This window comes from Elgaria multicarinata, chromosome 3, assembly GCF_023053635.1.
Source record: "Elgaria multicarinata webbii isolate HBS135686 ecotype San Diego chromosome 3, rElgMul1.1.pri, whole genome shotgun sequence".
NCBI classification, from domain to species: domain Eukaryota; kingdom Metazoa; phylum Chordata; class Lepidosauria; order Squamata; family Anguidae; genus Elgaria; species Elgaria multicarinata.
Genome location: NC_086173.1, coordinates 64,731,096 through 64,802,534, shown reverse-complemented (window position 1 = coordinate 64,802,534; position 71,439 = coordinate 64,731,096). Strand labels below are relative to the sequence as shown.

Below are 71,439 nucleotides of genomic sequence, written 5' to 3'. Positions count from 1 at the left end.
AGCCACCCTTCTGGATGTGACATTGGAAACACAGAAAGAATCCATGCAAGTCATATCTAAAACTATGTTTAAACCCCACCCCCTTCATTTTCAATAACACCACACCTCGATGTCTTCAGAGTCCAAGAGGAGAGTAAGAGGACAGTCTTAACTGTTGTGATGAAGAGGAAATTTCACCAGGTTCTCCATATATACAAATGACATGTGCTGAAATTCCCTTTTCAATAAAACTGTTAAAGATACAGGAGCCCTGTCCTCCTTTTCATATGGTCACCCTATCTCAATGTAAATTGGAAGGAATGAAGACAGAAGATGGGATGGTCAGTCCACGCAGAAAATATGGCAGTAATAGAAAAGAAGTCGCCACACATACACCTCATCATCCCTTCTTTTTTCCCAGAAATCCAACACACTCCCACTTAGTATGAACCAGTAGAGCAGGGCATGCCGTAAGGAGCTAAGAGCCCTGCTGGGTCAGGAAGTATCTCTTAGAGACAGTGCTGCTCCACTGGGGGTTCCATAAGCCCTTCAAGGCAATGGCTTGGGTGAGAGACACAAGGTAAGGTGGCTGACTTGTGCAGATCTGGAACAGAGCAGGTTCAGTACCCTGGACAGCTCTGCAGGGACTGACAGAGATTGTTGACTTGAATTCAAAACCATGGCTAGCAAACCTGCAACATAGAGCTTTATCACATCAGCGTTATACTGTGCAGTCACTGCGAATTGCATGCAAAGGACTCTGAAGTTTTCCAGCTTATAATCTGCTTTGACTGTGAAGTACTCCCATGCATCCTGCTTTAATTGTGCTATAAAGGGAAAAGAATTGAGGTATTTAGCTACTAGTTTTCAAGCAAATCATTTGTTGTTTTCCAAGCGGCCACTGGGGGCGCAGGATCAAGTTTAAAGAAAAATTAAACAAATGCTTGCATCTGTGTAAGTTTTAAAGATAAAGATATCAAAATTGGCACATTAATAGATATTAAGGAGAGCTTTAAGCATACCAAATTTGAATCGGATTGGGTCATCCGTTGATTTTTTATGATTTTTTACATTTCCCTCTTAAACCCATTTCCTGGTATGTAAAGGATCTTAGGAGCGCTGCCGCCCGGGGAGTGATTTAGCTAACAACAACAACAACAACTGCGACATTTTAGGGCTGTAGGGGATAATTCAAGGGAAACAGGTACATGGGATGAAGCTATAACTTAAGATACAAGTTTCCCTAGCAATGGCCTGGCAAGAGAGTCCTTTTAGGAGCTCCTTCTTCTTAAATTGTTTTTTAAGGGCTAAACTGTATTTTACGGTGGCTGGCTTCTTCTGGTGGCGGAGAGCTTGAAGACGGAGAATCTGTTTTGAGGAATGCTCACCAGGGCCTTTCCATTCTCAGGAGAAGTCTGAAATCCACTCCTTCAAGTCAGAGAACAGTGGTACATCCCCATTTTTAGTATACAGACTGTTGTTTTCAAGGTCGAGTGCCTTGCTTGAAAGGGACAGGGGACCAATTCTGAGCCCTCCTCAGAGATGTTGCTCAAGAACTCAGTCTTGGAGGGTTCTCGAATCTGAGCCATGACAGAGACAGACTGCTGGGCTAGATGGGCAACTGGTCTAACATAGCAAACACAGACATGTTAAAATATGCTATGCCAGTGCTGCTTCACATGTTACAAAATCAAACAGCCATTTCTATCCATAATCATAACATACGAGGGTTACGTGTTGTTTCCTGCACCAATCTGTCTTCCATGTAGGAATGCTGTAACAAACAGCAGGGCCTCAGAGGTACTTCCATACAGATGGTTTCTAGCATTACCAATCAAAAGACATACAGTTATTCCATCTTGCCCTTAATAGTTTTTTTGTGGTAAGAAAAAAGCTGGAAGAAGTAGTGAGAAACACAGGAAGGTTACCAATGGAAGATGATATTGTCTAGACCTTTTTATTCTCCCAGTATTTTAACAGTCTATAAATTAATTTTAACCTTGCTGTTTTAAATTTGTATTTTAAATTTGTATTTTTGCATTGCTGCTGTTTTTATCTTGGATGTGCTTTTATATTGTGTTTTATATTATGGTTTTATACTGTTGTTTTGTATTGAATTGTCTTAATTTTGTAAACCGCCCAGAGAGCTTCGGCTGTTGGGCGGTATAGAATTGAAATAAATAAATAAATAAATAAACAAACAAATAAATAGACCCCCATGTAAAATTCCATAAATGAGGAAGGAGATTGCACATTAAAAGCCTTGGGTTGGATCCAAGATCTGCCTTCCACAGACAGAAGGACTCTGTTTACAGAAGTTGCCTCAACCTGATTTTTAGGGATCTCCCCTCACCACACACACACATCACAGCTCACCCCATTCAGCAGGGTCCCCTAAGCCTCTGTATAGGGCTGGTGTGGGGAGGTGGGGCAGGAAAGTTGGATTCCACCAGCTCAGTTGCACATACCTGAATTTGGATCCAAACCCTTGTCTAGAAGCAGTCCAGGTCTGTGTGCAAGGAGAAGAGAGACTCTAATTTAAAAAAATGTAGATTTTTCAAGCAAGAATGCCATCCCAGGTGCTATAGAAAGAAATAAAAATATGTGTGAATTAGTAGCAGAACTAGAAGGATAGTGTGCAGTGAGCCCCTTATACCCCAATCCAGCAAAGGAACTCCACATTCAGATTCCTTTGGTGGATCAGAAACCACATGCATAGAGTGGTACAGATGTACACCACATTGCAATATGTAATGCATCCCAAATTTGCATCATATGTCTGGATGAAGTGCAACACAGACAAAAATGTGCATCTCCAACCACTGTCTCACACAGCATGTGTATTATTATGTGCAATGGTATCTCCATGAGCTCCTAACTGTATAAGCAAAACCCATCTCTCAAGTCCTTAAAAGAAAATTAGCCCTCCAGCACATATTCAAACCATCCAGTAGCCCACTCTCCAGCTGTTGCCATTGGTGAGGCTTTAGAGGCAAATAAAATTCCCAAAATATTGAGTGGAGAAGGGCTGGAAAAGCTTCCTGACCCTAATGGATCATTACTGAGGGATGAGAATAAAACTCATTATATTTTATCCTTCATAAATGTAGCCAGCTTGGTTTTAAAATTAATTAAATTAGATTGCCTCTGGTGATTTTACCTCAGCTAATATTACACTAATTCAGGAGAAGATATATTAGGCAGAAAATATGAAGCAGTCATCCTAGGATTATTTTGATTTACATAAATTCCTATCAAATACAAGTTTGCAGCCTGCTAAATATCAATGTGTAAATTAAATACTCTGTGGGTAGAAGTCGTCTCTGGAACTAAATGTCTGCTCTTCGTTGCACTCCTGTAATAAGGTTCTCTCCTTCTGCCTTCCTGGTTTATCTTTTTCTTCTTCTTAATTATGTGAATTCCTGTTCAGCTCCTGGGCAGAGAACTTGTAAGGACACCTTCAGCCTCAAAACTTTACTTGAATAAGTTAGAAATTCCTCAAGTAATGGTTTCTAATGGAAGTGCTGACAGAGGCCAAATCCCCGTATAACGGCATGGATTGTTCTGCAAGGGTAAAGTAAAGGGCCTTGAGAAAGTCCAGCTCTGCATGACTGATCAGTCTCTTTAGGGACTACCTGCCCACGTATCTGACAATGCTCATCCAGAAAAGCGCTAGGCTCACCTCGGCACCGTGCATGTCAATGAACTCAGGAGTAAACAAATTGGTGCCTCAAAGTAGCATCCTATTATGCATTGGCACATCATTTTGCCTTGGAACTGGCTCTGCATTTTATAATAGGTATCAATATTGCCTTTGGGCTCCTACTGAAAGGAAACGTTGGTATACTACTAAACAAATAATAATGAGAATTTGAGCAGAAAGACCTCCTTTATTATGTTACACTACCAAGAAACTTCTGCTGCTAAAGCCAAAGTATTATGACAGAAATCAATTTGTGGGCAGGGGAAAGTGAATGAAATATTTAGTCTCTATTCGCAATTGCCATAAAGTACATCACTTCGTTATCTAATTTTGCAACGTATTTCTTATACCAATTCATTATGTTCAAAAGCTCTTTTTATCAATGGCAATATGCCTTTGACATCACTGCAGTATCACAGAATAGCATGATCTGAGGATAAGAAGAAAGCTTTAGGTAGGGTGACCATATTTGGGAAACCAAAAAAGAGGACACCTAGTGTGTGTGTGGAGAAGCAGCTTTCTGAGTCCTGCAGAAAGTATGTTATTCCCCCACCACCTTAAAGAACCCAATTGGAGTGGAGGAGGGGAAAGGATTTCATTCTGCACCACCACCATCCACTCCAATTGGGGCCTTTTCTATAATGTCCACGAATGACCCACTTTCCCCTTTAAGACCTCAATTGGAGCTCGGGGTGGGGGAATGATGTGCCTCAAGAAAGCATGTCATTCCCTCCTGCCATGCTAATGGCAGCCTTAAAGAGGAAGGTGTGTCATTCCAGGACATTATTGAAAATTATAGAAAATCCCCCCTGACACCATGGAAAGAACAAAAACCAGGACAAATCCGGGGAAATCCTGACAGCTGGTCACCCTACTTTAGGCCTCGTCCACATAGGCAGCAGGACCAGTTGGCAGAGTGCACCACTTCAGACTGTGGGGATGATCACGTTTTTATTGCTCCCCTATACTAAAAACCAGCTTGCAAATACAAAACCAGCATGGTAGGCAATGGGCTAGGTGAGGAGCCTTTTCTTGACATTTCTATTGTCACATAAGCTCTTGGGAGCATTTAAAAGTGGAAGGCCCCACCCATAATCTGAAATAATACAGACTGTTCTACCACCTCATTCTGCTGCATGTATAGACCCAGTCACTGAATAACTGATTGCTTTGCAGTGTTGATAAGCAAAGCATTTTAACAAGAGACCATCCATACTCAAGATCCCCTCAGTTCTAGATCTTTCACAGTACCAGGTGCAACATTACACCTATACTAGGCCCACCGCATAAACCCTTCTCAGGCCAAGCACCATCACCTGAAAACCTGAGGGAGGGTTAAACAAAACCAGTCCATACTCCAGGAAATAAAGCCAGACTGCTCACTTGAGGGAATGGTATTAAAGGCAAAACTGAAGTACTTTGGCCACATAATGAGAAGACAGGATACCCTGGAGAAGAGGCTGATGCTAGGGAAAGTGGAAGGCAAAAGGAAGAGGGGCCAACCAAGGGCAAGATGGATGGATGATATTCTGGAGGTGACAGACTTGACCTTGGGGGAGCTAGGGGTGGCGACAGCCGACAGAAAGCTCTGGCGTGGGCTGGTCCATGAAGTCACGAAGAGTCGGAAACGACTGAACGAATAAACAACAACAAATGAGGGAAACAGGTTTAATATAGGATCTGTTTTTAAATGTACTGTGGGTATATTCTGGTGTGGGTGTTTGATAACTGTGAGGCAAGCCGACACATGGTAATTGGTAGCTAACAAAATAATAATACGTTTATTGTCATGTTAAGAGCTTTAAATGAAAATATAATGCTTCCAATCCTGCCCAATCCAAACTCCACACACACCCCAACCACCACTTTCTCTCTCTCTCTCCTCACACCAGTCCTAAATCCCTAGCAATTAATCTCCTCTCATTCTACAAACAATTCCAATCTCTACTCCCAACAACATAACCAACCTAACAACTCTAAAATACTAACTTACTGCTCCTTCAGTCACTCTTTATATACTCCTTCCCCCATCCTACCTATTACATCACAAACCACACCCACTCAGTTCTAACATTCCATACTCACCAAACATACTATTTCAGATGCATACAGGATTCTCTATTGTGGGGTAACGCCACACCAGGCCCATGTTATACTGGCTGTATTTGTACCAGAGCAACTCCTGTTTCCTGTGCTCACAGATTGGCTCTTTTAGGGTTCTTTGACAACCCTCTACCCACACATACACAAACACACCAGCTACCTCCAAATGCTCCATGATGTAACTTAGTGGATGTGTTTTATTGGCTGTATCTTGTTGCACTGCTGAGGTACAAAGCTCAAATTCAATGCTGGTCTGAATGTTCCCTGAGAGATTTTGCCAGCACCATACTGATTGAACAGGCAACCGGCAACCAGAAAGCAAGGGCAATAGGACAGTTTCAAAACATATGGAAGGCATTGGTTACTGCCGATTTAAAAAAGCAAACATCTTGTAACGAGATTAATTGAGTCATGTATTTTGCAGCCAAAGGGGACAAATTTCATTATCTGACCTACTGCAAAACAGAGGCCAAAGAATTTAATCCTATACAAAGCAAAATGTTCCTTTCCCCCAGGAGAATTAATTTCCATTCCATTGCCAATTTACACGGGTCTGAACTGTACACAACCACAGGCTCCCTTCTCCCCAAATCCCACTCACTATGCTATAGCATGCAGATATTTGCAAAAGGAACTTGGGAGGGGGGGTGTCAAGGAAGGATGAACTCCGAATTTCTTCCAGCCCTTAATTAAAATGATATAGGAAACACAGCAAGAAAAATTGGGGTCACGGGGGGGGGGGGCAGCAAGGATTTAAGGTGCAAGCAGAAATGCTAACGGAGATGTGAACACAGCGTTGGAGGAAGGTGGCCGAGGCTACAAAATGGCTGGCAAACAATCTATTTGAAAATAAACACAGCCGAATCCCAAGTGTTTGACTGCTTGATGAAAAATGCTATAGTTCATTATGCTGACAGTACTAAGAATTTTAACACTGAATAATTATATTATATTATTTATTTAAGAGGGAGGGAAATGTCAACCAATTAATTCTGTTTTAATTTAATTTATTGTTGAGTTGCATTTTAATTGATATTTCTATTGACTTCATCTTTCTGTCTCTTTCTAGCAAAATATATGGATTACTTCTTTTTTTACAGTAGCTATAGCACTGTTGGCATTTTGGGGCTATGGTTAACCCCCTCTAAATTATAGCAATCAAATATAACAGCAATTACTAACAACTAATGAAATGTCTAAGGGGGGATGGAAATGAACCTCACCATGCAACATCCCATCCTGGTAGTTACCATCACCTGCTAAGGGAAGAGCAGGACCTGTTCCCTAGGGCTGGGGGGGGGTGTTTTCCCATGTGGGGGCAAAGTGGGGATGGGTTTCCATCAAAGGGTCATGTCATTCAAACCTAGGCGGCATGACTTGCTTGAGGGGGAAACAGTCTTCAGGAAACCAATGGGTTGTTGTAGGGTTACGTGAGGCTTGTTTCCCCCTCAGACAAGTCATGCCATCCAGGTTTGGATGATACCTGTCTGAGTTTATCTTCCCAGAGTCACAAAGAAGAGCATCCACCTAGACCACAGGCAGTGTGACCTCCAACCAAAGAATACCCTGAGAAGCCATCTGTATGTAATACAGAAACTGGCATTACTTTAACCAGTTGATGGCAACCTGCTGCCAAGAGAACAGAGGGTGTGAAAGAAGAGGACGTGAGCAACTAATCTCCTGATAGCTGGGAAAAGACTATAAGAACCTGAGAAGACGACAGCATCTTTGGGCAAGGTGATTAGTCTATAAAGCAAATATAGGCAACCAGTTACACTGGTGTTCAGCAGGGAGTTAGTGAATCATAGAATCAAGAATTGGAGGGGGCCTTGTAGACCAACAATTCCAGCCCCCTGTTCAATTCAGGAAATCCAGCGCTAGAGCATCCCCAACAGATGGGCGTCAAGCCTCTGCTTGATGACTTTCAGTAAGGGAAAACCCACTACTCTCTTAGGTAATCGCTTCCATTGCTTAGCCATGTCTTCTAATGTTCAACTGAAATCTACCCTCCTATAACTTAAACCAAATAGATCTAGTGCTGCCCTCAGGAGCAACAGAGAACAAATCATTGTTCTCTTCTAGGTGGTATTTCAAGAGTGCTATCATATCCCCATCAGTCTTTTCTTCTGCCCAGTACCTTCAACCTTTCCTCATAGGCCTTGCTTACTATATCATGGACCATTTTTTAACCCATTCCAATTTGTCTACTACTCTCCATCCTTTTTAAAGTGTGACACCCAGAACTCGACACACTACATCAAATGTGGTCTGAATAGTACAGATTAAAATGTAACTATGACTTCTTGTGACTTGGTAACAATGCCTCTATTAATGCAGTCTAAAATTACATTCACTTTTTCCACAGCTGAGTCACACTGCTGACTCATGTTAAACTTGTGATTGACTAAAAAACCCAAATCCTTTTCACGTGTACCACTGCCAAGCTAGATATCCCACCCTCTGTGTGTGTGTGTGTAATAGATAGATAGATAGATAGATAGATAGATAGATAGATAGATAGATAGATAATGTTGAAGCTGTTTCTACCATCTTTTCTTATTCCATTAACCTTGCAGCCCTGGCCACACACATTCAGAACAAGAGAAAATTAGCTTCTGGATAATCCTATGGCATCACCGTAGTTGTTTGCTTATTTACTTCCAGAATTCACTTCTCTGTAATGCTGACTCTCCTGAAACTAGAACTAGATCACTAAGAAGTTGAATGAGGCTGTACACTCCACTATTATTATTATTTGCATTTATATACCGCCCCATAGCCGAAGCTCTCTGGGCAGTTTACAAAATATTTTTCATGTTTAGTGTCTGACACTTCTTTACTTCCTCACCTTTACAGCTGGCAGCTGAGAGACCAGCAGGCTATTGATCGTGTCTTTGGGATTGCAGGAGATACCACTCTGTCGATGAACTGCTACTCTGCTTTCCTGCACCTCCTCCTGAAATTCAGGGCTGTATACAGCTGAGCCACATGCCCCTGTAATTCTAGCACTCCATTTGTTTCCCTAATTGGCCTCTGTGACCAAGTTGGCTTTGGTAAGGTCTACACAGTCCCTGCAAAGTGGTATCGAGTAGGGAGAGACAGCGGCTGGATAACCTTAGGACACCATCATGTTTGTTTACCTCCAGTAGCCACATCCCCATAATGCTGATTCTCCTGGATCATTGAATCACAACTGGGAAAATGGAAATGCTGTGGTGATGTCAGGGGTTGATTTAATAGTGGGGTTAGGGGTGCGCTGCACCATCCCCGCAACCTGACCCTGTGCCTGCCTCTATTAAACAACAACAACACTGCCCCAGCACCAGCTTCCTAATGTGGTTGATTGTTGCTGCTGCCTCACTTGGACCAGGAACTCTGGCATGGCAGTACCATTTGCAAGACTGTACTTGCACATGTGCTGTACAGGAATAGGCTTTTCAAGGATATCCGGCAGCAGGGTGCGCTGCCCTGCCACAAGGCCTTTTTTAAAAAAAAAAATGGTAGAAAATTGGTTCAGTTCAGGCTTTTAGTTTATGTTTGAGTATTGAGAAATCACAAACTGGCTTATAGTTCATGTGTGAGAAATCACAGGCTGGCTTATAATGCTTTTGCCAGATTGGAGAAAACATGGCCTGGCTTTGTGAGCCTGAAAAATCATAAACAGGCTTACAAGGCATTTGCACAATGTTATGTCTTTTTAAAAATACTGCACCGGATGGATGGCCAACTTTTATATCTTGTAAAGCTCCTCTGAATAATGTCGCCCTGGCCTCAAGCGATCTCTTGGCTCTGCCTCTGCTGATGTGTTGTGCCCCACCAGTCAGGTGGGCCATGAGCTACCACTGCGTGATGTGGATATGTGCTAGTGACCTTCTGGATGGTATCCATGATGACATTGCTGCACAATAGGTTACAAGTCCCTCTCTGCCCACGTGTGCCATTTTGGATGCCCTGCTTTTATAAACATCTCACCTTTCACTGACAGACATAGAGGTTATCTGTTCACTCTCTCCAATATTACCTCCTACAAAAAAGAGAGAAAATGCCATACACCCTCCTTCCCTGCAGCAAGGTCAGTCCCCCTCCCTCTGCAGCAAGGCTTGTCAGTTTCACCCTCACAGGAATGAGAGGTTTTTTCCATAGAGACCCTCAGCCTCATTCCCCTCCAGATATAATTCCCTACCTCACAGGTCTGTTAAGAGAAGGATGCTGTGTGTATAGCCTGTGGCTCTATTAAAGTTCTGTAGAAGTGCTACAGTATAACAATAGTTGTTGGACTTTGTTAGGAAGTGTCACATTCATACAGAAGAATATTAGCCATAAGCAGTTTTAAGGTCAGGAGATCTTGTGTAATATGTTTAGATCAGACTTGTGTGCCATTTGTCTACCTAACTGAATCAGCTGTTTGCCTTCTGCACAATAATAATAATAATAATAATAATAATAATTCCTTGTGAGTCTAGCTCCAATAGTTTCCCAGGATGCAATGGAAGGTTTTAGTGTTGGCTTTTGTTATACAAAAAGAAAAGGTGCTTTCTAACAGCATTACCCTGGTAACCATGAATGTTAGCTTTTAAATTAATTTCCATGTGTAAATTCTGTGTTTTGTGTACATTTTCACTTTGGGTTTGTATGTTACTGAATGCTGGTCATAATATTCCAGCTATGTTACTTTGGAATATTAAAGGCAGTAGTTTCATATTCAAGAAATAGATAGATATAATTCATCTTCAGTTTCCCTGAGATGCCCATATGATGCATAGTAACACCCTGCCCTAAGATTGCAATCCTGCACAATCAGGTAGGCCAAATACTCATGCTAGCAGAACTGCATCCTTGTGACTTCTTCCCATATAAGTTTGATTAATACAGGTGGAAGCAGCACATGGGCAGGGCAATGACATGGTTCCATCCCATGCAAATGCCATTCTCATTGCCATAGTGGACATACTTACTGATTTTATCTCAATATTGTCTCGGGTCAAACAGGTTTGAAGCTCTACAAAAGCCTGGAGAATTTGTTAATGCGAGACATTTGCATGAAGGAACTATGGCATTTGTCACTACATGGTTCCTCCTACACATCACCACTCCAGTAATATATGAATTGGCACTTCAACTTCTTAAACCTGATTAAAACTGTAGGAACAATACCCACCCACCACTTCTAGTTCCTCTGATCATGGAGAGTGTGGCAAGCAGAACTGTAGACAATAGGGTACATACACAAATCCATTGGCTCTCAGAGGAGGAGGAGGAGGAGGAAGAGGAGGAAGAAGAAGTTGTTGTTGTTATTGGCATATGTAGCTGAATATTCCTAGCTATAGCATGGTATGCCTTGCACTCCTGGTATCTAAACTATAATTTAATAATATTCCATATCTTGTGCTTCTCCCATCTGTAGAAGGTCTAGCCCCATGGATCACCATGGGGGTGGAGGATAAAATAAGGGGACGTGTCCCCCCATGGATGACTCATAATCCCTAGAATCCCAGTTTCCATTTAAAAACTAAAATAAAAACAACTATCATGCCTTTATAGAATCCTAAATATGAGGTGAAATGGGGAGGCACTATTCTGCCCATTTGTTTTGTAAGAAACTAGCCTGTTCTCACCTTTCAGTGTTCAGTCAAAACAATGACTGATATAACCATTGTCTAGAGAAGGAACTTCCTGGTTCATGTTTAAGCCAGTGGGCCTGTTCAGAATACGTTAAGCCATGGTTAGGCTGCTAATCCTTTTGCAGTAAATGGTTAGTGTGTTTAGGCCATGGTTATGTAGCAACCATGGTCAAGAATTTGCTGTGATTAGGCAGAATTGTGTCTACCCAAAAACATATGTTGTAAACATTTTACAAGTTACCCTGCCAATCAATGCTGATAAAATCCATCCCTGATCAGGCAGAATATCTGAATACAGGTAATGTTGTAAGTGCAACCAGCCAAATATCTACACAGCCCCCCAAATGCAGAAATATCTCTAAAGCAGCCAAGCAAGTCGGAACATTGGAGGTGGGTCTTGCATGCGCAGCCATAGCCCTTCTATGATTTAAGCCTAGTCATGTTGCAGCTGCATGCCTGTGTATGACACAGGTCTACCTATTGACAGACAGCAGTTCTACTCTTTGAGAAACAATGGAAAGGTAGACCTGGTACAGTTTTCTCTACCCAGATCTACCCAGTTTGGTGCCTAGGCCTTGCAGCTGCTCAGGATTAGTCTTTCACAGAAAGAAGCACAATTTAAAAGTGGCAATTAGTTCTGCTATGTTTTCTTCTTACTCATTTGTTGTTTGCATTCAGTTGTTGAACTACAGACTGCATAAGCTATTGATCAAAGATATAACAACGTAAGATACCGCTATGCAAATAATGCCCCGGAGGAATACTGACAACGAACATGGTGGTTTAACTTTCAACTGAACAAACAGGTGGGAAAAGGGGGAAGATGAGGGAAAGGGGAAAGTCCATTCCTCCAGCAGTTTCCGTTCTGTGGACAGAATGACATCATTGGATCCAAGCCTAAGGATGCAATCCTATGCAGATAGACTGCAGCCTCTGAATCTGGAGGCTGCCAAGCATCCAATGGAAAGTACGAAGAGAGCAGCAGTTCTGTGCTCCAGCCACCCTGCATGTCAGCTAGATTTTGCCCATCTAGCAGCAGCACCTCAAAGAGGGAAGGAAGGATGCTGGAGTGGTCAATGACATAATGCAGCCACCCCAGTCTCCTCTTCTCCCCACCCCTGGGAACGCCCCCTTTTCCCAGTCTCCATGCTCTGTTTTCTGAGTATGATTCCCTCCACACCAGCTACAAGGGAGAGGGATGGGGTGGGGTGGGGAATGTGGTTTCCTGGCTTAGAGCCCTATGCTCCACCCACCCCACCCCAGACACTGTCTGGTAGACATAGGATTCTCTATAAATCTGGTTTTAATTCTACCAATGTACACTCATTTAGGAAAACCTAAAAAAAAAAAACTGTGAAAGATCTTGGAGGCTAAACTGACTTTTGGATTCTTTTCCATTGCTCTTGTAATGATGGTTTGGGAACAGCATTAATTAAAGGATTGTTCTATTAGTTTTAGCAGAATTTAACTAACTGGATCAGAGCCAAAGGTTAAAATGCATTAGTCAAAGCAGTAAGATAAAACAGAACAAACATCTGCTAAAAACAAAACTGTACAAATAGCTGGACCATAACTGTATAGCTAAAGCAAATGAAAAAAAGCCCAGTAGTTATGCAGCTATAGTCAAAAGTTTGCAAATTACTGTATGATGAAATTTATTTGAATAGGCAAAAGGACTTCTCCAAAAGATCTGTGTTGTTTATGCTTCCACCTACCAAATGCAACAATCTGGCTGTTATTTATTATTTATAAAATGTCTATACAAAGTCATCAAATTGCTCGCAAGTTAAACTTACCAAATGAGCCACTTTGTCTGGAAACCTCTGAAGAACCTACACGGGAAGTATTTTAGGGAAATATTTTTTTATATCAATATGCTCCACAGCTTTTCAGGCTCAAGTCTTCTAGAATTCACTGATGCAATTTCTACCGTATTTCTTCGATTCTAAGACGCTCTTTTTTCCCTAAATAAACAGCTCTAAAACTGGAGTGCGTCTTAGAATCGATGGCGTCTTAGAATCGAAGCAATATGGTAGATGCAAAAAGACTCTACCCTATTAAAAAAGGGTCTGAAACATCCATTCTCTCTAGCTTTATTGCTTTTAGAAAGCTGAGCAAGCAGGGCTTTTTAAGATTGCTTTGCAGGCTGATTGGGGCCTACAGCGCACCCCGTGCAGCTCCGGCCCTCGTCAGCCGTGCCAGGAAGACACGCGGCTCCAAGAGTCAGGAGGCTCACCCCCCCCAGCACCAGGTCCCCCCCCCAGCCGCTGCGCTGGGAAGCGCGCGTCCCGCCTGGAACTCCTCACGCCCATGGAAAAACCTGTGCCCAGAGGCTAAAGAAGTGCTGCTCCACCGAAGCTGCTCTCACGTGGCAGCTCCAGTCATCTCTCTCCTCCTCGTGCAGGCAGGCCTCCAAAAGAGGAAGTTCCTGCAGCAGCCGCGAGCCATGCGAGCAAAGAGGAGCTGGGAGGGTAAGCGCCTGGTTTTTTGCTTACCCCTAAGCCCCTCCCAGCCCAGTGGCACCAAAACCCAGATCTTTCTAAGATGTTTCTAAGAAATTTCTAAGAAATTCTACTCATAAAAGATATTCTAAGAATTTTTTTTTTCTTAGAATCAAAGCTTTTTTTTCTGTTGGTGGTACTGAAATTAGTGTACCCCTTAGAATCGATGGCGTCTTACAATTGAAGAAATACAGTATATCAGTTTTGCAATCTTCTTCTAATGCTCAAATGGTTCTATTTACAAGTGACTTCCCTGCTAAAGATTTGAGCCAAGTCAGTTACCATGTTATAGAAAGCCACCAAGAGATCCATCTTTCCATTGCAAATTATAAATAGCAAAATAATACATTGGCTTGAATTCAGACTTGCCCCATCATGAGCAAAAGGGGCTCCTTCCATTCGTGGAAGGAACCATCCTCCAGCATAGGCTACCTGCTGGAAGATATGGGGGGTGAGATGGCAATTTTCTCCAATTCCTTCTTCCCTTGCACTATCTTCTATGCTGCTCCAGAGGGTGCCCCAAATCATCTGGAACATTGTGTGAGGTGACACTTGGGGCTGCAGGGAGAAAGAGGAATCAGAGAAAATCGCCATGGCACATACTCTTTGCCAATGGAGACTGGGGCTTTGACTATAGTGGGGTTGTAAAGCCATTCTGAGTTTTAGTCAAAACCAGCCAGAATTCTAAAGGATCCATCCAAGGCACTAAGCCTTTTTTGAGGATAGGGTTCAGTACCTTGGATAGCTCCTGTAGCATTCTGGCTGAAACTTAGAATGGATTCAGAGACCCACCAAAATTGGAGCCACTAGCCTCCACTGCTCCTTGCTCCAGTGCCAGCACAACTCCACCAAGTGCAAGTCTGGATCCAGCCCATTGGTATTTCAATTATTGATTTATTGCACAGTTCACCTTTATGTAGAACAGAAACTACTGTTGTTCTTCATGGATACTACCATATCCATGAATACCATATGCATAAAGGGATCAAGACAGATAACAATAATTTCAAATCAAACAGCTTCACTTCAAAATATAAGGGAAATGTTATTGAGATCAAGTTGTGGCAGGATTAGGCTCTAAGCTCAAGGAGAAAAAGTCAAATGGTTTATTTCCTTAGGAAAATTCAATGGTGTTGCATTGAGGAAAAATCAAGCAAAGGCCTTAATTCATTACCCGTCGCTTCAACTTTTTAGAGTGCTTCCAAGACAAATAAATGGATCAGCTGGACCTTGAGAAATTCAAAAAGGTAAATAGACCGTTTTAGAATGCTTTCAGATAAATCGCCAATTAAATTGAATCAGCTGGAACTTCGTGCATCTGACAAGATTAAAAACATGTTGGCAAAGGAAGGAAGGAACTCATTCATTCATGTGAAGGGCATAATCTGCAATACAATTCAGAGGCATATACAAAGCAGCATGTGGTTTTCTTGTAGATGAAATTATTCTTTGCAGAGACCCTGCTTCACTGACTGAGAATATTGATATGACTAACACGTTTGGTATTAGGAAAGGTGTACACGGAGATGGGCCAGTGAAAATGGGGGAGTTACAGCTTATTTGCTTTGTCCTGAATGGGAATTCAGCTTACTAGAAATAGAAAACCAGAAGAGTACTAGCTTGATGGAAAGGATATTATATATCTACACCTTTGGAGCACAGAATAAGGATTACATTAACTGAATAAGCATATATCTAAAGCTTTAAATATTTGGCAATATTTCTATAGCAATGGATTTCTGCAAAACCTTAAATGTGAAATAGGTGGATCACTTTGGAACAACCAATTACAAATTGCTTGTGATCAGACAATACTATCGTCTGGTCAGAAGTGCCATATTTCTGAGCAAAGTGCTCGAAAGGGTGGTGGTGATCCAGCTGCAGGCATTCTTGGATGAATCTGATTACCTTGATCCATTCCAGTCTGGGTTCAGGATGGAATCAACCTTGGTCACCCTAATAGATAACATTCTTTGGGAGAGGAACTAGGGGATTGCAACCCTGTTATGCCTTCTTGACTTCTCAGCAGCTTTTGATACCATTGACCACAGTATGCTTCTGGAATGTCTCTGTGAGTTGGGGGCACTATTTTAAAGTGGTTCAATTCTTACTTATGGGGTCAGTTGGATATTGTCTGTTTTTATGCTTTTTATAGTTTTAAATTTTGTATATTAGTTTTTAATGTTCACAGTTTTTAATCTTTGCAAACCACCCAGAGCGCTTCGGCTATGGGGGAGTATATAAATGTAATAAATGCTATACTAGAGCGACCACATTTAAAAGAGGTCAGGGCTCCTGCAGCTTTAACTGTGGTGATAAAGAGGGAATTTCACCAGGTGCTGCATGCATACAAATGACACCTGCTGAAATGCCCTTTTCTATTCAACTGTTAAAGATACAGGAGCCCTGTCCTCCTTTCCATATGGCTAGGGTGACCATATTCAAAGGAGAACAAGGCTCCTGTATCTTTAACAGTTGCATAGAAAAGGGCATTTCAGCAGGTGTCATTTGTATGCATGCAGCACCTGGTGAAATTCCATCTTCATCCCAACAGTGAAAGCTGCAGGAGCTATACTAGAGTGACCACATGTACCTTGTGGGTACAATTGTAGAGTGAGCACCATGTACATTGATGGTGCTATATAAATAAATAATAATAATAAAATAATAATAATAAAAGAGGACAGGGCTCCTGCAGCTTTCACTGTTGGAATGAAGAAGGAATTTCACCAAGTTCCCCATATATACAAATGACACCTGCTGAAAAGCCCCCACCCCAACCCCCACCAGCGCGGCCCGGCACGCCCCAGCCTGCCGCCGCCGCCGCCGTAGTAACTGCAGCGGTGGCAGCGGGGCCAGGGAATCACCCCCCCACCCCACCCAACATCACTTACCTTCCTCTCCGCTGGCCATCCCAGGATTAAATTGAGCCCCTGGCTTCAACCGGAAGCTAGGCCAAGGCCTAACTTCCGCTTAAGCCAGGGGCTCAATTTAATCCTGGGATGGCCGGCGGAGGAGGAAGTAAGTCTCCGCTCCACCCCCCCGGCCTGGGCCCACCGCTGCCGCAGCACAAACTGCGACAGCAGCAGTGGCCCCAGGCAAACCCAACCCCCCCTCACTTACCTGGTCCATCGGCGGCAGGCCCGGGTTTCAATTGAGCGCCCTGGCTCTACCAGAAAGCAAGGCCGCAATTGCGGCCTTGCTTCTGGATGGAGCCGGGGGCTCAATTGAAACCCAGGCCTGCCGCCGACGGACCAGGTAAGTCGCGTGCGCCCCCCCGGTCCCCCCGCCATGCTTGGGCCCGCCACTGCATGACTGCAACGGCGGCTCCAGGCAAGCCCCTCCCCAACTTACCTCATCCCTTCAAGGATGAGCACAGACCATGCTCTCCCTTCTCTCCCCTTCCCTCTGGGGAATCTGAAGCTGATGCGCATGAGTTAGCTTATCAGATTCCCCATAGGGAAACATGGGGATTTTAAAAAAAGGTTTAAAAATCGATGGAATGGTCTTTTGAAAAAAGAAAGGCCATTCCATCAATGGGCTGGATAGGGCAATGCAATCCTACTAATGGATTGCATGGGGAGGCTTCCAATTTAGCACTATAAGTGCACAAAAAAATGGTCGCCAACCCGGAAGTATGTCTGATCACTTTGAAACAGACATGCTTCACCCCCTTTTTCTGCTTTAAACTCCCATCCAGCCCTCAGTAGTTCACCAATCTTCCTGAAACGCGCAGGGTATGTAAAGCCAGCATTTCTTTCTGGCAATACTGCGTTTCAGAAAGATTACTGAAATATTTTTTTATTTTAGGCTGCTAGGTTGACCCACCCCCCAGTAACTCCATTTAACATGGCGGAATGCTCGTTTTACTGACTGTCGTGTTCCCTGTAACTATAAATAATAAACCGTATAGGTGGGATTGCCCAGTGAAGGAACAGAAACCCTATAGATGTTGGCAGTACAGGGGAGAAGAAATCCCCCATAACGCTTTTGCATACTGTCATATGTGAAGCCCACAGGCCTATTTTGCCACATGTTCATGTGCTGGCTGAGAATTCACTGCCCATGTGGCTACCCAGTGCATACATGTAGACATAGTAAAATGGATAGTTTTTCCTCTATACTTGTGTGAAGTAGCTCTTCATATTACTGGATGCAAGGAAGTCACCACAGTCTACATTAGTTTTATCCCTCTGTAGTCAAGAATCCCCATAGTAGATTATGTGATCCATTAACAACTTATTTAATAGAGTCATAGATACAAGCACCTCAGTTTCTCAGATTCCTCTATTATTCCCTTTTTTTCTTAAATGCTAATCAAAGAAACTAGACAGACAGCCCTGAATACAAAAATGTTCTAATTATCTACTGACTGCAGTGGGGGGAGGGGCACACCCTACTGCTTCACTTCCATTTTCCTTCAGGAAAGAATCCTTCAACATGTCTGCCTTTCTCTGTGTCTGTCTGGTGCTGCTGTAGCATCAGTGCCCAAACAGTTGAATTTGCATGTTTTGTTTTGTTTCCTTGAGGTCAGTATCTAATCTCCACAGCCTCTGCTGCAAGCACTCAAGCCACCACATGATAATGAATTCCTGTTAATCCATCTCATGAGAGCCGAGCTGAGCTGGCGCCAGTACCCAAGAGGCAAGTGGTGTTGCATTTTATTACGGAGGTAAAAAGTCCCCTGTGTCTCTAGATTATTGTTCTTAGATATTTGGTTCCCCACCCACCCCACGCCTGAAACTACTGCATTATCACTTGCTTCCTTTTTGTTAATGAAGCCCCAGCCACGGTGGCTGGGGGGGGGGGGGAATCCCTGCTTGTTTCTATTTTGGGGAGGAAAGAAGGAAAACCCTTTACTGTTTTATCATTGAATATCAGCATTACTAAAAGAGAGGCAGGTGATGAATTTTAATTATCACAGAATCCCATGCCTGGTTTCACAAATCATTTTACCTTCAGTAGGAAACATTCCCCACTTGTAGTGTATTCTAAGCCCCTAATAAGAATGCTTCTGTCCAGAGTTCCAGCCATTCTGGAACCTTGTTGTGCTCTTCAGAGTTTGGGGAGAGAGAGGGCATGTCTACACCTGCCTTTTTTCCAGGGATCGTCCCGGGTCATCCCTGTGCATGCAAATGATACACAGGGGATCCTGGGAACAGACAGGGACGATCCCTCCATTTTCCTGGGATAATCCTTAGGTGTAGAAAGGACCAGAGATTTCAGGATGGGGAAAGGAAAAGGGACATTTAATTTTCTTTCCCTGTTGAAGCTAAAGAGACCAGGTTTGTTATGAACCCTCGACCACAGCCCTTCATTGCTAGGTAGCACAGCAGGCATCAGTGTAGTGGACCTTGGGGTAGGGTGACTGTTCCCAGCAACAATGTATTGTTCCCTGTTGTAATGCAGGGGTGGCTTGGTCTTGAATAGGCAATTAGCACCCATCGGTTTTACAAAAGGTCTTCTGGATGAAATGAAAACTGCTAGAACTGGTTTGTTGATCTGGATGAAGGGGTTGCCTATATGTTTGGAATCTCCTCTTGGGCGTGGCTATGGGGACTGTCCTGAGGCATGCCAACACTTCAAAACTTACCACTACACCACTGACAATTGGGGATGTAGGTTCATAATTGCTAGTTTCATAGAGTCTGCCCAATCTCCACTTCCCCACAGGGGCCTTGTCACCCACAGAGATGTGCCATGGACCCCATGAGGTGACCTGAACCTGCTGTCATGTCTAACCCTACCGCCCCTGTTTTGGGAGAAGGTGTTTCAAGTAATCAATCAGTTTCGGAACTAGAGGAGGAAGCACCAGACACCAGCCAGCCTGTGCCAGTGGGGGAGAAAGCTCCCATGAGTGATTCACCAGCTAGGAGTCAGCCCTCTCTAGAGCTTATCTCCTCAAGGCCAAATCCTACACACTCAGTGGGAAGTGAGCTTTCTTCCGGAGGAGAGCACCCTGACAAGCTAGCGTATGATAGAGTCCACCGGAAGCTAAACGCACGGAGCGAAAGGAAGGCGTGAGAAAGTCGGTCCGGCTAGCATTGCACCAGAACCTGCCTCTACACCAGGCTCTCTGAAGTTACTGGCGTTTGAGAAAAGGCTTCCTGTTCTCCTTAATCGGACAATTGTCTCGCTTAGTTTGCATAGTTTTGCCTAGGGGAAGTTTCCAAGAGATTAGACTCTCTTCAGGTGGAAGAGATGTTTGTTGCTTAATAAAAGCTTTGTGGATTACCTAGCAGGCCTCATCATTTGCCTCCCATTGAAAGCAAGAGTTTTCTGAGAAACACAACACCTGCCCACCAGCCACTACAACTCCTACCCTGCTTTTCTTAGCACCACCTCTGACCTGCAATAGGAACAGTAGAGTACATTCAGAGCTGTTGTAAGCAATAGGGCTGTGCACAGACCCCTGATCCGCAATTTCCGGATCAGGTCCACTCCACTCCGCGCCGATTTGCCAGTGGTCCGCTTCGCTTCGCTGTGGAGCTCCCGATCCAAATCGGAGCTCTGTTTTCCCCCCCATAGACTTGCATTGAAATCCAAATGCCTATAACTTTTTTCTGTTAACGTTAGAAACCTCAAAATCGCCACCATGAGAGCTTATCCATGTATCTACCTTCATGCCCAGTTGGAAGGAAATCTGAGCCTCCCCTGATTTGGGGAGAATTTTTGAAAATCCCCCACACCATTTTCAGAAATGGGATTTACTCCGACATTTTTACAGATACGAATTTGGAAGTGGGCACCCTCACAGATGCCATCTAGAACAACTCTCTCCCAGCAACATGTGGATAAGAGACTATATTAGTATTGGCAAGAAAACTTTTAAAATGTTTTTTAAAACATTTTTTAAAAACCACTTGAAATAAGAGCTGTTAGAAAACATTGCCACCTGAAGGTGGGAGGCAAGAGGCATGGTATAAATATCTCAGTCAGGCACAATTGTGGTGAAAACGTCATCTTGCATTATATCACATCTACAGAATCTCAACATTAAGGAAAAAATCCTCCTCCTTACCAGGTCTGTTTTTTTCATGTTCACAACTGGCTCTTTCAGACAGCGACCAGCAGCAACCACGTGATTTTGAATTGAAAAGGGAATACTGTTGCAGTATATTCTGTTAAATGAAACAGCACTGTCTAGTGGCAGAATAAATCTCATCATAAATTATATACTGATTATCGCTGTGTTTTTTTAACAACAGGGTTACTGGGGGAAACTGCAGGAGACATCCTGGCTGTTGATGATGTCATGAAATCAACCCACAAACTTCTGTGAGTGGTGAGTCATGAGCATTCTATAAATCACTCATTTAGAGATGCCCCTAGTCTCAGCAAAGCTTGCTGCTTCCAGTCTAGCTTGTCTATAATAGCACTTTGGGGGCTTATCCAATATAGGTCCTTAGAATGTCCATTGATTACCCAACTGGGGGGGAACCCTACTGTCTCAAATTTAAAATTAATAAGGTTACAGTACTTCTGAGGTCACTCTCAAAATGGGGCTGTCGCTGCTAAAAATAAATAAATGAGCACATATCATGGATACCACACTTGAGCTCCTAGAAAGCAGGTCAGTACAACTTAAAAGATGCAAGTCTTTTATTGCCCATTTAAGTGTAAACATATAACATTTCTGCAGCTGAATGGAAGCACCTATACAGTAGGACTGAATGCTGGGAAATAGTCATAGCATTAAGAATAGAAGTAGGGTTCTCACCCATTCATGATTTGTATAGATTGCATTTTAGGAGCTCTGCTCATAATAAGTAGAAAACCTATTGTGGAAATATTTGGTCCATGTAATTGCCAGAAGCTATTTCTTCTAAGAAAGTCCCTATGAATCACAGATTATGTATTTGCCACTTTGATTAAGTCAGTGTCTTTGGTTGAGAGCAGTGTATTAGTGACCTGTTTTCCAACTCCATACAATAATTAAAAGATTGCAACTAAATTCCCATAGTCACAATAATCCCCTTGACATCTTTTTCTTTTGCGCTGAATCGGACTGTCCAGGTGGAAAAGATAAAGATCCTCATTTCCAGTTTGGTCAAAAACTCACAGGCTAAGAGCAATGATTTCTGATGAAACTTGAACCTTCTGTTCTCTTGACCTAACAATCTCAGGATATTGTTGTTGTTTTTGTGAGGCCATGAAAGGGGGTGCACGTCTTTAGAAACAGACATTTAGGGAATGTTTACTGACTGTATCCAGCCGCATATAAATATTCAGAAATCCTATTTCTAAAACTAATATTTCTAAAGGGATTCACTCACTAATGCCATTCGGCTCAGTACCAAAATCTTCAACTACAATTTTGCTCTGAGAAGCATGGCTGTATACGTCGATTGATTTTTTTTTTCCACGGCACACCAGCTTCATCCATTTCCCCCTTAATTCACTGTGGGGTTGTTGTTTTTTGCTTCACGTACTGCAATCCTCTGCAAGAACCTTATTTTTAAAATAGTGTGTAGTGTGGGGTTTGTATCAAGGCTATACAGTTTATGATTTTGAAGCACTGGCCTATGTGATCTATTCCGAAAGCCGTGATGTCATGCTTTCTGCCCATCACTCATTACTTGTTTTAATTCACATTCATTGAAATGGTGCTTCCCAATAGGCCGCCGTTTGCTGTTACAATCCTGCCCTCTAGAGGATAAAAAGGTTACTGCCTTTGCTGGATGAATTCTAGAATGAAAATGGCAAAAATAAAATAGCCAGATTTATCAGGTTTAATATAGGAATGGAGTCTTGTACCTTTACTACTGCAGAGAGAACAAAATGTTGATAATGTTCCCAAGAAAGTCAAAATAACCCTGCCAAGTCCACCAGATTAAAGAAAGAGCGCAGCAGGTTAGAAAAGTTTTGTCTGTAGTTAAAACAGCAGTATTTGATAGATTTCCCCCAAAGGCTTGCAATACTATTTAGCTAAGCAAATGATTCCCCACTTTCAGTTAAAAATAGTCAGTCTGATAATATTAAGACAGACGTTGGCCCTGTTCAGAAGACACCTTAAACCACGGCTTTAACCATGATGAATACGGCAAAAAGCCTTATTCGCCATGTTTAAAGCCGTAGTTTAAGGTGACTTCTGAACAGGGACATTGTTGCACAGTTAATTAAAACTTCATGGCTGTTCCTTAAACTCACTAGAGTAATTTAGAGGGACTTACATCTGAGTAAATAAGCTTAGGATTGAACTGTAAGATAGCCAGTTTATTAATCAAAGTAATTTTGGAGGCATTTGCTGCCCTCCAAAGCCACCAACAAGCTGATCACCAGGGATAAAAAGAGCATGTGGGTTTGCGAGCGATGGAAGAAGACTGAGGATTTAAGCCATGGTTAAGGAGTAGTTCAGTTTCATATTCATTTAAACTATTAGAACCCAGCCACAAGCCTATGATTGCTGTTTGTGGCATACATGCAGAGCGATCCATTGTAAGAATAATGATCAGGAAGCAAACTCGTTATATGCTGCTTTCTCTCAAGATTAGATAGGCATGGAATGATTTCATTGGCCCCGTTCAGAAGACACCTTAAACCATGGCTTTAACCACAGTGATTAAGCCAGAAAGTCAGGCTGTGTTCAGAAGACATCTTAAACCATAGCTTTAACCATGGTGAATAAAGCAAAAAGCCTTATTCACCATGGTTAAAGCCATGGTTTAAGGTGTCTTCTGAACGGGGCCATAGAAATCAAGCCCTGTTTGGAAAATCAAATTGACATCATAAAGAGACCAGTTCCTCAGGCCACACAAAAATAAATGGGCCTTAAGCCTGAATTTGGAGGGATTTCAGCGATTACCCATCTCCTGGTTCAAAAATTAAATTTCTTTGGGCAGTATACAAGTCTGCCTGCATGCTAGCAGGATCCACCACCAGTGAAATGGGGAACTCACAGTTTAAAACAAGCAGAAACTCTTGTTTCTGGAACACGACAGGTCAGCGGAGCTTGCAAAAGACAGCTGTCCTGACATGTCCTGATCCAGAAACAAGCATTTTCACTTGTTTCCCAAGTTGTGTTTTGAACCACTAGCTTTCTGTTGCATGAGAACTGAATCCCACTTGTACAACAGATTGAGTGGATGCCTCCTGTTAATAATGATGCCTCATGTTAGAAAAGCAATTAGCAAAGAAAAACAAAAAGGAAAATAGAATGAGTGTTTACCGGTCCCACAGGTGCATAGGGCTATCTTAGAATAAAAGGAACACCACACCCTTCTTCAGTGAAGAAAAGCCAAAAAAGGTTTTACTCACAACAGTTCTTGCATATAAAATGCAGGTATAGTGTGGTGTTTCAGAAAAGAGTTTGTTCAGTACATTTTGTTTCATTACATCGGCAGGAGCAAGAGAACAAACACACATGCTCCCAGCAATGCCAGTGGTCAGAAAGAGGAGGGGAGGAGCAAAATCATGGGAAACCACATTGTACGCAATAGAGATCCTAAGACTAGCTGTGGTCTAAATTTCCATGCATTAACTAACTACAACACTGCCCCCTTCCAGTAACTTATTTATTGTGAACCGCCCAGAGAGCTTCGGCTATTGGGCGGTATAAAAATGTAATAAATAAATAAATAAACAAGGTTGCAATATTCCTAAAAACCACAGGGGACTTAAATTTATTACCTGTGAGAGATGTGTAGTGAAGAAAAGTACTACGTTACTTAAATGCAAAAATCAAAAATGATTTGAGTTATGCAGCACAAAATTGGGCCAAATACAGTCTCACTTATATTTAAAAGCAACTTTCCTCATCACCATTAAAAATGTATGACGACCAAGATATTCCTTGGTTCACTTGTCTGACACTGTCGATGCTTTTTTAATTTCCTGCTGAAATACAGTACGGACAAATGATCATGTCTCCAAGTCACATTCACCAAAATAGCATCTGCAGCACAAAGAGCTCAGGAAACAAATTGGGACAGAGATTGGAACTTTTCAATCAAGTGATCAAGAAACAACTTCAGAGGGCCACGAATGCATTTTTGAGAAAATAATAGTATTCACTGCTGGGCAATGACCCAAAAGATGCTGTCATTGCACAACAACTACACAAAAAGAAGGCATTTGGTATTCATATGACCGAAAGTAAAATCCCCATCTATAACAACTTACGAAAACTTCATTGCTTAAAACATATTTCAGTCCTCAAGGACATTTTTTGTCCTTAGCTTGCCACTTCTCCGGTGTCTTATCCAAATGGGCTTGCGGTATTGGATTGAAAAATACCATAAACACACTCTGTACTTGTCTTCAATAACATTTTTTCTCTTTTGAGCTTAAAATAAGGGTACAACTGCAATAAGCATTTTCATTTGAAATACGCCACTTCATTTAATTTTATATCCTGTTCTCCAGATGAACTTGCATAACCAGGGCCCCATGCAAGTACAGGCAGGTCTTGGCAATTAGTGGGCAGCCTTTGTGCTTTTCCCCACTGTCCATAATCGTGCTTTTCCTTCTGTTTTTAGTCTACAAAATTGGTGTATAGCAGCCTCTGCAGGTGTGCATTGAACAAAAGACTAAAAAAAAATGAATTGAAAAGCGAAGGGAAAGGCCAAGGCCTTAAAAGATACCAGAAAAATGCATAGCTGAAAAGTTGGTAAGTGATTTTATTTTGGTTGAGGGGGAAGGACCTAAAGATTACAAATAATGGGATACTTATCCAAAACAATGTTGGATAAAGAACAGGTTTTTGTGAAGTCCAATCAGTTGGCTTGGCTAGATTATATATATAAAGATATGACTGACTCACTTAGGTTTTGAGCATTGGTAAAGGAAAGTTTATTCCAGCAGGCTTTTGTCTGCAAGATATCTACTTTTTTATGTAAATGTTATGTTTTATCTGTAGTTTCTGCTTTCATCGTATTTTAATGTTTTTTCATTGTCGTATTTTTTTGACATTGTGAATTTCCATGGTTGTAAGCCGCCCTGAATAGTGCATACACACTGCAAGATCAGAATAGATTTATATAAATAAAAATAAAAATCTCTGAGGTTGCATTCCTAAATACTGTTTTTAACTTTTGTAAACCGCCCAGAGAGCTTCGGTTATCGGGCGGTATATAAATGCAATAAGATAAATAAATACACTTATGAGGAAGTAAGCCAACTTACCTCTAAGTTAACATGTTCAGGATTTTATTGTTAGGGATTCTTCACCCTTTTCCATTTTAAATCATTCCCTTCACTTCCTACCTGGATTAATTTTCCTATCTAGACTTTGCTGAGCTAGGATAAAGCTTGAAATGCGAGGTGAAACCTGTTAAACTGGTTTGGTGGGAGATCATAGTCAGAGCAGAACCTGCTATGCAGAAGAGTGCCTTAGTAGGTAACTATGTGCCCTACTTTACTGAGGACAATCCTCTATTTGAAAGCATCCTGTATCTGAAGGGCTGTCCAGTGCAAGTCTGGTTTACAGGTCAAAAACCATAAGAAAAGAGAACAGAACAGGGGCCTTGAAGTTGCCCATCAACACTTGGTACCCAAGTCACCTGGGACCAATCTTCCCCACTATGGTGTGATATACTGGATTCAAGCCCCACCCCCTGGAGGAATCCCCTTGCTGCTATCTCCCATACACACCAGCAGCAGAACTCCTGCTGTTACATCTGATCAGAGCAGAGGTGGCAGCAGGGATGAAGGGTAGCCTGGATGTTGAGACTCACCAATGCTAGGGAGACTGCCCACACTCCCCCCATGTGGGCAATTCCAACATCCCTTATTCCTACTGCTATCTCCAACCTCAGACCAAAGATAGCAATGTGTGTGTGCAGCAGCCTGGGTCCCATTCTGTGTTGGGAGGAAGCACAGTGCCTTCTTCCAGAAAGAAAAAAGGAGGGTGATGTGGGCCACATCACCTGACCTCAACCAGCCCACAATAGGTCTGGTAGGCAGCAGTTCAGCCCCACCACCACCACCAAACAGTTCTGAAGCCCTGGGTAGACACTTCAATGCCTGACAGAAGCCCACTACTTCTGTCCTTTATATGTTCTCGGATATTTATCCATGGCCTCTAAAAACAGCCTTCATGGCAGTGAAAAACTGCAGAAATGGAAACAGAGTGATTGAGGCCGCCTAAACGTCTGTTTGAAGGAGGAGGCAGCTCAATGATTGCCCAGAAGGCCAGCCAATCAGCACTGTGCACAGCCCTGCTCCGAGAATAGGAGGGGAACTGGCTTCGTAATTAACATCAAGGGCTAGCTGCAAACCGGAAAAGCAGAGCTCAGTCTTGGAAGAAGACGGGACATACATTTATGCAGTTCCACCACTGGAACTGCATCTATGCAAACCAAAAGTATTAAACCAGACACATGAGTGTGATGTATAAGACTCAGAAAGCAACTATTTTACAGTGCGTACACTCTACATGGTCATATAGGACTAAGTGTTAGAGATTCTTAGACTACAGATGAGCATATATATTTACACATGGTACACACCAGAGGTTTCCAGTTAGGTTTTGTGACTTGCTATTCCTTGGATTGCACCAGAAGCCACTGTCAGAGATCTCCAGATTTTCATGAGTGTGGCTTGCCAGCTGGCAGAGGAGAAGGTGAACATAGCCCCACTACCAAGCTTTCTAGATCTTAATATTCATCAATTGTACACTTGCTGGACCTAGGCGGATGAATGTTGATGTCTCTTCCAAATCATTCCCATTGCCCTCTGTCCATTCAATAGCTTCTTTACCAAAAGATTGTCCTGCATCATTTGCTACCATGAGGGAAACCAATGTAATATCACCTCAGCCTTTACAAGAGCCAGATGGAAGCACAGCTGACCCAACAGGGTGTGAAAAGATAATCTACTTTCCTAAATACATTTTTCCCTGCCTGCCACCCCACCCGGTTTTCCACCAGTTCTTTAAAATTGACAACTTAAAAGCCTTATTACAGAAGCAAGCATACCTACAGGACAGCTGCTGTCATAGGCAAATCATCCCTTAAAATGTAATTGCTTTACAAACCAGTATAATAAAATATTTCCAGGAGCTGGTACGTCAAGGGTCTGAATACTGTTCATCCATCCTTAAGTTTTCTTGATTATATGCTTAATGGCAAATTAACTTAATGGCCCCAAAAGCTAAGTTAATGACATGTTAAATTTTTAGCACTTTCTTTGTCATCACACATCCTTATATTTAAAGGGGTTATCATTACTACCTTGATTTCTGGATATAATTTCCAAGGGTTTTTCAGCTAGTGAACACAGCATATGGGATATTTTAATTGAAATTACTTTTAACTAATCAGCATATATATTGCTCTTTGAGAACATAATGTAAAATCCAGATACTATTCAATGAATTCATCGCAGGGAGTAATTAGTTAGAAATTATAGTGACCTTGAAATAGTGTAGTGACACTTCATGCAGAACACAGGCAAATTCTTGCTACAAAAGCCAGCTGTATGTGGCTTTTGTGCAGGTCAATACAATAAGGGATTGCAAAAGATTTTTCAGAATACATCTGAGCTGCATCAATGATTAAAGTGTATAGTCCTCACATTTGGGGAAAGAAATATCCCAAATATGATGGTAACATATGAAATAAAGCAGGACAATGGACTGTAAACACAACAACCTCTGTAGACTTTATAACTTAGCTGTATTGGGAAATAAAATATGTCATGAAGTACACTTATTTAAATAAATGTACTTCATGACATATATAATTTAGCAATATTAGAGGGGGACTAAGGCCTATAGAAGATTCTGCATTTACAGTTCATTATCCTGCATTCTCATATTTATTTAACACATTTGTATTTCACCCTTCACCCAACAGATTCCAGAATGATGAACAGCAGCCATAACATTAATGATAAAGTGAGGCAGCATCTAAAAGCATAAAAGCAGTCTAGGGCATTTCTCAATTTAAAATGACCAAGAAAATAAAAATGTCTTTCTTTGGTGCCAAAATTGTAATGTAGGTGCAAGGCACATCACTTTATAATCCAGCAAACATCATGAAAAATGCATGCGATTGAAGTTTGAAATAATTGCAGAAGAATTTATTTTTGAGACAACAATCAGACTTGCTTAAGAAATAACATACTAAAAATGGCAGTGCCCAGCTTGATGCAAAATGGATTGGTTTTTTCATCCCAGGATTTCAGGCTAGCTTTATCAGAGTGGGTAGAGAAAACCACTACAGAGACCTTATGGGGTCTTTAAAGACCTAGAGTGGTTGCTCAACCTCTTTGAAGGGTCTGTCCTGGGTTGAAGACAGAATCCTTATAGCCAGGCACCAGCAACCCTGTCCTCTGAGCTTCCAACCAATGTTGGTTCTACACAACATATCCAGGTGGACAAAGCAGAGACCGAGAATAATTCCTCTCAGCTCATTCACTCAGGTAATGCATGCCAGGTTGGCCCCTTCATCAACTATTAAATCACGTATCGTAGGACACTCGCAGACTGACCTGTAGAGGGTGCAGTTCTCAAATATCCAACCACCCTTCCTGTCACATTGCCTGATCTAACCCTCAGCACCATACTTCCCTTTTGCCATTAATACTGTAATGGCCCTACCCTTCCAGTAGGCTCATTCCCTAGGCGCATATGATAAATCTAAAAATAAGCAGAGTAGCCAATATAGCAAATTCATAAAATAAAAACTGTTTAAAATTGCCAGTCCATCCAAATCAACAGGCAAGATGTCAAATGAGTTAGTGAAGTGCAGGCAGCATAAGTAGGAAATATAGGACAGTGTCTTATGGCAGTCCTATGTAGACAAGGCCTATTCACTTCAATGGGTCTACTTTGTGTAGGAGAACCATTGGATACTACCCACTGTATTATTAATCTTACTACCATTTTTTATATAAAAAAATCCTTTTATTGTGAATTTAACAAAACAAAATGAATTGTGAAAAAGAAAAAGAAACATTACCTACATAAGAATGTCTTTTTTTAATTCATAAAAAAGGGAGAGAGAATTATGCATAGGTTTCAAGAAAAGCAGATCAAATATCCATGTATTTATCCACTCACAAGTGCCGTCTCTATAACACCCATTCAAATGTTGACAGCATTGTTAAATCCTCAGTCTATTGCATTATGGGAGGTGAGCACTTATACTTCTAATGTAATAATATAAGTCTTTTAGCTGTCATAAGGCCTCTAAAAATCTTACTACTAGCATAAACGTAGGGTTCAGAGGTCTAAGAGTGTGTGTTTGCCAGCCGATGTACACAGAATATATAACCTAACAAGTGTCCATACACTTTAATGCTAAAAGGCTCCTATGCAGTTTTAGGGGGGGAACGAATCATGCATAAAATTGCATCCTAGGGCTGCAATCCAATACGCTTACTTAGGAATAAGTCCCACTGAACTCTAGGGCTTACTTCTGAGTAGACATATGGAGGGTTACACTAAGTACCTTGGGAGTAATAATGCGAAAAAAACCTGTATAAACTAACACTATTGGACGAGCTTCGGCTATTGGGCAGTATAGAAACACAATAAATAAATAAATGCAGCTAAATTACTTACCACTTATTAAAAGAATCAAAAAAAATCAAGGACTGATCCAAGTTATCACTTTCTTTATTGGGTAGAACTGCAGTGATAAAATGGTCCACTTGCCAAAGCTCATGTCTTTATTTCAAGTGCTTCACATTCTACTCCCTTCATAAACCTGCACTGCTTATAAGTCAATGAACACTCCGGATTCATGTTTGTGTTATAAACTATACAACAATAATTACAACTCCACTCCATTCTCGAACATGGAAAGGAAGCCTATAGAACTAGAAATCATGGTTTAAACTATTCCACAGAGCTAACTGCTTTGGATAAAAAGGTTCAAGTATTCTCAATAGAGGACAAATCTACTTTAAGGAAAGCAGCTTTTTAAAGAAGGAATGAGTGGGTTCTCACTCCAACTTGCACATTACCACCAGCTGGCTGCACAGCATGTTTATTACCTAGCTCACGTTAAGTACATTCAATTATGGTGCACATTCCTGAGTAATGGAAGTGATAGGAGTGTGTGACCGTAGCCATTTGGGAAGCAATAAGCTTTACAGAAGGTTTTCATATTTTTGTATGCACCCACTAGGTATATAGAATTTGTGAGCATGATCCAGCCCATTAATACTACATACATGACCCTCTGTACCAGGCACAATGCTTTTCCCCTCCAATGTTATACAAAAGGTCAATTTCATTCAGGTCAATTGCCACAATACTTTTCATGAAGTGACACTATATTCCTCTGTCACATATATCATTTATGCCAAATGTAGCCAAGCACTACATGTTACAATTCTGGATCAACCGATAAGCAGGCGATGCAATGTGCATGATACAACATGCCAAAACAGAACAAATGACATCGGTAGCACATCCAGTTTATAAATTTAAAATTTATAGGTTTCTCTATATATAGATGGAGCTATAAACTTAAAATGTATACATGTATAAATTTGACATGCTACTGAGGATCATTTGTAATGTTTTGGAGTGCTATAATTCTGTAACTTCTGACACCCACACATACACCTTTTATCATCCCATCCAAAGGAACTATCCCTATGGCTCAGAGATGGGCAACATGTGGCACTCCAGATATTTTGGCCTATAAGTTGCCAGTTCCTGTTATAGCTTTAAGCCTGTAATACTAGGACCATATAATACTCAAGCCCCGTAATACTAGAAGCTGGGGTCATCGCATGAAGTTTACCGGTGGGGGATTCAGGACAGATAAAAGGAAGTATGGCACATAGTAAAACTATGGAATTCACTACCATAAGATGTGGTGATAGCCACACATTTGGATGGCTTTAAGAGGGGGTTGGACAAATTCTTGGTGAAGGCTATCAATGGCTACTAGTCCTGCTACCTCCAGTATAGAGGCAGTAAGCCTATATGCAACAGTTGCTGGGGAACATGGGTATTGCACCATGTCCTGCTTGTGGGTCCCTAATCAACAGCTGGTTGGCCACTGTGGGAACAGAGTGCTGGACTAGATGGACCCTTGGTCTGATCTAACTAGGCCCTTACGTTCTTGCTGTGGAAAACTATATTACAAGATCATCAGCCACTTTCCATAACTCCATTTATATAGTGCAAGCTAGAGTTAGCAATAATGCCACTGGATAGCATGGTTTTCCATGCTTCTTGGCTCTAGCATGTGGATTCTCCCACAACAGCCACAAGGTGTTGTTTTCTTTAAGGTATTTTTATCCCACTCCGCAGACAAAAAGCCTGCTGGAGCAGCTTATAGGTAATCAATCGAAAGAGAGTCCCTGCTGTTTAGACTTAGAATCTTAAAAAGGCAACACACAAGGAAAAAGGAAGAGAGAGGGAAGAGGGGGGAAATTAAGTATTTTAACTGAACGGCCCTACTTCCCCCTCTCATCTCCCGCAACTGGAATGGTTGCTGGGGTGACCATTCTATATAGTTCGGAATGCTCAAGGTGAAAATCTTCATGAACAGCTGCTTTAAGGTGTACATAGATGGGCTGTTTACAGGGGGTAGGAATTCTTTTACCTTGTTAACTATAACCGTGATGCCTGGGTCAAAGCTGGTAATGTGTATTCAACTGAAATATGCATCAAACCCGATTAGGGACTTTCACTCTTGGTCTGCTCCATAATACTTAGTTTTATGGGCATCAGAATGCTTCCATTTTGTTACTGTGATGTTGCTCTGAAGGAAGCAATATCAGGTTTCTACCCAATTCAGCACAGCCATGGCAAATGACAGCTGCCCATCAACCCAGTTAAGATGAACTTTACACAATGATGCTTCAGTGTGCATCCAGCCCTATTTGGAGAGTGATGTGGTAAATCAAGATGGCTACATGATAGTACCATGTAACCATCCGAGAAGCCACTGAGGCAGATTGCAACTTGCTGCGAACCAAAAAAACTGTCTCCAATCACCATTGCTGGCAAGCCCTGCCTCAGTGTGGAAAAGGGAGAACAAGTCTCCGGATGTAGGAGAATAAAGAATAAAACCTTATTTTCCTACAGCTTGGGACTTGTTCTTTTGTTCTTCACTTTTGTCTGGACCTGGCTCAGACTCAGGGCCTTGCTAGACCTACCTGTTAATCCGGTGGGGAGTAGGGGTGAGCCCACGCTGAAGCTAGCGCGGGCCATCACCCCAGTCTACACGTGACACACGACGGGGTAAGGGAAAGCCCCGCCGCGTCGGCCATTTTAAAAAAAACTTAAAGGGGCCATGTGCGCAGGAGCGCACCAACGATAAAGTAGGTCTTTTTTTAAAAAAAAGGGTTCCCTGCTCCCCCCTGCCCAGATTCCCCCCCCCCCCAGCCTGCTATGTCCGATTCCCCTGCCCTTTTCCTAGGAGATACTGGCTATGCAATCCTATCCAGGAGGAAGTTTGATATTGCAGAGGACTTCTAAACCAAGGTTTTAAATTTATCCAGAATTCCTGGTGCTCTTCTTTACCAGGGGAAAAAGTATCTAAACATGGACCCGGAGGGACTCTTAAGGATGCTTACTCCAAAATAGGCATGTATTAGCTTGTAGCCTTGGTCAACCAGTGGTAGAGAAGCTATGTTGTGGCTACATAAACCTGGGGATCTGGGTATAACAAATGAGTTCTCATAAGAAGTGTGCAATGGCAAACCTCCAGTTTAATTAGCAATTTAAGAATGGAAATGCTCTGAAGCTTAGACCTTTGCTACACCCAGACTGAAAATTAGTTGGCAATGAGACTGAACTTGCCATTCTGATCAGCAGTATGGCAGTCTTCTACAATACATTCTCCCCAGATCTCTAGTCTCTGTTCAACAGTTCAAAGTGGAGTACAATGACACAATCTTTATTATAGAACGGATACAACTTGTTTAGAATTCAGTTTTTAAAAATAACAGCGGTTAACATATTACAAAAGAGGGGGAAGATCAATTATAATTTCATCTAAAGTAGCCAGGAAGTCTTTAGTTGATTGCAGAGTATCTGGAAGAGCAATCAAACAAAACAGAACAAAAAATCAGTTCTCTCAAGTCAGTTACAATCTTTGGATTGATTGAGCCCCAGTATCAATTTTCTTTCAACATCCAATGTATTTGTGCCCATAGTCAATCAAGTTTTAGGCTGCTATTACTAGGCAACCACCAAGTTAATTTTGAGTTCTCCCAATACTTGCTTCATTCAATCTCACTCTAGGCCTTTTTAGGGGAACATTACAACCACCCACTTTGCTTCAATGCTGATCAAGACTTTACTTACCGTAGCCCCATGAAACTGAAGGCTGTTTTACAGGAACAGAAATTGTGCTTGCAAATCTGTCAGATCCACTTTCAAATGTCATAAGAGGGACACCAGTCAGCGACAAATGGCTCAACCTGTGCTTCTCAGGTACCTCAAAACTCTCAAATTCTGTTCAGAGAAAATATCATTTAGCGACACTTTTTATTCCATCTTAGATGCATGGGGGCTGTGATAAATTTAAATCTAGCACTACTTAAGTCTAATCTACAAGTGTTACTTCAACTTTTTACCTGATAACTTCATTAATGTTGATATAGCAGAGATGTTCAGTTTACTACACACAGTTTAACATTCCAGCAATATCATATGTTATTGTCTAAATGTTTTATAACTGTGTATTGATTATGCCACCTAGAATAAACTAGCTAGCATCTCTATTTTGCCAAGAAAACTGAAAATATCATTGTTAAGTATTACCCAGAGGATTATAGTGAAACAGATTCTCCTTTTCTGGACAGTCTTCTGTAACCATGCTGCAGCCTTCAACTCTGTTTGTATTCTCAGTAGCCTGAGGTAAAAATAATTAAAAAAACATTACACAACAAAGTCTGGAATTGTTCTGGCCTTGTCTGCTATTCCCTCCTGGCGTGCTGACTAGGCCAAAGTTGCCAGTAGATCAACTCCATTTGGCTCCTCCTCAATTAGCCATTCCTGCAGACCATTCTAAGGACTATATAGGTTTAAAAATTGATGCACAAGTTGCTTGTATCCTCTCCCTCCTTTTCCTTATATTGTGTACTTTAGATTGTAAGCTTGTGGTCAGGGACAGTCTTGTTTATTAAATACACTCCTCTGGGAGGCTTTTTGGCATGTTCCTGGTAATCCACATGGACCTATGGCCCAAATGGAGTCCACCATGAGAAGAGCCTTCAGTGTGGTGGCCCCCTTTCTATGGAACTCCCTGCCTTTGGACATCAGGCAGGCGCCAACATTGTGCTGCTTCCAGCACCTCCTGAAAACATCTTTATTTCAGGAAGCCTTCCTTGACTGGCTGGTCACATATTTATCAAAATTCAGTTTCTTTTAAAAATAAAAATAGTAATAATTTTAACTTCTTGTTTTATTTTTATCCCATTTTGTATGTTTTATTGTTCACCACTCCAGAACCTGTCTGGTTATGGAGCCGCATATAAATGTTATAAAGAAAGAAAGAAAGAAAGAAAGAAAGAAAGCAGAGTAAAAACAAACCGAGTTCCCAATGTAAGCACACTGTGCTTCTGCGTAACTGGTAAAACATGCTAGTTTCTGGCCAGCTCTACCAGAAAAACAGCAGCCTGTCCTCCAAGAAACTATAGTCAGGTCACAGAGGGAAGATGTTGCCCTAGCACTACAGTCACTTATGATCCTGGTGGGTATATTCCCTGAACACAGAAAAGCAACTGAATGTCTATGATACACATTCCAAGCAGGTACATTGTGCATTAGGCTACTCAAAAGTAAAAGGTGCAATTGCATGTTTAGATCAAGTATGGGCTACTTGTAGCCCTCCAGATGTTCTGTCCTATTTATTTATTAATAGCATTTTTATCTTTAGCCAATTAGGCTCCAAAGGGAAGGAACAAAGGTATGTCTTAAAGTAGTCCTTGCGCACAGGAGTCAGGATTACAATCTAAAACACACACAATACAAAAGGAAAGGGAATTGTTGAGGGAGGAGGAAAAAAGCAAATTCAGGCACTAAATCATTACTTGCAAAGTCAAAGGCAACAGTGAAAAGCGTCCTCTGCCTCTGATGGTGTCCTACAAATCCAGGCACAATGGAGGGATTCCTTATTGCTGCTTCCTCAGCAGAGATGGTTGGTAGCAACAGAGAGGATGATCTCAGCTGGAACCAGGCATGATAGAGGTGTGCCTGACTGCTGTTTCTCATTAACTACACTGATTACAGGTGATGGGAGTTATAGGCCAAAACATCTGGAGAGCTGTCCACCACTGATTGAGAGCCACCACCTAATATCATATCCCCACCATCATTAATAAAAACTTCCACTTCCCCTGTGACTATGCACAGAAGCAGACAATAATTGCCCTGTTTGCAAGAATACCACAATAAGGCATAGGCTCAAGATCACTTAAAAAGGATCATGCAACATCTCCCCAGAAAAGGGCAAGGTAGTATCTCCTTTCCTCAATTATAACTGAATTAAGGAGAGGGAAGTGAAACAAACACTCATGTCTGCAGCTGAACAAATTTGAGTTTAAAGACCAATCCTAGAAAATTTTGAAGGGGGAAAAAACAAGTAAGTTGCCTATTTATTCATTCTACTAACCTTTTCAGCAGAGATTAACTTTTTTCCTTCAGGGAATTGACCCTTTGTGGTTGCTAGGGGCCGATTCAAGCTGCCCAGAGCCTTCCTGACCAATTCGGATGCTGCTGGATTTACGTTAGCTGTCCTTTCACCAAGTGCTGTCTTAGAGTGAGACAGTTCAACAAAAGATTTTGCTGTGGAAAGAAATCAAGTCACCCAGCATGCTTGAAACCCAGTGTACCAAAACATTATTATTTAAGTAAATGGTTTTTCATAGGACATTATAGTAGGTCTCCAGACCTTGATACACTAACCTACAAGTTATAACCTTGCAAACAATTCAAGCAATATGGCAATTGCTACAAGCCCAGATTCATGATGCTACTCTACAGCAAGGCTATGCAGGAATAAGTACATCCATCACAGCCTTAATCAGATAGCAATCTCATGGGGAAGAAACATACACAAAAGTCCATGGCCTGCAACTCAATATCTTTTCATGAGCTACAAGGTGAGCAAGATTGTTTTCTGTGTAAGTAGAACTACCATGGGACAAAAAGTGTAGCCAGTTCTAGTTTTTCCTCCTGTTTTTCTTCCCAGCCTTCCAGTATACCCACAAGTATCTCAGCACTGGCCTCTGCTCTCAATGCTGCCATTTACACAGAGCCTCTTATTTACCCTGCTCTTTATTTTCCACCATTTCATGCTATTTGTACCTCCCTTCCTAAGACTTTTATTACATGCATTAATATCTCAGCAACCATGGAACACAAGGTGGTATTGACAGGATTCCCAAGCAGTCTCCCATCCAAGCATTGATCAGACTCAGACCTGCTTTGGTTCAGTAAAGTTGCTGGTGGTCTCAGGCCATATCTTGAGGTGCCACTAACTCTGGACTTCGAAGGTGGGAAGTGTTCTCCCATACATGGTTGACTATACCACAGGAGTTGGGTCATGAAGCTACTCAGCACTCAGAATGGTCAGTAATCCAAGTTCGTGAGTACTTTTAAAGTAATCCTTCTTATAAATACATTTCATTTGTACCAATTTTTAAGTTTGTATTAATGCAGACTCACAAGGTGCCGATAGCAGGCGCAGCCGATCCTTGGAAGTAGCAGTTGTGCCAGTTTCACTATTCTCTTTGTCTATGAAGATATGCGTTGCCATTTCTTTGGCATCAAATGACCACTAAAATAGATATCTGCAGTATTACTTTCTAGTTTCTTGCTTAGCCTTCTTTCATCAATACAGGACTGCAAGTACCACATTTCTACCTGAATTTCTCACTGGTAATACAAGTTACTTCTCTGGAAGCTTTCACAGCCATTAAGGTGGAGGAACTGCACAGCTTCTTTCAACTCTATGATCTGGGCTAACCAGCTGCTTTCACCTCAAATCCAAGGAAAAGCTACTCACTGAAGCTATTTAGAAAAATGCAACCTGGTGATGAAAGAGCAGCTTTATTAGAAAACCTTATGTTGATTGCAAACGCATCTGTTTCCTTTGACTTTCTTTGTACCAGCCTCATAATACTAGCATGGGGTGCACCTTTTTTGTTTGGTTGCTTTTACTCTTTTGTAAACTATGTCTGGATTTGTTTCAAATGAGAAGCAGCATACAAATGTTAATAATAGTTTGTTGACAATAAACTACTTTCAATGGTATCAACACAGCCATTTAAATATGCTCTGTGTCTTTAAACAAGCCAGTTTGCAGAAGTCTGAAGTAAATAAAGCAAAGCTGGTAGCTTTGACATGCACAGAGTTTCAAATTCTGAAACCATTGCTTTCATGCTGCTACATGCCATTAGCATGTCTCCTAAAGACAAGTGAACATCCTTCACTAGGAAACAGCAATATAGTAGAATGAACCCAAAAGCAGCTAGTTCAGTGTTTCTCTTCCACCTACATGTTTCATGATCATTTCACTATAGGGTGGCCAGATGAGAGAGTGGACGGAGCGCCTACATTTTTTAATAAGCACACCTACATTTTTCCGTAAGCACACCTACGGAAGCAGCAGCCAGGCACCTCTCCATCATTCCTGGATCCAACTCCAGCTGAGAGCACCCTCCCTCTTCTCCATCATGCCTTGCTATGTATGAGGATATGTAGGAGGCTATTAGAGGGAGAGGGAGCAGCTCCGAATTTTGCAAATAAGAATCTAGTGCCTGAAATAACTTTTTTCCTCTTCCCTCCCGTGTCATTTTTTTAAGACTGTAAGGTTGTGGACAGGGATTGTCTTAAGAAATATTTTTGTAAGCTACACTGGAAGCTTTTTTTGGCTAAAGGGCAAAATAATAAACAAATAAATAAATGTTGGAATTCCCTCTTCTACACAAACTATAAAAGGTTCAAGAGCCCAGCTTTTTACATTTGCCACTGTACTGCAACATAACCTCACAGACCTGACCCATTTATATGGATACCCTGATCACCTTTACTCAGAAGTAAGCACCAAAAAACCTCAATGACCCTTGCTCCCGGGGAAGTATGAACAGAACTGGAGCCTTAAGTTACCTTCAGCTATTAGAACTCATTGGTTTAACGATTCTAGCTATAGCAGTTCTACCTTGCTTCACACAGCTTCATTCTTACAATATTACTTACCTAGATTACAGATCTAGAAGAGTACCAAGTGAAACAAATCAAACAGGAAAACCTGACAGTATGGTTTATACCGCGAGAGAAACTATTCCATTCTGCGAAGAAAGCTACAGGTCTAGGAAGTCACTTCAAACAACCAAGAATCTTTCTTCCCAACCTAGAACAGATATAAAGGGGAGAGAAAAAGCACAAAAACTTAAATACTTATCAGTAACCTACATTATTCCTTTTACTATACTTTTTCAAAAGTCTAAAGCCAGCACACCTTAATCGTAAAATATTACACAGCGCTAGGAAGCAGCCACGAAAAAAAAAATACAAAAACCAAAGATAACCCGTTAAAAACACAAACCGAATACCTTTAAATAATCAACAGCATACTCACCGCGATTCAAAAAGCACGGTATCACGCTCAGCTTGCTCCACGGGTCTACTTTTAAATCATTAGCCTCGTTCCTCATTGGCTGTTACTCCCCCGCGTGATACACTAACGCTACCGATTGGCTGCTTGCTAAACCAATGGCGGGGAGAAGAAGGGTGGGTCCGTTTACATAGGCAGATGTTAGATCTCCAGGGGCTTCAACTCCCAGAAGCCCCTGCCATTATTGGCCGAGGGTCAGGAATGCTGGGAGTTGAAGTCAAACACGTCTGGAGAGCTGCTTTTTCTCACCCTTACCCTTAAGACACCCTCCACTCCATGCCAAGCACGCGTAGGATCAGCCTGCCAAACGCCCAAAGAGATTAAACTGTTTCCTATTAACTTTAAGCCGCCTACCCGAGTAAGAGATGATACGCCGGAGTAGTAGTGGAGCTGCTTTGATAGGTGGTGTAGATCCCAAATCTCTCGCTGTTTAAAAGCTTTCAGAGGGGTAGCTCTTGTAAGTGCGTTACAGTTGAAACAAAAGGCTTGCGGCACCTTTAAGGCAAGCACTGGAATCCTATGCACGAACGTATAATAAGAAAAAAAATGTTCCATTGAGTTCAGTAGGACTTATTACCCGGGAAATAAGGAATTCCAGGCCAATTTAAGACATATGCTTTAGTAAACTGGAATTCACTTCATGAGATGCATGAACGGGAATTTAGTCCACGGAAGCTTATACCAAAATAAATGCACTAGGCTGCAATCCTGTACCTACTTACCTAGGAGTAAGCTCCGCTGAAGATAATGAGACTGACTTCTGTGTAGTTATGTATAAGATTGCACTGTAGTAGGATGACCATATGAAAAGGAGGACAGGGTTCCAGTATCTTTAACAGTTGTATTGAAAAGGAAATTTCAGCAGGTGTTATTTGTATATATGGGGAATCTGGGAAAATTTCCTCTTCATTACAGCAGTTAAAGCTGCAGGAGCCCTGCCCTCTTTTAAATTTGGTCACTCTAGAATAGCTCCTGCAGCTTTAACTGTGGTGATGAAGGGGGAATTTCACCAGGTTCTCCATATATATAAATGACACCTGGTAAAATTCCCTTTTCTATGCAACAGTTAGATACAGGAGCCCTGTCCTCCTTTCATATGGTCAGCCTACACTGTAGGTCTTTTAGGTGCTATAGGACTCTTGGAAGTTTGCTTTTTCTATCTACTATGGGGAAATAAAGAGACTCAAACTACAGCGCAATCCTATGCATATCTACTCAAAAGTAAGTCCCATTGAAGTCAATGCGGCTTACTCACAGATAAGTGCATATTGGACTGCAGCCTTAGATGTGTGCGTAGGATTGCAACCAGGTAAATGCATAGGGCTGCTGCACAAAGCCGCAGGAAAGCAAAAGCATTTCCTCCCCCTTGTGAGTGAGGCTCCGAATACGGTGCGGATTTATTTGGGAATAAAATCCCATGAAGGCGGCGGGGATAATTCTGAGTTTGGGAACAGAGCGATGGCCCTTTAAGAAGAAATGTCGGCTAGAGCCGCGCTTTGCATTATGGGAAGCGGAAATGAGGCCTGCTTAGCGCAACACAGCTGGTGGCGTAGAAGTGGCGGCTGGTCTCTTGGTGAGTACGGGGAGGGTCCTGCTTTGGCTTTTGAGAGGTTTCCGAGTGGATCTATCAGTATGTTTACCTGGAGTAGTAAATGGCCCCTTTAACTTTCTGCACGTTTTGTCTGTTTACACTGTGTTCTTAATCCGGATTATGGCACCGTAGACATGTCTGAGTTCTGGGTCCGCCTCGTTCTTCGCTTATTTTGGATTTTGACGCGTAGTAAGTCCTGATTTTGTAACCTTTCCTTTTCTAAGCTAGCTGGCAGCCCTGAGAAAAACAGTCCAAGTTGGAATCCGTTCTCAGAGGTCTCTCCCCCGCTAGCTAGGGTAGTGTCACGGAAGGTGAGAATGCTCACTGGGATCTCAGGAGTGTATATCAGGGATGGGCAGCTTGTGGGATCCTCCAGATGTTGTGGCCTACAGCTCCCATCATCCTTTATCTATGCTGGCTAGGACTGATGGGAGTTACAGTTGAACATCTGGAAAACCACAAGTTGCCCGCTCCTGGACTGTGTACGAAGGGAAAGGGTTTGTTGTGAATACTTTATATATTATTTCAGAGATTGTTCTTTTCTTTTAATGTGTAACCCCAGTGATCACAGGCTGTGTTAGTTTTGTCCAGGAAGTCATATATACTGGTAAGCAAATACTAATCACATGTAATGTGTTTACCTTGTGCTGTTCCTGGAGACCTGACCATATTTTGAAAACACTACTTGTCGTTTTAACTTCTGCTGAGTTTGTTTGTTTTAAAAAATCTGCTTTTGGCTACAAGAGACCCCAAACCAGTTTGCAACATAGTTAAAACAGAGACATACAGTAAAGCCAAGCATAGAAATATGGAAGAACTGAGAGCTAAAAAACAGAACAGGATGTAATTATTGTAGTGTCATGGAGAGCATTTCTGCGATCATGTAAACAAGCAGAACAGTTATTGCTGGTGACACAGCTCAGGTTGTCTTAATTTCTATAACTGCTTAATTTCTATAACTGCTTAAACATAAGCAAAATTCCCAGGTTCATATTAGTCTAATACCTTTATTGGACTAACCAAATTATAACAAAAAATATAGACTGCACACCCCTGCTTTTTGTAACAAATTGCCTGATAAAGAGATCCAGATATCTTGAAAGCTTGCACAATTTCTTTTGGTTGTTCTATTAAAGGTATTACACTAATGTGGATTTTATACCTGCAGAGTTGCTGTTGTCACATGTGCAAACAAACATTACAAGTGCCCATGTGGTATTCAAGAAGCTTTGACTGGTGGTATTCTATTGGCATTAATAGCACTGGCTTTGCGTACGTGCCCTACTATAATCCAAGTGGATTGCAAATATATTTAGAATGCACCTAAATGGTGATTTGAAAAGGAACTGGAATATATCTAGACTACATCTGTTTTCTGTATTCCTTCATCCTGTGCCGTTTCCTGTGTCTGTTTATTCACACCTACAATGTAGGGGCCAGTAAACACAAAGGCCCTGAAATGAAAGTGCACCAGTTTGCTGTCGGAATCGCTTGAGTTTACATAGCATTTGGTATGGGTTTTTTGCTGTTTTCGCTTCCCCTGCACCCCCTTCGTCAACTTAGAACTTCAGGGCTGTTATTGACTCTGTTGTTATAAGGACATGTATTAAAACAGTGTAGTCTATTTCTATGGTTGATATATCTCTGTGTGTATGTTAATAGGAAAAAGAAGATGGAAGCTGGGAGCATGGAAACAATAGCTACTAATCCTCCTGGAGGGTCAAATGGCTTAGAAGAACCTAAGAAAATGACAAGGGAAGACTGGAGAAAGAAGAAGGAATTGGAAGAACAGCGAAAACTGGGCAATGCACCAGCTGAAGTGGATGAAGAGGGAAAGTAAGTTTTGTGTGCAGCTCACTTTGTTATATAGGAACATAGGAAACTGCCTTATATTGAGTCAGACCATTGGTCTATCTAGCCCGGTATTGTCAACACTGACTGGCAGCAGTTCTCCAGGATTTCAGGCAGGAGTTTTTCTTACCCTATTTGGAGGTGCCATGAATTGAACCTAGAACCTCCTGCAAACAAAGCAGATGCCCTATCACTGAGCTACGGCCCCTGCCCCATTTAGAAAGAATAATATTTTCTTATAAAAGTTATCCATAACCTTTTACAACTGCATGCTGTTCAATTTTTTGAAGTATAGGAGGAGCTGAATCTGAAATAACTTGTTTGCATCTGTTTGTTTATAACATTTGGGATTGCTATAGGTAACAAATGGAGTGTGTCCCTGTAGGGATTATGCACAGTGTGCGAAGCCAGAGACTCAGCTGGCACTGGGTGGAATGGCTATTCCTACCAGTGCTGACCAAGTCCCTTTTTCATGATCAGCATGGAGAAAGGCAAAACGGGCACAATGATGTCATCTGCCTTGCAGACAGTCTGTTGGAGGCACTAAATTACAACAAAATCACCAACCCTGCGATAAGGGGGTTCTAAGCAGTCAGGAGTTAATGGAGAGGATTAACACCCACTTCTGTAGTGGAGTAGTGTTTTCTTTCTTGCTTGCTTTTTTTTTTTTTTTGCAAAGTCTGGATTTTGAGCATTTAGTGCTCCTCTGTGTGTATAAAGTGCCCTTTTTTCCATCACGGGAAGTCCTCCTCCTTGTGAGCTGTGTGTGTGTGAGACATAAGGCCAGAAATATATAGCCTTATGTTGTGCAGCCTGTGGTTTGAGTTATAGTCTGCCACTGTGGCAGTGGTGTGCATACTGGTAGTGGTGTGCTGTGGTTGAGTGCTGATTTAGACAAAGCTCAGTCTTTCCAGTATGGGCGTGGCAGGAGGTGGGTGGACAGCTTTTCTTTCTATTTTTAATCCCAATTGGAGAGAAATTATTTATACCAGCCTTTGACCTGGTCTAATTTTACATCTTCAAAGTGAGTGTGTCCTTGGAATGGAAATAGGGCAGGAATGTGTTCTGTGTCTGTACTATGCCTCCTCTTGGCCCCTCTGCCAGCTGAAGGGGATCTCTAGGTGGACTGGTATAACCTGGTAGAGTGCACTTTCTGGCCCTCTACCTCATCCTAACCCTCTCCAGCCCATGGATCTTTCCGTTAGGATTGCACTGTAAATTCCAGTGCTGCTATTTGATGCACTGAAAATATGCTCTTTTCCTATACTAAGTTACTAATGTTTTAGTCAGGACTTCTCCAAAGCGTGGGAACCCGTAGTAATTTGAAGTCATCTTGTCTGGTCTGGTTCTCAGCATTTCTTTCTAAGCAGCTTCTCTAGCCATTTTAGATGTCTACAGCAGTTATGTATATTAACAGCACTGCTCCCTTTCCATGTTTACTCTGAAATAAGTCATACTGTATTCAGTAGGGATTCTTCTCTAGTAAGTGTGTGTATCTAGGATTGTAGCTCAAACACCTTTTTATATTTATTACAGAGACATCAACCCTCATATTCCTCAGTACATTTCCTCAGTGCCATGGTATATAGATCCTTCAAAAAGGCCTACATTAAAACATCAGAGACCTCAGCCGGAGAAGCAACAAGAATTTACATTTCTAGGGGAATGGTATAAGCGAGGAGTCAAAGAGGTATGTAGCCATGTGTAAGTTGTGAATAGTGACACACTAGAATATGAATAAGCCCTATCCACTTTGTTAGGGTTTTTGTCATTACTTGCATTCAAAAGATCTAATTCAATGAAAGTTTGTTATGCTTGCTCAGTACCAAATGTTGTAGAGAGTTTTATACCAGATGACTTGTTGGGGTTAAACTTCAAGCTAAAATTCCTGGAATTAGCATTTCAGAACAATTTAATTTATAGCTGAGCTGTTTCTGGTTGATTCAAAAGGGCTGGTAGTATTCTAGCTGATGGAAGGGGAAATCTAGGTCTGCTGTTGATATGATTGTTTTTCTGTTTAGGATTCTGTTTCAACTAAATACCGCAAGGGAGCCTGTGAAAATTGTGGAGCACTGACACACAAGAAGAAAGATTGTCTGGAGGTAAATACTGGTTCATTTTTAGATTGCATTTCATTGCATTTCTGAATCTTGGAAACATAGCAGGAAGAACAGCTTAAAATTAATTCTCCAATGAAAGTGACATGACCTGGTCTGTCAAATACAGGTTTTGAATTTTATCTGGCCTATAAACCAGCCTTCCCAATGTGGTGCTCTCCAGATGTGTTGCAGTACAACTCCCATCATCCCCAGCCAGAATGTCCCCCTGTCTATGCTGGCTGGGATTGATGGCTATTGCAGTCCTACATATCTGGAGAGTACCAGCTTGGGGAAGGTTGCTGTACTGGTTAGTTCAGAAAAGACAAGACTGCCATTTGTGGGCTTCAGAAGCAGGGCACCCATTCACATGGGAGCATGGGTGCTGAATAAAACGCCCTCTGCCAAGCTCCTGTTTGTATGTTTTTTTGCAGCCATGAAGCTAACATGCCAAAATCCTGGACCTATATGCACGCCTTTGACATAATCTCCTTAATAGTATTGTTTACATATACAGCATAGCCTCAACTATCTAGCTCTGATGGTTGTGAAGATTGCAAACATGAGACTGTTATACAAAAGGCCTTCCTAAGCAAAAATATGAGAGACGATTTCCTGTTCCCCTTTCTAACTCCCAATGTTCAGTCTGGGGAAGGAGATGGAGGATTGTCCCTGCAATTGTGCTGGGCTGTATAGCTGTTCAGATGGCCTCCGAACCCAGCACAACAACTGTGTGTGCCCTCTCTCCAGATCCAAGACTAGTACTGGTAACTTTGGTACTCGCCTTCCAAGGACCTCCACATTCCTCCTGAGCATAACACCTTCCTTTCCGTTTTGCAACTGCAGAGGGAAGTGGGATTTGTCCTTGTAGTGCAATTATGCTTCTGGAGTGCAGCGCATCTGAAAGATGATTCCTGCCCCCCTCCCCAGGAAGACATGAACTATTCGCAGCATGCTTGCCACAGGACCATGGAACATATGCTATGCTGTGGGAAGGAGAATTGCAAACATCTGCCTGGTATCTTCCACGTTGATGCATATGGTTATAATTATAGTATCTTCAAAGTACTCAGATGAGCTTCCTGAGCTCTGACAATTTTGCACTGTGACTATTCTAGATTAAAAATAATCTTAAAGACAATTACATGTTTCATGTGCTGTTACTTGTCTTCAGCAGCTTCAGATTTCCCATATTTTTTAAATTAGTTCCTTTAAACATCAAGGCCAAGTATACAGATGAAATCATGTGATGGGAAGGCCAATTAACACATCCCAGTTCTTATCTAGGAAGTTGTCTGGGGAGTTACAGGAGAAAAGTGTCTCCACATGGGAATTCACGTGTAATGTTTTTCACAAAAATAAAAGGTTTTACATGGAAATGTCTACGTTTAGACAGCACTTGTGAGCAATACAAATCCAATAAATTGTATGCACAGTTTTTTTAGGCAACAGGTTGCCATCTATGATCGTGCAGGTGATGCATCAGGTATATTTGTAAATAAATCTATCCCTGTATATATATCAATCAATATATATATATATATATATATATCAATAGCTGATGAAAAAATCAGGCCAGATATAGTAAGAAAGAGTGGGCATTAGCGACAAAACTCAGAAACTAGTATTCGATGCTGTGTGATGATTTGGCCATGGTATGTGTTGCTTCCCTAAGCTGTACTCAGAAACATGAATAATAATGTGGCCAGTTCCCTTTCCAAAGGACAGGGATAATGCCAAGGTTGTGTTATATTTTTGTCCTGGCAGAGACCTAGAAAAGTTGGAGCAAAATTCACAGGAACTAACATTGCACCAGATGAGCACATGCAGCCTCAGCTGATGTTTGACTATGATGGAAAAAGAGACCGTTGGAACGGCTACAATCCAGAAGAGCACATGAAGATTGTAGAAGAATATGCCAAGGTTGATCTAGTAAGTAGTGTGTGTTTTTCTTTATATATATTTCTAAGGCACTTTGGGCAGTTGTGGTGTACGATGGTGCAAAAATAAGTAGCTTTTGCTATTTAGAGTTGAATTAACTCTCTCACTAACTGAAGTAGCTGTAGAAATATGTGGTAAGGAAGATGGAACGCTGCCTTATACAGAGTCAACCATTATGCCTCTAGCTCAGTATTGTCCACATCATATGGGTAGGCAACCATTTTGAGCCATGGGCATGTTTGGCAATTTGAGAAAAAGTCCTGGGCACCACCACAGAATAGTTATTGTGGGAAGTGTGGCTAGTCACAAAGGACAAGTAACCTGCCCAAAAGACTGAGCACAAGGCAGAGATGAGATCTGAGCTCCAACACATTAAACAACGCCTTTGAATCCACAGTTTTCAGTGCCAGCAGGAACCTATTTCATAAAGAGCAAACTCTTCTTTTCTTCCCCCGCCCCTCCTCTGCCAGCCAACTCATGACACCTTTTTCTTTCTCTCTCACTCTGGATCACCAACCATAGATGCATTCATTCCGCCTGCGCCCCCCCCTCTCTCTCTCACACACACACAGGCATCCATCCATCATGCCATTGTACAGAGTTGGCTATTTGAACCACCGTTGGTTATCATGCTGTGTGGAAAGTACTGTTGGCTAGGGCATTCTGTCTGCACCTGGTCTTCACATCCCATTGCATGCAGATGCCAACTAAGATTTTGTCAAACCAATACTTCCCAGCACTTGGGAATGTGAAAAGTAAGGGAAGAGGCACACAAATCCCACAGGTGACGGGCATATATATTCCTCTTGTGGAATCCATCCATATGTGTCTCTGTGTCTTAAGACTTCTCAACTTCCTCAGCTTCTTAACTTTTGGTAAAATCAGTGAAGGAAGGGAAGAGTCGTTTTCAAACAAGGTCTTGATTTGGTAATGGTTGTCCTCTGGAGACAATCGGTTCTCAAATCAAGAAGACTTTCTCCCTGCTAACGGTTAATAATTCTGGATTTTTGGTAATAAATTTTAATGCATTTCACAGCAAAACAAGACAGGTGCTTGCATGACGAGTGAAATTGTTGTGCAACCATTTAGCACAATGTGGGTAGTAATCCTGCTTTCCTTTTATTACGTAGGCTAAACGCACACTGAAAGCGCAGAAACTGCAGGAGGAGCTGGCTTCAGGAAAACTGACGGAGCAAGTGGTAAGTTAACCGGGGAGTGGGGAATGCAAAAACTGAGCCATATGACAAACCCTTCTCTCTCACATGATTTTTCACATTTGTCATAGGATGTGATGGATAAGGATTAAATGTGGATGATGATTAAACCTATCTTAAGAGAATGCTTTTGTTGGTAAACAACCAAAAGGAATGCATTTGTTTTCCCTCCATTTTGCGGAAATTTTGAATTTCTTCATTAGGTGGCAGTATAAGCCCTGCTTGTAATTCTGAGGCTTTCCCTGAATGGAGGAACCAGTACAAACACAGAAACAAAGACACACCACATGCAAAACAGTGGGGGCGGGGGAGAGACTAGTCAAAACGCAGGGGAGAATTAAGCATTCAAAACAATAAATATCTACTTTCCCCTAATATTTCTCCTTAATATGTGCTCATCAACCTAATGCTACTGGCAGTTAATTTTCTAATGCAATGTAGGGATGATCTCCAGCAACCTTCATTTTAAGTTTCAGGTGATAAATATGTGAATTCAGTATTGTTTTATCATCAAATTAGATGTACAGCATTGTACTGTACCAACTTAAGAACCTAAGAAGGGCCCTGATGTTGGATCAGACCAAGGGTCCATCTAGCCCAGCATTCTGTTCACACAGTGGCCAACCAGCTGTCAATCAGGGACCCACAAGCAGGGCACGGTGCAACAGCACCTTCCCACCCATGTTCCCCAGCAACTGGTGTATACAGGATTACTGTCTCTGATACCGGAGGTAGCGCATAGCCATCAATGCCAAATGTGGGCAGAGTTATGGATGTAGCTCTTACCTTTTGTTCATTACACTAAAAACTAGTGATTACATTGTACACAATACTTACACACATATTTACAGAAGTGTGCAGTGCAAGTACTAAAAAGCCATCAAACTTGGCTTAGACTTCAAAGTGCCCCTAAACCAGTATGAGTTTCAGAATATCTCATTAGCAGTATCCAACACTGCCACTGTACAATTAACGTAGCACTAGTGTAAGCACTTCGCTACTCTAGTGCTACACGAATAGTGTAAGCTGATGTGGCAGCTTTCTGTGCTAGAGGTTACTTACACTAGTGCTACGTTAATTGCGTAAGCGGAGCAGTAGTGTTGGATACTGCCCAGTATCCATGCTTGTGACTCGTTTCCAATATTTGAAGTTGGGATGGACAGGACATCTTGCCAGTCCTTCTAATTTCTCTCTTCTTGGCTGATTTTCATCACAATTCTATGTATCTGAAGCAGTATGTAAAAGCCAGTAGAGGGCTTAATTCTGCTTAGTATGTTGAGCTCAAAGGATGAGTCAAGCCAGAATGGGTAAATAAAGACCATCTTTAATTTTCAACCACCTTTTTAAAGCCTCTCCTGAGAGAGCGTGAAACCATATCAGTCAAGGTGATTATTGGAGGATTATCACAGACAGAGAAGGTGAGCTGAACGACACTCCATTTTTTCAGGCTTTAACTTTTGGATTAAGTGAAGGGTCTTAAATGCCCATCAGACCATTGCTTCCCTTTGTGAAAAGGCTGGAGACTCACTGCCTCCCTTTCTGCCTGCTTTGGACTCTGGCATTTTTTCCTCCAGCTTGCCTCATCACAGCTGCTTTCCCAGGAGGTGGGCAGAGCACTTGCAGCCTACAAGCTTCGTTGCTGCTGCAAAATGAGTGACTGCCAGGATGACTGGGGGAGATGTGGCCTGGGCAAGAGGAAGCATGGTTCTAAGAAAGTACTGCAGTTCACGCTTCACACTGTGGCTGCAGTCCAGAGGTTCCCCACCCCTGCTTTAAGAGTTAGGCTTCATTTTGCACACGTTTCACACATTTGAACTCTCATGCTGTGCTATGAGCAAGGTTGGTTGAGACAGTGGGGGCAAGGCTTCCCCTTGGGATAGCTCCAGGACTAGGGCTGGTTTACTAACTTTCCACGTGATCTCTCCCAGCCATCTTTGGGTACAGGCATTATGTAGAGAACTGTATTCAATGGACTCGAACTGCAGTTTCCATAAGAACCTAAGAAGATCCATGCTGGATCAGATCAAGGGTCCATCAATTCCATCATTCAGTTCCTACAGTAGCCTACCAACTACCCAAGGAAAACCCTTCCATGATGGTGTTGTCTTCAGAAAGTGCCACCACAATCTCAAAAATCAGAAGGGTGGAGAGTCAAGGTCAGACTATTTGTCCATCTAGCATAGTATTGTCTTCATTGGCTCCAGGGTTTCAGACAGAGACGGGACTTCCCCACCATCCTTTTTACTGGAGAAGCTGGGGGCTGAACATAAGAGTTTTTACCTGCAAAGCACGTATTCTACCACTGGTAGAAGTTTCTTTCTGATTTCTGTGGTTTGAGAAACTCAACCACTTGAAACTAAGCCTGACCATCACAAGCTCTTTTTCTTTGGAATTCCTTCCATAATTAAGGGTGCAATCCTATGTGTGTTTAGACATGGCTAGCTGGGGAATTTTGGGAGCTGTAGGACTTTTCTGTCTAAATGTGCATAGGATTGCGCCTTAAAATCACTTGCAAGCTAGTAACCCGTTTCAGTTTTTCCTTTAAACCGCACCTTTGCTTCTTCTCATGCAACTCATTCTTCCTCATTTCCCCCTGCCCCCAACTTTGATACGTAATTTTGTACACTGTGCTGATACTGGTTTTTGTTTGTTTGTTTGTTTCTACAGAACTCCCCACGACATCGATGGGGAGAAGAGGAACCAAATTCACAAACGGTGAGAAACTTTCCAAAAAAATGTCCACGGAAGGCTTCTGATCCAATGGAGCATTTCTGCTAGCAGCATAGAGGAGGAAGCCGTGTTTGTTGATTCTCCCCCCCCCCCCCTGTGATTCCTTACGTCTCCCAAACATCTGCTCTAGAGGGTTGAGGGGCCCTCTGGAACAGTGCTGCAGAGGGAGGGGTGAGTCAGCAAAGATTGCCGCCTCCCCTTTCTACCTGCGCAAGCGTTCTGAGTGGAATGTTTATATTGTGAGCCTGAATGTATTACCCATACGCAACTCTAGTTTTATTCCCAGAGTTACTTAAGCAGTTAAATTAAGCCTTCCACACTAATAAAACTTATATGACGATAATTAAGAGTTACTGGAATGTTCAACTAAAAGCACTCACGTTCTAGGGTGATTGTGCAAATAAGTTCTTGTCTACAGCTGCATTGCTTAATACCTCATTGTATTTTCAGGAAAGAGATCATAACAGTGAAGATGAAGATGAAGACAAATATGCAGATGACATTGATATGCCTGGACAGAATTTTGACTCCAAAAGGCGCATTACAGTCCGAAACCTGCGTATTCGGGAGGATATTGCTAAAGTAAGCAAATCCATGTGAAGCATTGTCATTGTATAGCCACTCCCTTCCGAGTTGTTCTGGTGAACTAAGAAAGCTTTCTTCTCTTTCTCTGAATTGCAACCTCTAATTACTGTTTTGTATGACCAATAATCTCCTCTCTAAATTTCCCCATCCTTACCTACAGACATTAATGGCTTGTGAGTTGCAAAAATTCATTGGAAATAATTCATGTAAAAATTAGGGCTGTACACCAAAGTCAAGACTCAGTTTGGATCCTGGTTCAGAAAGGCCCCCAATTTGGCTTGGGTGACTCATAAACAATGTGGCAGAATTCTCAGGAACTCTGGCTCACAGTAACATGCAACGTTGATTGTTGCTATTGGTTTTGAGAGAGAGATCAGCTGCCTTCTCTTTTGCAGCTACCTTCTCTTTCTTCAGCACGACATACTGTAGCTCTCTAAAAGTATATGGATGGGGACCAGTGATGGCATAGTGATGGGTGACTGGATTGGAGTGTATCCCAGCTTCGGTGGGCTGAATTCATGTTAGGGTATCATGATGATTTCCTGACCTATGGAAAGTATGGGCATATTTTTTGAAGGGAAATTTGGCAACTTTTTTTTTTTTTTTTGGTATGCTTTCCAAATGGCATTATGCAAAAATGTATCAACACATTAAGGTGCTTCTGTTACTCTCTGGACTGGAGTTTCAATTCGATATTCTCATGTCTTTTCAGTACTTGCGGAATTTAGACCCCAATTCTGCATACTACGATCCCAAAACCAGAGCAATGAGAGAGAATCCGTATGCCAATGCAGGAAAGAATCCAGATGAGTAAGTTTCAAACTAACTTGCTTCAATACTCTTAAGTATGTTACTGTGCGCATCCTTGCTAACTTGACGGTTTTTATACCAGTAAACCTGTGGAAGTTGAGAGGTACTACCTTGAGTACTAGTTTAATATTGCAAATTTGTTGGAAGAAACTCGACTGACTTTCAAAGTGTCTGTTTGAAAATATCCTTTAGAGGAATGATTTTGTCGTTTGCATACTGGAATAGCATATGCAGCACAGACATCCACACAGCAGCCCACCAGGAGCAAGCACTTCCCCTTCCTCCAAGCTCTCATTTGCATTGGGGTAAGAAGAAAATAAGGAACTGCAGAAGTCTCGCTCTCTCTTAGCTTAGGCAAACCTGAGAGCAGGTGAGATGAGACCTTGACCCTCTCACCTTGTACACGTGCCAGAGAGGCAGAGGTTTTTCTCTCAGCTACAATTAGGAGAAGGTCAGAGAACAAGAGCCTCTTATGCTGTTCCTTATCCAAAGCTCAGGACTGGTGAGAGAAATCCCAGCCCCCCTCCCAAGTCCTCTGGTACACTCAGAGGGCTTGTGGGGAGGGGTGTGGATTGATGGTGAGCATAGATGGAGGCTTTCTAGTAAGCTGCCAATGTATGTGGATCCCAGATGCTGCATTATAAATGCCTAATGTTTCTTTAGCTGTTTTCCCTATTATGAAAACCTTTTAACTGTCGGGGAACAATCATGGCAAATGTAAACATTTCTTCTGTTCCTTGTATGGTATTTTATGGAGGATGCAGTTCTTTCTCATGCATGGTTTTCATCTGAATGTGGTTTCTCATACTAAATTTTGACAATGGATGATCATGCCAAGGCAAATTGAATTTCACAGCTCTTTGGGGACTCGTGTTGCTTATCGTGAAAATGTGTTGCTAAATCTTTGCTTGCATGGGAATGGCTCTTTTAGTCAAATGTATCATGAGAAGTAATGCTGAGCTCCAGTACTGTGTCATTAATGAGCAAGAATGAGCTCTCACTGTAATGCCATAAATGAATAAAACCTCTCATAGGCCCTTTCTACACCTAAGAATTATCCCAGGAAAATGGAGGGATCATTCCTGCCTGCTCCCAGGATCCCCTGTGTGTCATTTGCATGCACAGAGATGATCCTGGGACGATCCCTGGAAAAAAGCAGGTTTAGAAACGGCCATACTTTAACCCGGTTTGCACACAATGACAAACCTGCATTTTCTAAACCCCTGCCTTGTTGTGAACAAGTAAGCGCGCTAGTTCGTACTGCGCAATAGCTCCTGCTGCGAGTGGGAGCTGCTGCACAACCCAGGGACACACCAGGATTTTATAAAACACTAAATGGTGTTTGTGTGTGAACTGGGCCTTTCTGTGCATTTACTTTACATTTGTCTGTTTAAATTAATAGTTGTGACCCAGTTATTTGCAAGGTCAAATGCTGTCTTTTTCCTACAGGGTCAGTTACGCAGGGGACAACTTTGTTCGTTACACGGGGGCTACCATTTCTATGGCGCAAACTCAGTGTAAGTACCAAATCCATCAGGCTGATGTGTTTTCTAATGGTGCCACCCATTCCTATCGAAATGCACTGTAAATATGGTGATTATTTTTTTAGTCAAAAAAACATCATACCCAGGTTACTCTTAAGGGCAATGTCACCCTTGGACATGTGGGTGTACAGATAGAGGAAAAGGATATGAAAGTAGTGGGTACCTCTTGGTGCCATAGGCCAGAAAAGCTTGGGTTTCTAAAACAGCTCTACATGCATGCCTCCCCTGCTTTAACAAAAAAAAACCACCTACCAAGTAAACTGCCAGAGGCCAAGGGTTATGTGTGCAAACTCCCTCATAATGCCAAAGGAACGTTGGCTACAGAGAACAGCGTGCGGTTGTGTGACTTCTCAGCCTGTTGGCGCGGGGAATTAGGCTGAAGGGCAGCAAGCAGTTTGCTGGTTGTTTCCCTTGGCCATGGGGCATTAAGCCAAGGTGGGAATTGGACTCCAATGATCCATGAGTCCCCTAGCTCAATTTCCCCTCTCTTCTTCAATTCTTAGACTGGAAATGGCTTAGAAAATATGTATCCTCCAGGCTAATTCTTTCTTCCCTCTACCCCCTGAAAACCATCAATGTCCCAGGTTGAGCAGATGGGCAGTGGTCCAGCAGTGGCTGTCCTTGGAGCCAAGCCAAGAGAGGCTCCTGATAGCTCTATCCCCAATTGGCTCTGTAGGGCTTGGAAGTGGTGGAAATGGAAGGGAGGGGTAAAAGAGAGGAAAATCTCCTCCTTTCAGCCTTGCCTGTTTTTACCCACCTCTCCATAATTTGTTTCTTGGCTTTCTATTAAGAAAAAGCTGATAAATAGCTTGAAATGCATACATCAGTAAAAATTTAAAGCATTCTCTTTTTTAATCTCCAAAGTATTTGCCTGGGAAGCTTATGAAAAAGGCTCTGAAGTTCATCTTCAGGCAGATCCGACAAAGCTCGAACTCTTGTACAAATCCTTCAAAGTGAAAAAAGAAGACTTTAAGGAGCAGCAGAAAGAAGGCATCCTAGAGAAGGTGAATAATAAAAACTAAGTTACCTTAGGAATGTTTTTTAAAAAATCTTTTTAGCCCCATATGTGTTGTTGTTTTTAAAACAAATCATATAACAAGTATTTGTAAAACATTATGGATTCACTTCACAAGTCAATTGGATTTTGGATGGGAATAAATTTATAGTCTAACCTTGCTGTGTCTTTACTTTAAATGCACACAATTTACTCCTGTATTTTAATGCACGGTTTTTATAGTGAGTAGAAATTTGAAAAAAATCATCACTGGACTCAGGCATGTGAAGTGTGGTCTCGTATATAAGAAGAATATAGTGGCTTGTAAAACACTGTGGGTTGAATCCATGGTACTCCTACTTAGAGTAGACCGCTTTCATTTCACAGTCTACTCTTAGTAGGAGTAACATTGGATTCAACCATAGATTTTTACGTTTCATATAATCCTTTACTAAAACAAAAATTCTAACTTTTTTCCCCTATAGTATGGAGGACAAGAACATCTAGACGCCCCACCACCTGAATTACTGCTCGCTCAGACAGAAGATTATGTGGAATACTCTAGACATGGCACAGTTATTAAAGGCCAAGAGAAGGCTGTTGCTCGCTCAAAATATGAGGAAGACGTAACGGTCAACAATCATACTGTAAGCACCTACAACAAGAAACTTTAGTGGAAATAAGGCTGTTCAACAAGTGCACTAGATATTTTTCAATAAGGCTCCCACTAACCACAATTATTCTGGCCTGTACTTGCCTTCAAGCAGCTGAAATTTGGACTGCATCAGTGTTACTTGATCTCGCTTATGCTCAAACAGCCACTGTTGTTGTTTTTACTGATTACAGTTAGTTATTAACCTCCTTGAAACCCAGGAAAGTGCACATGTTGTTTTATTTCTTTCCCCCACCTCCTCATCTTCATAATAGTGCCATGAAGTGGGTTAGTCTGAGAGATAGCAAGTAACCCAATGTAACCCAGTGAATTCTCTTGACTGAGTGAGGAGGAAACTGACAGGATGACTTTGGGCCAAAATCCACTCTGCTGGGTAAAATGTAAAAAGAGCTTCGGCTATTGAGCAGAATAAAAATGCAGTAAATAAATATGAGAATGTGAGAGATTAGTCTGTTAACATGAGGCAAAAATATATTTCCATACACAAAACAGTCACGCATTTAAAGTAAACAATGGTTTCTGGAATGTTAAGGCCATGATTTAGGGAATGTTTGTCATGACTGAGTCCCTTAGAAAGCAGTGTAACATGGTGGTCATGACTAACTTCTACTTAATGACAGCTAAAGGTATTCTTGGTGCATATTTTATTGATTTTATTTTTTGGAGAGATGCTTGACATTTCTTTTATTTGTCCAGCTTCTGTTAATGTTTTATGCTTCAAACATCTTCCTCATGAAAAATGTATAAAACAATGAATTTTTATTGATTGAGATCTTGCAGGGAAAGTGCCAGCAATTTTGCACAAGTGAACATAGGAAAAGTTGGTTCAGCTGATAGTAGATTAACCAGTCAATCTGGGCGGGAAAGGGATCTAAAATGCTAAAACCCATAGTAGCAAGTAAAAAAAAGATGTATTTCAATATAAAAGTGGCATGCTGTTGTAATGACTTACACAAAATGTGATCAAGGGCAAAATCCAGCCAAAATGAAGCTCTTTCATGACACGTGCTGAAATCTCTTACTCGGATAAACCAACGAGACCTAAAGGTGCTTAACTTGGGTTGGCTTATATCCTAAGGTGTTTGCTTGCTTGTTTAAAGGAACATGTTTTTCCTATTAATACTGACTTGTGCATGTGGTTTCTTTGTAAACAGAAACCACATTGCTTTACTAATTTTTAATGAGTCATGTTCCATATTTTGCCATAACTATTGCTTATTTCAGCCCAGGCATGGAGATCATTGATAAACTCCTTTTCATATCTAAAGGAATGGTGGCATTACACTGTGCTCCTTTGTAGGCTAGAGATCTGACTTTAGTAATTTGAGTAAATCCCACAAGGATATTGAAATTCCATGTTTTTAGGGAAAATAATATTTCTCAAATTTACTGTATTCTTTTCTGAACAGTGTTTATAAAACTGTACAACTTGGTACTACCACAAGCCACTGTGGTAAGCAACTGATCATTGTCTTCTTCTTTGTTACCCTGCAGTGTATTTGGGGCTCCTATTGGAAAGAAGGCAAATGGGGATATAAATGCTGCTACTCGTTTGTCAAGTATTCATATTGCACTGGAGAAGCTGGAAAAGAAATTGCTGTAAGAACTGGCTTATCTACTAGAACCCGACCCTAAATTTGTAAAACCAGGCTAATATTAGTCTCTCTTTGTGAAAACTGATTCTCTCACCTATTTCTTCTGACTACAGAATGCTGATGAAGAGTTGCCCAATGATGCACTTGAGGAAGAGTATATGACCAAACCCAAAACTCTAGTGGAGGCAAGTTGCCTTTTTTTCCTGCCTGCTTCCCTTTCTAGAAAAGCTTGGTGGAGGTGGGTGGGTGTCAAGAGAGAGAAAGATTATTCTAGAACGGTGGTCTTCAGCTGGTGGGTCTTGAGATCAGTCCAGATGGGTCGTGGCAAAGCCGTTGCCACCATGTTGGGCAATTGTGAAAGTGGGTCCCGGGTCTGAACCAGTTGAAAACCACTGTTCTGGAATGTATTTTATAGCTTTTTTAACATTTCATCTCTCAACAGTCACACATGCTTGGTATTCTGACATCCTAAATAATAGCTGAAAGATATTGAATGTAAAATATACATTCTGCTACCTTCGTGATACAGCTGGGTTCTTTGCCTTCTTTGCATTGCTTCTCCATTGCTCTTGGCCCATGATAACTTTCTGCAGAGAGTGTGGTGGACCATTGAGCTTTCAGCTAGCATAGGGCTCAGCTGTGTAGGGGGAAGCTGCCCACATGTGACAGGGATATGTGAGCGCAGCTGTCCCCACCATCGTGGTAGCAGAGGAGGAAATCTCTGGGTGCGTGGGAGCTTCATGTGCACGTAATAGCTCCCATATGTGAACTTGCCTGCAGCTTGGGGCACATATCTTTACATTATCCTCTGCTGTATCGACTTCATACTATTGCTCTTTCCCACCCTCAACAGATGCATCAAGAAAAACAAAAAGAGGAAAAGAAGAAGAAAAAGAAAAAGCATAAGAAGAGCACAAGCTCTGATAGTGAGGGAGAAGACAGGAAGAAACAGGAAAAATTGAAAAAGGTACGGTTGAAATAACCACCTGCCAATTGCATTCACCTTGTATACCAGGGATTCTCAAAGTGCCCTCTTGGACTTGCGTGAGCCATGTGGAACACAATTCAGGGTAGAATAGGGCACTTGAGGCAGGTGCTATCTTCCTTCCCCATCAACAAGACCTGGGTAGATTGATGTCATCCACCACCACCCATCCAGCAGTAGATCTTCCCAGAGCCACGTTGGATTTCTGGGATAACCGCTCCTTTTCTTGCCAAAGATACTGCCTTGCTCTTAAGCTTTCCTGGCTTTAGGGGAGCCAAAGCGATCCTGTTCTATTTCTCTTTTAATTGCCAGTGTGAAATTACTGTCACAATCTACAGATCCTTGCACGCAACAGAAAGCTGTATTCACATGACTATGTGCAGGAATCTCTGTGCATTCACTTGTGGAACAGACCTTAGTTTCTGGGTTTGGAGGGCCCAGAAAGTACAGCGAGTTTTCAAAAGTTTGAAAATGCCACCTTATGCTATAATTTGTTCTATGAAGTAGGCAGGGTCAGAAAGAGAATGTATCCTTTCTCTGTTCACAGTGAGTTTTTTAGTCAGTCCTATGTGCCTTGGTAAACAGACTAATGGCTAGTGTTCGATATCCCTTGGGCTAAATCCAACCCAGAGTGGGCCACTTGACCTTAAGACTTATCACAACTCCCTCTCCAGGTTCCATCTGGTCTGCCTTTCAGTGAAGTCTTGCTCTCTCTGTTGGCTCTCCCCATTTGCTCACTAGCTTCTGTAAACAAATGTTGCAGTGTCCCAGGCTTAGTTATAACACAATTATGGATTGTGCTTCCATTCCAGGCACTAAATGCAGAGGAAGCCCGTCTCCTCCACGTGAAAGAAATCATGCAGTTGGATGAGAGAAAGAGGCCGTATAACAGCATGTATGAAAGTCGGGAACCAACAGAGGAAGAAATGGAGGCTTATCGAATGAAGCGCCAGCGACCAGATGATCCTATGGCCTCTTTCCTGGGGCAGTAAGAAAGAACTTGCAAGCCCACAGGACTTGGATGTTGTGCTTAGACTTGGTGACCAAGCGGACAAATTGCTGCCAGTTTCCTGTTTATAGAGCTGTATGTAGCAGTAATATTTGGTCTGAGGGGAGGGATTAGAGTTTACAGCAGGTGTTTTATTTGTAAATACTTCAATGGTTGTATGCTTAATAAGTGACACCTGCTACTCTATGATGCCAAATAGATTTATGAATTTTTAAAAAGGAAATGCCAGTTCATTCAGAGGGTCAGCAGGTGTTGCATTTAAACAAAAAAAGATAGCAAGGGATTGGTAGTTTCTACTGGGCAAATATATGAGAGTGCAGTAACCTACTTCTGTGTGTAGATTGTATTGAATTAATGGAAAAGCTTTAAAGCTGCTGAGTGCGCAAATGTTTTTTAGCAAAAATTAATAGAATGCCACTCTTTTGAAATCTTTCTCTGGTTATAAGCTCAGCTGTTGACGACTTTTCATCAGAACTGAATTTAGCATTCCAAACACGAATTTTGCGCAGTCTGCTTCTATGGGATTAGTAATTCTGACATTTTTTTTTATCTTCTCCAAACACATCTTAAAATAGATTGGGAATGATCCAATCCCTTCCTGTATCTATCCCCTCCTATGCACAGAACACCACATGACGTAGTAGATTCCCAAACCACCAATTTCTTCCCCCTGTGCCGCACTGCAAATTCATGCAGAGCTTGCAAGTACATGCTCGAGGCAAACTGGATTGTAGCTGTGTCATAATACTGTTGCTCTCTTCTACTCTGCGTGAGCTAGATGCCAAAGACATCTAATAAATACTGTGTCATCTTCCTCTTTCGACACAGCCCTTGTTATGACTACCTTCCCTTCCTCTACATTCTTTCCTTGAGAAACTTCATGGATTTCCATACAGCTAGTGGGTCCCTCTGTTCTACATGTTTCCATAGTAGCCATGTATCCTGTAGGAATGATACTTTGGAATCTTGAGAATCTTTTTCTAAACAGTTTTAATTTCTTATATGGTTTTGGCCATGAGAGGAGGAAAGCGCCTCTCAGAGGGCATCAGCCCCTGAGGGCTGCAAAAGGCATGCTGGGAGGTGTAGTACTGGCATCACTATCTCTCAGTTCTAACTCGGCCCCCGCTAACTGACTTTCCCCAACGGCCACTAATTCCGCCTACCATTCCATTCTAGCCTTAGCTGTCAGTCATTCCTCCATTCACTCTTCTGTTTCAATAGCCTTGGGTGGAGTGGAGGGAAGATTTATCGGGCTGTGGCAGCCATCATCTGCAAGTGGCTTTCCTTCCTGGGCCTGCAGGGAGAGCACCTGGGTTGGCTGCCTCACTTACTAGGTCCCATCAGGAGCAGAAGGGAAGGAGGTTGCAGCTCTGGGCAAAAGGCATGCTGGGAGTTGTAGTTTTTGTTTTCTGCGGGGACAAGGAAACACATGATGACAACTTCAAGGCCAGGCATTGAGGGTGTGTGTGAGAGAGAAAAGAAACTAATTTAATTGGTTTTAAAGTTACTTCACAGGCCTAGGACAGGCCTGCCTTGCAGGGTTGTTGTGAGGGTAAGAGAGGGGGGGGGGAATGAATTTAATTTGTTTAAAGGTTAACTCCCAGGCCTAGCACCAGCCTGCTACTTCAAGATGGTGGAGCTGCTTCCATACTATATGTTATTCAGACTATATTTTGAAAACATTTTTACGTCTGTATTTTAGCTGGTAGAAAGGGTGTTGTGTGTCCTGGTTGTTTTTGAAGTTTAGACGGCTGCTGCAGCCAAGGCATGATGGGAGGTGCAGGCTTTTCAGGTTAAACAAAAAAATGTGGTTTATCATGAAGCTCTAATTTAAAATACTGTTATTACCATAACACAATTTTCCATTTATTCTAAAAACAATTTACTAAACCAAACTAAAAAAAACCAACCAACCTAAAGATGAATAAATTGCATAGAAATTTATTATATATCAAATAAATGTTATAAACATTATTCACGGACCCGAGCAACGCCAGGCATATCAGCTAGTATGCAATAAATGCCAGTGGTAGGCTCACAGCCCCAGAAGTGTGTCATCTTGCTATGACATTCTAAATAGGTCATGGTGCAGATTGCCTCCTGCCGTGTTTAGACTGTCCACCATCTACCAGTACATAATGTTACCTACAAAAGAGCTAGCACTAACTACAGAGTGTACACCCCTGTTTTCAGCAACCCTGCTCTTCTTCAAATAGGGGATCTCTGCATGACTTAATTTTTTCTTGTAAGCCCGTTTAGTCTTCATTAGGGATTGGACTGATGCTTGGGCCTGGTTCACGTCTAAGGAAAAATCATATAGATGCTTTTAGCTGTAATAATAGTCTGTCTAAATCGAGCAGCTAAAATCTGGTTACCATGATGAAACCAAATGTAGTTTAAGCTTGCCATTTTGTTTTGATAATAGAAATAGTTTACAGTATATTCTCCCTAGGGATGCTGCACAAACTCTTCCAGGCTTCACAAGAGGCAAGGGCCAGCACAATGTGTACAATATCGCAATAACTGATGTTGCGCATGCAGTTGATGGAACTTGGAACAAAGGAGGCTGAGGTTTGGGGGAAGAGCAGGGCCAGATCAAGGTCATGATGGGCCCCGGGGGCTAGTTGTCTGTAGTGGGGCCCCTACTCCACTCCAGTAGTGAACTCATGACCTTTTTGCTGACACACACACATATGCAATCAATAATATACAACGTTGATGTAAAAACATTTTTTCACTACATATTTTAGTGTAAAGCAAGTTCTGCGCTTTCCTGGCAGCAAAAAATCAATCGCTTCTAAGAGAACTCAGATATAAAACAAGCTTCCCCTTTTAAAGCATACAGCACACAAGACACAGAAAACATAAGCGCACATCAAAGCATACTCAAGAAAGAGACATGACTTGGGTTGGATGGCTCAACATGGGTTATTTAACCCATGATAAGAACAAAAGAGCCACGCTGGATCAGAGCAAGGGTCTATCTAGTCCAGCACTCTTTTCACACAGTGGCCAACCAGCTGTCGACAAGAGAACCACAAGCAGAACATGGTGCAACAGCACCCTCCCACCCATGTTCCCCAACAACTGGTGTATACAAGCTTACTGCCTCTGATACTGGAGATAGCACACAGCCATCAGGACTAGTAGCCATTGATAGCCTTCTCCAGGAATTTATCCACCATCCCCCTTTTAAAGCCATCCAAATTGGTGGCCATCACCACACCTTGTCGTAGCGAATTCCAGAGTTTAACTATGCTCTATGTGAAGAAGTACTTCCTTTTATTTGTCCTGAATCCCACCAATCAGCTTCATGGGATGGCCCAGGGTTCTAGTATTACAGGAGAGGGAGAAAAATGTGTCCCTATCCACATTGTCCACACCATGCATCATTTTGTACACCTCTATCAGGTTTCCCCTAAGCCTCTTTTTTTTCCAAGCTGAACAATCCCAGCTGTTGTAACCTTCCCTGGTAGGGGAGATGCAACACCAGCAAGGACCATATTGCGTATGGATCAGGTGCCTCCTTAGTAGAGAAGGCTGGCTTTTAGGTTTGGTCCTGATCCTGCAAACCCTGTGGGTTTCTAGCCACTTCCCCTTTTTGGTGTACTCGGGATTTTTGTTCCTTTGAAGTAAATGCACAGGAGTTTGATGGGAATTGGGTGCCTCCCAATTAGGAGAGGCTGTTTGTATAGGTTGGTCGTGATTCTGCAAATCCCCAAGATTTTATAGTAGGGCTCTGCACATCACACACATCTGACTCGCCTCGGAGTCTGTTTTGGAGCATCTGAAATGGCCCCAATTTGATTCTGGGCACTTCAGGGTTTGGCCACCTCACTTTGGAACCAAGGCCAAAGCGAGATTCACCCTACCACCATCAAGTAGTTCAGCCATTTCACGTTCCTGAGTGCCCGCAGGACAGCCAGATGCAAGGCCACTCCTCCCCAAACCCAGAGCCGCTGCCACCGCCAGGACTTACGTTGCCATGCATCCTCTTCCCTTAGAGCCATAATGTAAAGGTAATATCATGGGAGCTCTTTTTAATAGATCTATGGTCACAAACTACAGGAAATGGCCCTTTATGGCTACCATAGTTCTTGGACATAGATCTATTAAAAAGAGAGAAGCCCCATGATCTTACCTTTAAATTGTGGCTCTAAGGGAGGAGGATGAACGACATGGTAAGTGCTGACAGCAACAGTGACCGGGGCAGGCGGGAGAGCGTGGTGAGTCCAGTGCACATATGGTCAGCCCCACATCAGCTTTCCCATACAAGCAGGAAGGGGGGGACCCACCACTGGCCCAAGTTGGCCCAAGGCACCCTGCAGGCTTTGGTACTGACCCAGCACCACCTTTTGCCCAATACTGGGCATCAAGACAGCCTTACAAAATATAAAACATATACATTTTAAAACCTATGAAAAGAAATATACAGAAGTTAAAAATATATTAAATATATAAATATATTACAATATTTAAACATTTAAAATACATGACAATTTTAAAAGTCCTTAGCATAGACGGAGACCCAGATTATTCACCAAAGGCCTGCTGGAACAAAGAAGTTATTGCCTGCTTCTGAAAGCACATCAAGGAGGGAGCCAGCCTATCTCCCTCGAGAAGAGAGTTCCAGAGCACGGGAGCAGCCACCGAGAAGGCCCTCTCCCATGTTCCCACCAGGCGTGCCTGTGAAGATGGTGGGACTGAAAGAAGGGCTTCTTCAGAAGATCTCAAAGCACGGGCAGGCTCATAAGGGAGAATACGGTCTTTCAGATAACCTGGACCCAAGCTATATAGGACTTTATGGGTCATAACCAGCACTTCGAATTGTGCCCGGAAAAAGACATTCTATCCCTCTCCCCACATCAGTGGTTACAGAGAAATAAAACCAAAGACACTAATTTTGACATACTTTCTGCATTTCCAAAGCTCGAGTCATGCATAAAGATTCATTGGGGTGGGTGGGGGAGGTCCCAGTTTGGTTCTGGTTGTTTCAAAGGGAAGCCCACTTAGCCTCAGGAAGCACCAGAAATGGTCCATTGGGGCCAAATTCATCTCAGGCTTCACCTAAATCCAGTACACTTCCAAGCATATACACTCATAACTCAGGTTAACAATGATGGAGTGGAGTCCATAAAACCTCATGCCATAATAAATCTGTTAGTCTTTAAGATACCACAAGACTCTTTGGAGTTTTACTAGTGTTTCTGACATTAGCATAGAGGAAATCAGAAAATGACGGAAATAATCAAGCAGTGGCTGGATTCTTCTTTCCTTTTCTTTGACAGCATTCCTACTTCACAGTAACAATTTAAACATAATAGTTATTTGAAAGTTTGTTTGCATTTCTCATTTAAAACTAAAGATTGTATTCCAGTAGCTGAAGTTCTTTTGTTACCGTTCAATGTAATTTACAATTTCAACCTATGCAGTCAGAAGTAAGCATTACTGAGTTCAATGGCCTTTACTCCCAGGTAATTGTGCATAAGATTGCAATCACGTCCTGCAAATGTAATTGTGAGATTCTGCTAGTGGTGTTTTGTTTGGGACGATGTGAGTTTTTGATGAAGTTCTGAACCAGAGCGTTAGTTCCTTTGAGTGGAAATAATACGGAGGAACCATAGCAGCTCAGTGGTAGAGCACCTGCTTTGTATGCAGACGGTCTCAGGTTCAATCCTTGGCATCTCTAGGACAAGGAAAGAATCCTGCCTGAAACCCTGGAGAGCAGCTGCGAGTCAGTGTCGACAATACTGACCTAGATGGTCCAAGGTTTTCCTGAGCATAAGGCTGCTTCTGACATTCCTAGCCTATGGATTTTCCTTGGGAGTGTGGCTATGGTCATTGCCTGTATGACCTGCACTTCAAAATCTACCCCTACATCACAGAATGTATTACTTGTAAATACACTTCTTGTGAGTGGATCTGTAAGCAAACTCTTTGCCACACCCTGGTTGAAATTTGGCTGCCTTGCCGGGGGCCAGATAAAATTCCTTTAGGGGATTCAGTCCAGCTGGCAGGCCACCTGTTGGACAACCATGTTCTAGACAATGTACTCTCAGCTTTATGTTTGAAGAAGATGACGGGCGACTCCTGATCCCTTTAAGCTGTAACAGAGGAGGGGAAATGGGCGGGAGGAAAGAGAGAGACGTTTTTCCAATGAATCTGGAGCCTTCCAAGCATTCAGCCACATGTGTGCAAAGTTTTCTTCCACGTCTCACGTGACATGAGGCAGAAGCTCAAACACATTACACAATAATCAAAATATGCCTCTGGCAAAGCCGAGCCAAAAAAAATAACTGAAGCTGCTGCAAGGAACCGAGAGTGCAAATGAAAGGCGCCCACTTTTTGCAAACTTCAAGGGAGACGTTCAAACCCTTCATTTAAAGGAAGCCCTTTGCAACAAGACCTCGGAAACCTATGAAACTGAACAACAATGTCCTGCAAAGCAACATCTGTTTAAGATTCAGCAGATTTCCTTCTGGATGTCAGGTTCTTCTTGAAGAAATTTGTGCCCGTGAGTAGTAGTTTATATTTAATGTGTCTTAAAATAATTTCTAAACAAGGCTTACGGTTTGATCCTATGCATGTTTACTTTGAAACAAGTCCCACTTTCAAAGTGTCCTGAGGACTGCAGCATTAAAAACTTGAAGCTTGTGGAGACTCCTTAATAGGACCATTGGAAACCTAAAAGAAATGTGATGGGAAAGGCTGAGTTTAACCTAAGATAACTGTTTGCGCAAGGGCTGCAAACCTTTCTCCTCTTATGTGAGAGAAAGTTTTGAAAAGGAAGAGTCCCAAAGAATCGGTGTAGTCTCAATGGCAGTCCAAACTCTGCAGCTGAGTTCCAAGTTCTGGAACTGGAAAAAAGATGAACGAGGCCAACTTCATTCCTGCTGTATCACTCCTCTCTCTCTCTCTCTCTCTCTCTCTCTCTCTCTCTCTCTCTCTGTGTGTGTGTGTGTGTGTGTGTGTGTGTGTGTGTGTGTGAACTCCACCAGACAATGACTTCCTTTTTAAACCCCAAAGACCCTTTAAACACTCATTTGGTTTCAGCCAAAGGATTGTTGTTTTCATCCTAACCTCCTCCTCATCAAAAAGTCAGGCCATGGCTGGGAAGATGATCAATTGAGTCCAGAACAAAATCCATCACTGCCTTTCTCAACTGGCACCACCCCACCTCAGATGTTTTAGATTGCAATTCCCCTCATCCCCAGACAGCATGGGTAGTTGTACTTGAACACATCTGGAGGATGCCAGCTTGGGAAAGCCAATCTGTCATTTTTGGAGATGAACCGAGAAATTTTCTGTCTGAAGTAGTAGTCATAAACCAAGGGGGACACTTGTCTTTGTGGTCAAATTAAAGGGGCCGCATATTTTGTAATAGGGTCAGTCTGTTTCACTTATCAAAAAGGCTCCAGTTTACTTACCTTTAATCAAAACTATGATCCTTACACATAAAGGAATGCCTTTATGCATGGTTTTATTTATCCATTATTGTATGGTGAGATTTCATCTATACTTTTCTATCAACAAAAATTGGCTTTATAGTCATTATTGAGCTGTCCCTCGTTATTCTTAGTTCCTGGTGACTCCCCTCCCCTTCTGAGGGGTATCTCCTTTCACAAGCTAAATAATAGTGTGGTATGGTTAGTTCTTTTTATTTTTTTGCCTCCCAGTGACAGTGTTTTCTGGGTTGCTTAGAAGGCTTTAAAATACAATAGCAATCAACAATCAATGAAACAATAAGGAAGGAATAATGTCAGCATCAGTAAGTAAAACAGCATAATGAAGAGGTGCATAAACATTTCCCAAATTCTTCTAATCATGGAAGTTGTAGAACTTAAAATTTGACTTGGCTGTATTTACTCAATAGTAAGAAAAGAATACCCTGTACATGCTTAGAGGCTGAGCAGTTTCCATAATCACCACCTGGGTGCATGGCATGGCTTGTTGGAGTTGAAAACAATCCTCCAATAACCTATGGGCTGTTGTAGCCCTATTGGGTGGTTGTTTCCAATTAATTATTTTGATTGCGCAAACCAGGTCATTGTCTGGGTTTGATATCATAGAGCAACCTCTTACAAAGCCAATTGGAGACTGCATGTTTGAAACAGCAGTGGCACAGATTGCAACAAATTGTGGGTTAATTAACCCTTGATTTGCTGATATTAGGTGAATGGGGCCTCTCTTTCAAATCCAGGTAGGTTGCTCTTTTTATCCCTCCTCTTCAGATTTAATAATTAAAATAAAAACAAAACAAGTTCTTACTTTGCTCCTAAGATATTGGGAAATGGATTTTCAGGGGTCAGACATTCAGAGAAGAAAGAAGACACTGGTTTTCTTTCTCCTCTGTGATTTGAGGAAAAGGGGGAGAGAGCTTATGGACAATATATTTGCATAACTATCTCTGGCTATCACAGGTCCAGGTAAAGAAAACAGCCACAGGGATTTTGGTGATTGACTTAAACAAAGGTGTCTAAATACTTGCTGACATGCAGGTCCCTTGTGTTCTTGGGACATTTCACAAGACTGTGTTAAGTTCTCTGTGTGTTTTAGCTTTGGGGCAGGAAAAACTGAAAGAACCTTCATCTTTTTTTTTAGCCTTTTCTTGGGGTGAAGTGGGATCTCTTTGGCAAAAAGGCTCAGAAACTCCCCAAGATGGACAGACTAGGGCAGGGATGGGGAATGTGTGGCCCTCCAGATGCTACTGGCCTGCAACTCCCAACAACCCTAGCTAGAATAGCCAATGGTGCATTGTAGTCCAGTAACCTCTGGAGGGCCATACGTTCCCACCTCACTAGGATAGGAATAGGCAACCTGGTGTTTTGGATTACATTTCCCAGAAATCCTGACCAATGGCCATGTTGTTTGGGCCTAATGAGTGTTGTAGTCCAAAACATCTGGAGGGTACAAGGATTAGCATGTGGTAGCAGCCTATCAGTAATTCATTTCACCAGAACCCTTGTAAATGAGAGCCCCACCTGTAGGGGAAGTTGCCCTCCCTCTCAAATCCATAACGAAGTCTGTGTGCACTGGCTGAAGTTGCTTGGCAATGACAAGCCATTCATTACTATAATCATCCTTCCCCAACCCAGTGGCCTCCAGCTGTTTTAGACTTCAATTCCTATCAGCCCCAGCAAGCATGGCCAATGGTCAGGGATCTTTGGAGCTGTAACCCAACTACACATTTCAGGACGGAGCTATGGCAGTTCTTGTGACTGAGGCCTTGTTCTGATCCTGTCATCTTCTGGCGAATGACAGGAACATGAGCATATGCTGAGGTGTGTCTGAACTCAGATGTCTGGTTCTGAAAGTAGGCAAGAGAGATGCTGTTGAATAACCATCACCCAATTGGGGGTCTGGAATTCACTAGGAATTGTTCAAAAGCAACCAGGAAGAGAGGGAAATATTGAAGGATAGGCTAGAAGCAGAACTCTTTTTCAGAGACTCATTCTCTCCCTTCTGCGTGTTCTTCATTATATATATTTCAAAATGGTATTATGATAAGTTGTAACACATTTCTCCAGCAAGTGATTTGGGATGTTTAGATCTGAAGCCAAAGATGCAATGTGTGTTTTCTCTCCACCTCACCCCCTGCCCCATAAGCCACGTACACAATGATCCTTCCATTCCCTCCCTCCCAAGATCTGAGAGTATGGTTAAGAAGTGATGACAGCCTGGTGTTTTTTTTTAAAAAAAAGTTATATTATTTGAACTTGTGCTCTGCCCTATTCCTATCACTCTGATCAGGAAACAACACTTAAATGCATTTCTTTCTTTTAAAAGATATAAAGCATGCCACACACATATATAATCTCCCAAATGTTAATCCTTATTTTCTCTCATGAATTTCCTGTCTCTTACATTTCAAACTGAGGAAACTGCCAAGGAGGGGATGAGGTGCAGTGGGGATTGTTGTTTGCAATTTTATACCCACTTACTCTTGAGTAGACAAGTATGGAATTGCTCAGAAATGCTCCAAACCTTTAAAATAGGGATAGGCAGCCAGGTGCCCTTGAGATGGTTTCGATTACAACTCCCATCAGTCCTAATCAGCATGGCCAATGATGAATTATCATGGGACTTGTAGTCCAAAACATCTGGAGGGCAATGGCCTGCTTTAAAAGGTACGGATAATAGGGAAGAAACCAGCCCTTTTCTCAACATGGAAATATGATAATAGAAAAAGCTGTACCTGCTGATTTCTACTGGTTAGGCCCAAGTGGCCTTCTAGGAGTGCCTTCTACCAGCTTCAGCTGATAACACCAGTCACAGCCTCTCCTGGACAGGGATACTGCAATGTGGTCTGTGTGGAGCTGCCCTTGTGACTGGTCCAGAAGCTGCAGCAAGCTATTATCTGGAGCGGCCACTTTTCAGCACGTAACTCCTTTGTTGAAGGAACTGTCCTAGCTGCCAGGTTTAAGCTTCTGTTGCTGGTGCATAAAGCCCTAAACAATATGAGACTGGGATATTTGAGAGAGCACCTTCTCCCTTACCAGCCTGCCCAGTCACTGAGGTCATTGGATGAGGCCTTCCTGGTGGTCCGACATGGACTTGAGGTCCATTTAGAGTCCACTCAGAGTAGAACATTTATAGTACTGGCTCCCTCTCTGTAGAACTCCTGCCGGTTCATTGCTTTGTTTTTTGCATCAGCTAATGACATTTTTAGTTAAACAAACCTTTCTTGGGAAAAAGACCAGCCAGGCTTTGATTTTAAATATGTTTATTCTTTTTTATTTTGAATCTTTTTTCTTTACTGTTCACTGCTCGAGAATCTTTTTTAGATATAGAGTGGTTAATAAATGTTTTAAACAAACAAATAAAGGTGGGGAGTATCTGCCCAAAGCCAACATAGCAGCCTTGCTCTCTGTGTGCATGCTGTTTATACTTAGGATATAGAAGTCACTGCCTTAGATGTCCTGAATGCAAGCTGGCTCAATACCTCATTCCTTTTCTCTTTTCTTTCTGATTTTTTGCCATGTCCTCCTGGGCTACTCCCACTCTTTTGTTTCCCCATCTTTGTTTGACCCATGTTTCCATCTCTGCCTATCTGGGCCAGCCCAAGTCATTTTGCTGCCTGAGGCAAAGAACAAGATGGCGCCCTCCTCCAATTCCATGTTCAAAAGCTGATTGGAGAGGCAGTTGAAACTAGCAATGGGACAGCATCCTCCACCACACCTGAAGGCAGCAAGCTAGCTTAGGGGGCACAGGGTAGGCCGCTTGGCACACAGATCTCACCTCCAACACCTTGCTGCCATGTCTCAGCATCTACCACCTCACTCTGCCTAATGGTAGGGCCAGACCACCACCCATCATTAGGAACAATGATGGCACCTGGCTACGTAGTGAGCATCCCCTGCAAAGCCAATAGCTGTCAAATTTAATCTGTCCCATGGATGAGCCAGTCCAGTTGGTCAGCCTTCCCCAACCTGGTACTAGTCTGGATGTTTTGGACTACAGTTCCCAGGATTCCTACTGACTGGGGCTCATGGGAGTTGAGGTCCAAGACATCTGGAGGGCCTTGGGTTGGGGAAAGCTGGTTCAGAGTGCTATCAGGATGAAGTGTGGGCCTTCCTTGGAAACTATACATTTTTCCTTAGGGAAGAAATCATTTTCATTCACTTACAAGACCATGGAATTGCTGAAAATATCAGGAACCAGGAGTATATCAAGGAAATATGCTTCTTATTGCATATTCAATATGTCCCTTGGTTGTGTGATATAAATATGATTAATTTCATTTGCCTTGTTTTGTGGGAGAGGGAGAGAAGAGACTTGGGTGCGTCAGGAGGCCCATCCTGACTGGTGGCAGACCATCACTAATTCTTGTAAAGAAGAGGTCCACCAGGAGGGCAAGTCAACCCCCCTTCCCAGCCTGTAAGGAGAGAACCAAGAAAGAGCTGACCTTCAGCTTCCAGACTTGTATCACAGCTCAAACTCTCAGCCACTCCTGCTGTGACTTGCCTAAGGCCATTTCATCTGTGCCTGCGCTGGTGCTGGTCAGTTGCAAATCCAGGCCTATCCACTAGTGCAGCCTTCCCCAACTTGGTGTCCTCCAGATGTCTTGGACTTCAACTTCCATCAGTTCCAGCCAGCTTGGCCAATAAGTCAGAAATCCTGGAAGTTATAGTTCAAAACATCTGGAGGGCACCAGGTTGGGGAAGACTGCACTGGAGCCCCACAACAGTTCCGATAACAAGTCTGTTAAACTTCCTCTTCTTTAGGCTGTAAACTTTCAGCATCCAGCTAATCCCTGGAAAGAATTGGCAATGAGCAACATGACACAAAAAAGGTGTGCCCAGAAATCTGGCAGTCTGAGAAGAGAGTGAATAAAGCACTAAATAAATGACAGTTATTCATGATGAAACAGGGGAAATTT

The 71,439-nt window shown here is 42.2% G+C and overlaps 3 protein-coding genes across 4 annotated transcripts in view; 2 read left to right on the top strand and 1 right to left on the bottom strand.

The window, feature by feature from the left end:
* Positions 1 to 33,770: 33,770 nt before the first annotated feature.
* PTTG1 (PTTG1 regulator of sister chromatid separation, securin) lies at positions 33,771 to 37,612 on the bottom strand. The gene is made up of 5 exons (XM_063123276.1): positions 37,492 to 37,612; positions 36,437 to 36,609; positions 34,585 to 34,675; positions 34,126 to 34,275; positions 33,771 to 33,852 (listed from the first exon to the last, which is right to left on the bottom strand). The coding sequence occupies exons 1-5, from the start codon at positions 37,580 to 37,582 to the stop codon at positions 33,779 to 33,781; spliced, it is 579 nt and encodes a 192-aa protein (XP_062979346.1). The 5' UTR covers positions 37,583 to 37,612; the 3' UTR covers positions 33,771 to 33,778.
* A 3,352-nt stretch (positions 37,613 to 40,964) lies between these two features.
* Positions 40,965 to 59,166, top strand: SLU7 (SLU7 homolog, splicing factor). Of its 2 annotated transcripts, none has more exons than XM_063120534.1 (16): positions 40,965 to 41,015; positions 42,696 to 42,869; positions 44,421 to 44,574; positions 44,906 to 44,986; positions 46,748 to 46,912; positions 48,052 to 48,117; positions 50,803 to 50,850; positions 51,316 to 51,447; positions 52,163 to 52,260; positions 53,710 to 53,777; positions 54,669 to 54,808; positions 55,284 to 55,445; positions 56,966 to 57,070; positions 57,180 to 57,251; positions 57,920 to 58,033; positions 58,864 to 59,166. In XM_063120534.1, exons 2-16 carry the CDS (start codon positions 42,706 to 42,708, stop codon positions 59,041 to 59,043), a joined length of 1,749 nt encoding a protein of 582 aa, XP_062976604.1. In that variant the 5' UTR covers positions 40,965 to 41,015; positions 42,696 to 42,705; the 3' UTR covers positions 59,044 to 59,166. The 2 variants fall into 2 exon arrangements, with proteins under 2 accessions (XP_062976604.1, XP_062976603.1); XM_063120533.1 differs by having other exon boundaries at positions 48,052 to 48,120.
* Positions 59,167 to 65,249: 6,083 nt separating this feature from the next.
* Positions 65,250 to 71,439, top strand: part of C1QTNF2 (C1q and TNF related 2) — an 11,105-nt gene continuing 4,915 nt past the window's right edge. The window contains exon 1 of the mRNA XM_063123275.1: positions 65,250 to 65,574. Within this exon, the coding sequence (XP_062979345.1) occupies positions 65,478 to 65,574 (97 nt within the window). The 5' untranslated portion in view covers positions 65,250 to 65,477. The remainder of the gene's footprint in view (positions 65,575 to 71,439) is intronic.

Bases quoted from the DNA above. Each gene is read 5' to 3' on its own strand.
- PTTG1 (XM_063123276.1), bottom strand. From the start codon at position 37,582: ATGGCAACGCATATCTTCATAGACAAAGAGAATAGTGAAACTGGCACA. The intron at 34,676-36,436 runs GTTAGTAGAATG...TTTTTACCTCAG, and splicing joins AGTTAATCTCTGCTGAAAAG to GCTACTGAGAATACAAACAG. The intron at 34,276-34,584 runs GTAATACTTAAC...TTCTCTGAACAG, and splicing joins GTTTCACTATAATCCTCTGG to AATTTGAGAGTTTTGAGGTA.
- SLU7 (XM_063120533.1), top strand. From the start codon at position 42,706: ATGGAAGCTGGGAGCATGGAAACAATAGCTACTAATCCTCCTGGAGGG. The intron at 52,261-53,709 runs GTAAGTTTCAAA...TTTTTCCTACAG, and splicing joins GCAGGAAAGAATCCAGATGA to GGTCAGTTACGCAGGGGACA. The intron at 57,071-57,179 runs GTAAGAACTGGC...TTCTGACTACAG, and splicing joins AAGCTGGAAAAGAAATTGCT to AATGCTGATGAAGAGTTGCC.